We start from the raw sequence: 60,948 nt of genomic DNA, 5'->3' as shown, positions 1-60,948 counted from the left end.
AAGCTCGATCACCTCTCTGTTTTAGTCTAGTTTTAGGCCTCTGTAAGAGCAGCTGGTTCGATGACCTCAGAGCTCTTACAGGGGTGTGACAGTGAAGCAGCTCAGACAGATACAAAGGTGCCAGTCCGTTTAAGGCTTTAAAAGTAAGCAATAAAATCTTAAAATCGATTCTAAAACGGACAGGGAGCCAGTGAAGGGATGACAGGACTGGGGTAATGTGTTCATGCTTTTTTATACCAGTTAAAAGACGAGCTGCCGCATTCTGGACTACCTGCAGGCGGCGCACAGATGATTGATCTATGCCAAAGTACAGAGAATTACAGTAGTCCAGGCGGGAAGTAATAAAAGCATGAATAACTTTTTCCAGGTCCTGCTGCGGGAGATAAGGTTTTACCTTGGCAATGACTCTGAGTTGGTAAAAACTGATTTTGGTAACAGCACTTACTTGCTTCTCCATTTTAAAACTACTATCTAAAATGACACCCAGATTTTTCACAGCATCACGACAGTGAGGAGCCAAATGACTCGGAGTGCCAGAGGAGTAGCTTGAGGGGTCAAATTTACCAAAGCATATGACCTCGGTTTTGCTTTCATTAAGATTTAGGAAATTGTTTCTCATCCAGGACTTGATGTCACTTAGACAGTTCAGCAGGGGTTCCCATGGATCTCTGCTGTTCAGTTTGATGGGCATATACACCTGGATGTCGTCAGCAAAACAGTGGAAACAAATATTATGTTTCCTAAAAATCGACCCTAGAGGCAACATATACAATGAAAAAAGAATTGGGCCCAGAATGGACCCCTGAGGCACTCCACAAGAAAGCTTTGCTGTGGTAGAAAAACAGTTTCCTAGATGGACAGAGAAACTTCTATCAGTAAGATAAGATCTGAACCAAGTCAGAACCGTGCCTTTAATGCCAATTTCATGTTCTAGGCGGGATAGAAGGATCTCGTGGTCCACAGTGTCAAAGGCAGCTGACAGATCTAGAAGTACTAAAACTGCAGGACTACCAGAGTCCACAGTTAAAAGCAGATCGTTAAAAACTCTTAAAAGAGCCGTCTCTGTGCTGTGACGTATTCTAAAACCTGACTGAAACTTTTCCCACATTCCATGTTCACTTAAAAATGCTTGAAGTTGCTTAAAAACAACTTTTTCAAGAACCTTGGATAAAAATGGTAATTTAGAAATTGGTCTGTAATTTGAAAGAACATCAGGGTCAAGGTTCTTCTTCTTGATTAGAGGCTGTACAACTGCATGTTTAAAGGCAGCTGGAACACAACCAGATGCAAGCGCACTGTTAATCAGAGCGAGGATAGTTGGTCCCACTGAATCAAAAGCCTCTCTAAAAAGGCGAGATGGAACACAGTCTGTGGGAGAGTTTACAGGTCTCATATTTTGAATCACCTCCTTTAGTGTGGAGAGTGTGACAGGCTCAAACTGCTCAAAGACAGCTCTGCTGGGAGGAGGTGCAGATGAGTCTGTTTCAGGCTGAGGTGATGAAGGCCTGAGGGCAGAAATTTTTTCCACAAAAAACTTCTTAAATTTTTCGCACAGTGCAGGACAGACCTTCGCTTGGTTCACATTACAGCGAGGATCAGCGAGTGAATTAAAAACACTAAAAAGAAAATGAGGCCTGTGACTGTTACTTGAAACAATGTTAGAGAAATAAGCAGACTTTGCATATTTTACTGCTTTCTGGTATTTCAATAAACAGTTACGCAGGATCTCTAAGGAGACATGGAGCTTATCCTTTTTCCACCTTCTCTCAGCGCGTCTGCACTCACGTCTGAGAGCGCGGGTTGTCTCATCCAGCCAGGGCTGGGAGGAAGGTTTGGTGCGTTTGGTTGTAAAAGGGGCAATACAGTCCAGTACAGCAGTGCAAGCAGATATAAAAGAGTTAGTGAAGTCCTCGGTATTCAGGCTCAAGCAAAAATCCAAATTGCTTAAGTCAGAGTTTTTAAAAGCAGCTGCAAAATCAGCAGCGCATGAAGAGTTAACCAAGCGCACACGACGTGTAGAGGATACTCTATTTATCCCAGAGCTGGGGAGCGCTGCTGTAAATAAAACAGGAAAATGGTCCGATATACCACAGTCACGTATCCCTGTGATGCAGACTCTAAGTCCATAAGACAACACCAGATCCAGTGTGTGACCTTTTTCATGAGTGGGACCACACACGAGTTGTGTTAAGTTAAAAGAGTCAATAAGCGAGGCAAATTCTTTAACCAGTGGACCACTCTCACAACACACATGAATATTAAAGTCACCAACAATTAAAATACGGTCATATTTTAGTATGAGACCCGTCAGCAAGTCAGCAAAGTCACCGATGAAGTCCTTCGTGCACTTCGGTGGTCGGTAAATCACCGCGCAGAGCACCGAGGGGGAAGAGTTTATCTCCAACAGCTGCAGTTCAAAGCTGGCGTACAGGTCTGCCGAGACCTGACGACAGCGAAAACTGCATTTAAATATTGAAGCAAGTCCTCCACCTTTTCCAGAGATCCGCGGGGAGCTGAAGAAAGAACAGCCGGGAGGTAAAAGTTCGGAAAAAGGTGCAGACTCACCAGCATGAAGCCACGTCTCAGTCACAAACATAAAATCCAACTGCTGTGCGATGAAAAAGTCATTGAGAAGGAAAGTTTTGTTGGCTAACGATCTAGCATTTAGTAGGGCCATTCGGATGACCAGATCCTTGTTAGCTGAGGCCGGGGCCCGCTTCAACAGGCGAAGGTTAGCATGGTTTACGCCGCCTCCACGATCCCGCATCCTGCGCCAGGACGAGGGACGCCGAGTCTCCAGGATGACAGGTGGGACAATCGGCCTGATCCAGCGACGCCCGAAATCCACAGGCAGCCCAACAGCCTTGAGGCGGCAAAGACCACCATCCAGGGGGTAATGAACAGACAAACCTAGGAGTCTCAGGTAAGTTTTGACCCGCACCGCGATACCTCCCCGCTTTCCGCGTCTCCTCTGGCGTTTGTTGGGGACCGGAGCACTGGGCAGCCGGCGCAAATTCTCAGGTACATCCGATAGGTGTGGAGGAAAAATCGTTGAGTTTTTCTTTACAGTATATGCTGGTACCAAAACAAACTGGAGGTTTAGAAGTGTCTGCCGATCGTAGGTGATCAAAGCGGAGACATCTGGGCAGATGACTACCAGGAACAGAGCGACAGCAAACAATACACAGAACAGCTGACGGCAGGCCGTACACAGTGGCGCCATCTTGGAAAATCAATTCCAAGATGGCGACTGCAGGAGACCTGAGTGTGTCACTAGCAGAGGAACTTAACTGTTTCTTTGCTCGCTTTGAGATGCCTCAGGACCACCCATCTGCTCCAGTCCTGCCCCCCCCCACCAGGCTGCACCCCACTCACTGTCCAGGAGCATGAGGTACGGCGCGTGCTCCTGGCAGTGAACCCCAGGAAGGCTGCCGGACCAGACGGAGTACCTGGCAAGGTGATCAGAGCGTGTGCCCACCAGCTCACCCTGATTCTCACCAGGATTTTCAACCTCTCCCTGGCCCAAGCAGTCATCCCCCCCTGCCTAAAAACAGCCACAATCATCCCCGTCCCCAAAAGGTTATCTGTCACCAGCCTAAATGATTACCGCCCTGTGGCCCTCACACCGGTAATCATGAAGTGCTTTGAGAGGCTGGTTCTCCAGCAAATCAAAGACCATCTGCCCCCCACTTTCAACACCCATCAGTTTGCATATCGTGCAAACAGATCCACATAGGACGCCATCGCTGTAGCTCTCCACTCTGTGTTGAGCCACTTGGAGCAGCAGCAAAGCTCTTTGTGGATTACAGCTCAGCGTTCAACACAATCATCCCGGACATTCTCACCACCAAACTGCACACCCTGGGCCTCCCCCCTCTCACATGTTCCTGGATCAAGGACTTCTTAACCAACCGGCCCCAGACTGTGAGACTTGGCCCCCATCTCTCCTCCACCCGCACACTGAGCACTGGCTCCCCACAGGGCTGTGTGATGAGCCCCCTCCTGTACTGCCTCTACACCCATGACTGCAGTCCGGCCCACAATAACAACCACAAATTTGCTGACGACACCACAGTGGTCGGACTCATCTCGAAGGGAGATGAGGCAGCTTACAGAGAGGAGGTCCTGAAGTTGACAGCCTGGTGTTCAGAGAACAACCTGGTACTGAACACCATGAAAACCAAAGAGATCATCATCGACTTCAGGAAGCACAGGACTGACCCAGCTCCCCTCTACATCAACGGCGAGCGTGTGGAGAGGGTCCACACCTTCAGGTTTCTCGGTGTCCTCATCTCTGCTGATCTCTCTTGGTCAGATAACATCACAGCTGTTATCAAGAAGGCTCAGCAGCGACTTCACTTCCTGAGGGTCCTCAGGAAGAACAACTTGGACTCAAACCTGCTGCTGACCTTCTACCGCTCATCCATTGAGAGCCTGCTGACCTACTGTATCACAGTATGGTACGGCAGCTGCACTGAGGCAGACAGGGTCAGGCTTCAGAGGGTAGTCAAGACAGCACAAAGAATTGTTGGCTGCCCTCTCCCCTCCCTGATGGACATCTACACCTCCCGCTGCATCAGCAGAGCAGGAACATCATCAAGGACAGCTCACACCCTGGCTTTGACCTGTTTGACCTGCTGCCCTCTGGCAGGAGCTACAGGTGCATCAAAGCCAGAACAAACAGACTCAGGAACAGTTTCTTCGCCAGAGCAATCACCACCCTGAACTCACACACTCACCCACCGTAACTGTGCAACACCCACATCTCTGTGCAATATTATATTATTCATACTGAACAATATCTAACATTCCTATATTGGTAATATCCAGTATTCATTTACTAGTGCAATATTCATTCACTAGTGCAATATTCATCATCTTCATTTTTATATGTATGCACTTATTTACTTTTCTTACAATGTACAGATGCACCAATGTATGTATATATTTTTATACATTCTATTTTTTGTATATTTTATACATTGTTTATTTTCTGTATATTTCTTGATTATACTAGACTATAATATTTTTATTTTTTATTTTAGAGAATTTGATTTTCTATTGCATGGCACTGAACAGGAGTGGCCCTCCTATCTCATTGTACATCCTGTATAATGACAATAAAGGCATTCTATTCTATTCATTCTATAACTTTGTATATTTGAGCAATAATCAAAAATATTTAATTAGTGTTGAGAGTAATTATAATTACAGTAATTTATTAATCAGGCCTGCTTTCCTCATGTAGTTTGTCCACTGCATTAAAAAAACACATAGAAATACTTTAGCTCTGTCTTCCTTTAACTCTGCACATTCAGACTTTAAACTTTGAATTTTTGATTTACAGTTTTATTAAGATGAAAACAGAAATCCTTTCATGGGTAAATTACAAAAGTTTAGAAAAATGTGAATCCTGAGCTGAGAGTGGATCGTCCCAGAGGCTTCGTGCCGGATCAGCTAAAAGTCTGTGCACCACCTTCGTGCCTACATCAGGGTTTTCTCAGTGAGGTTTTCCACGCAGTACTCTTCCAGCTGTTCGGGGTTTTGTGGGAAGTAGACGTCGGCCTTGTGCTCCTCGTCATGCTCGATATGTTTCAGGTGGATGACCATGTGCAGGGCCTAGGCCAGCACCAGCAGCAGGATGAGGGAGGTGATGAGGCCCATCAGGATGGCCGGCGTCAGGAAGGTGGTGCAGTCGCTCGCCGGGGAAAACTTTCCCGAGGCCACGCTGAAGGCCTGAATCTGTGAAAACAGATCAAATATTGTTCACGAGGAAGAAAGTAACATTTCAAATTAGACCAGAAGAATATTTTGAGATAAAATGACACCAACATTAAACACGAGGCTCCTCTAATGAGTCAAAGCTGGGGGTCATTACATGTGGCGCAAACCCGACTCAGACTTCCAAAGAGAACATTGAACTCTGTGGAGGTGGCAGACGACCCTAACGAGGATAAAACTGAGGCACAGGAATCCTGTTCTCTGACAGCATCAGTCTGAGCCCTGAGGAGCCCAAACTCTCAGGCGCTCCAACATTCAGGAGATTCTGTAAGAAGAGTGGAGCCAAACTCCACCACAGCACCATCAGTGGCATTTCATGGCTTCCTTTATTTGAACTCATATACAGACTGTTGAACACAGCTTCAAACAGTGAGGTCAGAGGTTATAATCCCTCAGGCTGCTCAGAACACTCAGTTTCATACAGTTTTTTATACTTCTGGATCTGTATCACGTCACAGAGAACAGGTGTCCTCAACATGACCATCTCAGGTGCTTGGCACTCTCTGGGACCCCAGAAGCTCCGCCTACCTGCTAGTCAAAGGGGCTCAAAATAGGAAGGAAGTTATTTTAAAGCGAGCGGAGCTGAAACAGCTCCTCTGAGGGCTGCACCCTGCTGCAGTGTGAGGTGAATACGTTCATTTGAACAGTGAATCATGCAAAGCTTCTCTAGACTGAAAATCTAGAGCTGGAAATGAGTGAAACAGGGTCAGAGTGATTTAATTATTGGAAACTCATTTCTGGGAGTTTTTTAAATTGAAAGAGGACTTTGTCACATCCTTTTACACCATACAAGAAATGAAACATTAAAGAATCGGTCAGAGTCAGCTGGGTCAGACGGGTACCTGGAAGTCGGTGAAGGTGATGGACCAGCGGCGGGCGTGGTCAGTGCCGGGTAGCAGCAGGGCGCTGTACCGCTCCAGGCTGCTGACGTGGATGCAGCGGTAGGAGGAGGAGGATGGAGCGTACACCTCGCTGGCGTTGAACGCAGCTTCTTCAGAACTGTTGTAGAGCAGCGAGACGCTGTCCACCGAGAACCACGACTGCCCCGAGGACTCGTAAAAGGTGTTGGACAGCTGCAGTCTGACACAAGAGGGCCGAGAGGACACGTCAGTACACGCAGCGTTCGCCCCAGCACAGCGATGTAAATCTGCAGCTGGGTTCAGTCTTAAAAAGAAGAGCTTTGCATGTTTTATGAGGATGCTCTGATCACAAAACTCACAGTTTGATCACATATTTGATCATCTGTTTTTAGTGCATGGTTGGCTGACTGGTAAGGACTAACCTGATGGACAGGCCTCTCAAATCCTCCACATCTCCAAACCTCATGACCAACCTGCAGAGGAACAGGCAACAGGTGAGGGTGATGAAGCGATCCAGCTGCACCTTTGTTGAAGGGCACACTGCATCGCTCAGACTATCAGCTGGTTTTTACACATCACACAGACAGACAGGTGGGCAGGTGCACGTACGTGGCTGTGTCCTGGCGGCAGATGGACTGGCTGGTGTCGACAGGTTTCTGAGGAGAAAAGGCTCGCTCTGTGAGGTCCAGGTGTTTCTGCTTGTCATAGCGGAGAGACAGTTTCCTGGCCTGGAACAAGATGCACGGCTGCCCGTTGGAGAACACCTGCAGGCAGGTACAGCATGTCAGAAGGAAACTGAGCGACCACGATGAAGAAAATCAGACGAAGATTACTGAACCTTCAGAGGGCGGAGGGACGCTGCGGCTCCCGCTGTCTGAAGCAGCTTCCTCCGTGACGCGTCTGAAGACTGGAAGCAGCGACAAACTTGTCAATCATTTTTCTCCTCACATGTTTTTAAAGCAGGTGTTACTGAGAAACTCCTGCTTCATCATCACTGTGAGACACTCAGAGCTGAGAACACATTTTTCTTCTTTGTTTGAATATCATTTTAAACCCATGTGAATCTAATATGGAGTTTATTATATGGAGCGGCAGCCTGTCCGACCTCTGACACCAGGCTGTGAAAGCAAGTAAAGGTCAGAGTTCAAACCTGACAGAAAGTCGGGAGGCTGCGGCTGCACGTTTTTAGATTAGGATGTTTTCTATTTTACAGTCTCAGCTCCTAAATGCTGCTTTTTAACAAATCCTCAAATTAAATTTAAACTGAGACACTTTTGAATTCAGGACTCAACATTTTGGATTTTAAAGTTAAACATGAGTAAAAAAAGAGGTCAGATTTTACCTGCAGTCGTCCTCCAGCAGGTCCCAAACCTTCCTCTGTCCTCATCCTGTCACTGCTCCCATTCTCTGCAGAGAAAACAGGATTATTTTATAAACATGAACATGCACGTTATAGCTCAATATTATATAATGCTAAAAATATAACCAACAAAAACAGACTTTATTCTGAAAGGCACAGGGTAACCATCTGCAGTTTTATGGTGAACTCATGATATCTGCTGCTCGATGCTTCGCTGTCACGCTGCTGCATGTGTGACTTCTTCCTCTTCCTAGTGTACATGTTATTTATTAATGCAAGTCTCAGTCTTACTCTTCTTTACCTACATTAATAGATTTTATTTATTTGGTTTTATCGCTGTTTATGTGAAGCTTTGGACTCACTTGTTATTTATGTCTGTGTAGATTCTCAGTTATCCAGGTCATAGTAGTCTCTGGAGCTTGAAAAAGGCGACTGGACTTCTTTTTGTTTCTTGAAGACGTTTCACCTCTCATCCGAAAGGCTTCTTCAGTTCTCAACCAAATGGTGGAGAGACCCAGGTATTTAAACCCCTGTGGGCGTAGTCCCCTGGAGGTGGTTATGACCCTCTATTGATCATGTGCTTGAACACATGTGCCCAGGTGTGAAGGGGGCGTGGGTCATATTTAATCAGTGGTTTCAGTTGAAACCAATTTAGGACTCCGCTCCATTGTTTCCTGTGGCCTATTGAGGTCACTGGAACAAAGGTGTGAATGGGGGTTGAGACGTCTGGGAAGGGAGCTCAGGACAGCACTGTAAGCGGGGGAAAGTTGGTGACGTAATCCACCTCCTCTGTTCAATGATGGTTGTTCACAGTGGACATAGATGGCTTCTTTCACTCCTCTTTCAAACCATCTGTTTTCCCTGTCCAAAATGTGAACATTGGCATCCTCAAAAGAGTGCCCTTTTTCCTTCAGATGCAGATGTACTGCTGAATCTTGTCCTGTCGAGGTGGCTCTTCTATGTTGTGCCATTCGTTTGTGAAGAGGCTGTTTGGTTTCACCAATGTAGAGGTCCGAGCACTCTTCACTGCACTGAATAGCATACACTACATCGCTGATCTTGTGTTTGGCGGGTTTGTCCTTGGGATGAACCAGTTTTTGTCTTAGGGTGTGACTTGGTTTGAAGTATACTGAGATGTCATGCTTGGAGAAAATTCTTCTGAGTTTCTCTGACAAGCCTGACACATATGGGATGACAATGTTGTTCCTCTTGTCCTTCCTATTCTCTGTAGTTTGTGTTTGGCCTTCATTCCTGTGCATCTTAGCTGATTTGATGAAGGCCCAGTTGGGGTAACCGCATGTTTTGAGGGCTTTCTCAATGTGTGTGTGTTCCTTATGCTTCCCTTCTGCCTTAGAGGGAACACTTTCCGCACGGTGTTGTAGGGTCCTGATCACCCCAAGTTTGTGTTCCAGAGGGTGGTGGGAGTCAAAGAGGAGATACTGGTCTGTGTGTGTGGGCTTCCGGTAAACTTCAATGTTGAGGCTTCCATCTTCCTCGATAAGCACCGCACAGTCCAGGAATGGTAACTTGTTATCTCTGGTGTCCTCCCTGGTAAAACGTATGTATTTATCCACTGAGTTAATGTGATGAGTGAAGGCTTCTACTTCTTGGGTTTTGATTTTGACCCAGGTGTCATCTACATATCTGTACCAGTGGCTAGGCGCCACACCTTTGAAAGAACCAAGAGCTTTACTTTCCACTTCCTCCATGTAAAGGTTGGCTACAATGGGAGACACTGGGGAGCCCATGGCACATCCATGCTTCTGTCTGTAGAATCCATCATTGTATTTAAAATATGTTGTGGTAAGGCAGAGATCTAAAAGTGCACAAATCTGATCTGGGGTGAAGCTGGTTCTGTTCAGTAAGGAATCGTCTTCCTGTAGTCGTCTTCTGACGGTCTCCACTGCCTCAGTTGTGGGTATGCAAGTGAAAAGTGAAGTCGCCTTTTTCAAGCTCCAGAAACTACTATGACCTGGATGACTGAGAATCTACACAGACGTAACAATAATTTCCTTTGCAGGATCAATAAAGTATCCCTCTTCCTCCTGTCCTCTCCTTCTCTCCCTGCCTCCTCCTTTACCTCCTTACCTCCTGCAGGACTGACCTCACCTCCTCAGCTTTGTTTCTCGTTGTGATTAATGTGTATCTGTGTGCATGAATTTAAACCACTGATCTCCATCATTCTCAGCGTCAGCAGAGCAGGAAGTGACTTTCAAAGTAAAGCAGAAACATCTGGGTGAGGGTTTTTGGGACAGATTGATCTCACCGTGTTCCTGAGAAACGGCAGCGCTGCAACAAGAAGTGAAAGGAGAATCAATAAATTCATCTTCACGCTGTTTTTATTCCTCATATTTACCATCAGCACGTTTTTCCCACGGGTCCTTTTTCTTCTTTTAAGAGTTAATTTCAGGTTTTATGGGTCAGCATTTGTAAATACCTGAATCCAGTAGAGATGATTCAAAAACAACTAAATGTATCATTTTAAAAGATGTCACATGTTGTAAATGTGTAATAAAAGCTGAATAATTAGAGCAGGAAAATGAATGAATCTCAGTGTCTGTAAAATATCAATATTCATCTCAGTGAGTGAAGTTTATAAATCCAGCTCTGACCCGTGGGAAAATAAACTTATAATTAAACACGATGTAACATTTAGTGTCCTATTAATAAATCTGCCGTCTCAAACAAATGTGAAAATACATAAAGCAAAGAAATAAAGAGAAATATGTGCAGTCTGAATCATTTCTCAGCATCATCTGAAACCTTAAAGCTCTCATAGATCAAATACTCACTGATGCCATCAGAGCAGCTCACGGCCGTGTGTCAGGAAATGATGATGAATATGAACCATCATTTAAACCACCTGCGCTCCTTCTCTGGCCCACTGTGGTACCCCGACCAGACTGGCCCAGTTCAAAGCAGAAAAAGATTCAAACCGGAGCGCCGGGAGCCTGTTCCCACAGCCGGGCCCATCTGACGCTGTGGGAGGGGCTACCTCAATGATTGATAGATGCAACCAACCAATTCTGTCAGACTTTCCTCCCACAGAAGAAACGCTACATCGTTACAGGTTTTCAGACCTGTTCTTTGAAGGCTCACAAGCAGAACTGGATCCACTCCAGTTCAGGAAGAAGTATTAGAACTGTTTACATTTGGACTGGATCTGGATTCAGATCTGGATCCAGAAAGGAGGCACAGATGCACACCAAACTTTAACCTGAAATGTTCCCGATGCCACAGACTGATCTGGCTGCAGATGCTCAGATGCCTGCAGGGAGGAGGGAGCCACCCTCCCGCTCCTGCCAAACATCACCTTTGAGGAGCGACTGTTCTCCTGCTGCTGATAAATCCCGCCCCTCGACAGGTGCTGCTGTAACAGGATGATCCGTGTTATCCCCCAGCCATGTGAGCAGATTTAATGATGAGGCTCACTGGTGTAAATGCAACAATGACATCACACCTGATCCCAAACCAAACAGGAGAGGAACCTGTGACAGTGTAAGTGCTCAGAATACACCTGAGTGACCCGGGAGCCGACCTGCTGGGTTAGTTAAGATCAGAGCGATGAGGCTGGCACACAGACCTGCTGCTGTTGATGGGATCCACTCTGACCCAGATTACAGGCAGGAGAAAAATAATGGCCTCAGATTTAATGCTAGAATCAGCTTAAGCAGCAGATCTGACCCATGATTTTCTTCATGTAACGAGCCGTGAGCTCCAGGATGTGACTTCATCCCGTCCTGCTGTTTTAATCACTTTTATGTTTATATGTTTTAGTGAAACACGAACCCATGAAGACAGAGTGGAACGATCTGATTGGCTGCCTCATCACAGTGAGACGAGCACGCAGAGGAAACTTCACGGAAATTTGAAACTGCTGGCTAAGGCTAATCGTAGATTTGGTAAGATCGTTATTCACGTCGGCAGTAATGACACCCGGTTACGCCAATCGGAGGTCACTAAAATTAATATTGACTCGGTGTGTAACTTTGCAAAAACGATGTCGGACCCTGTAGTTTTCTCTGGGCCCCTCCCCAATCAGACCAGGAGCCACATGTTTAGCCGCATGTTCTCCTTGAATCGCTGGCTGTCTGAGTGGTGTCCAAAAAACGACGTGGGCTTCATAGATAATTGGCAAAGTTTCTGGGGAAAACCTGGTCTTGTTAGGAGAGACGGCATCCATCCCACTTTGGATGGAGCAGCTCTCATTTCTAGAAATCTGGCCAAATTTATTAACCCTCCTAAAACCTGACTACCCAGGGTTGAGACCAGGAAGCAGAGCTGCAGTCTTACACGCCTCTCTGCAGCTTCTCTCCTCCTGCCATCCCCCCAAAACCCCATCCCCATAGAGTCGGTGCTGCTCCCAGACCACCAAACACCAAAGCTAAAATCAGCAAAAAGCTATTTAAGCATAAAAATTCAAAAACAATAAATAATACAGCTTCATCAACTGCACCAAAAAATAAAACAATTAAATGTGGATTGTTAAACATTAGGTCTCTCTCTTCCAAGTCCCTATTAGTAAATGATTTAATAATTGATCAACGTATTGATTTATTCTGCCTTACAGAAACCTGGTTACAGCAGGATGAATATGTTAGTTTAAATGAATCAACACCCCCGAGTCACAGTAACTGTCAGAATGCTCGAAGCACAGGTCGAGGAGGAGGATTAGCTGCAATCTTCAATTCCAGCTTATTAATTAATCAAAGACCCAGACAAAGTTTTCATTCTTTTGAAAGCCTGACTCTTAGTCTTGTCCATCCTAATTGGGAAACTCAAAAACCTGTTTTATTTGTTATTATCTATCGTCCACCTGGTCCCTACTCAGAGTTTCTGTCTGATTTCTCAGACTTTTTATCTGATTTAGTGCTCAGTTCAGATAAAATAATTATAGTGGGTGATTTTAACATCCATGTAGATGCTGAGAATGACAGCCTCAACACTGCATTTAATCTATTGTTAGATTCAATTGGCTTCTCTCAAAATGTAAAGGAGCCCACCCACCACTTTAATCATACTCTGGATCTTGTCCTAACATATGGCATAGAAACTGAAGACTTAACAGTATTCCCTGAAAGCCCCCTCCTGTCTGATCATTTCTTAGTAACATTTACATTTACTTTAATGGATTACACAGCAGTGGGGAATAAGTTTAATTACAGTAGAAGTCTTTCTGAAAGTGCTGTAACTAAGTTTAAGGATCTAATTCCTTCATTGTTATGCTCTTCAGTGCCATGTGCCAACACAGTGCAGAGCAGCTACCTAAACTCTGCTCCCAGTGAGGTCGATTATCTCGTCAATAGTTTTACATCCTCACTGCGTACAACTTTGGATACTGTGGCTCCTCTGAAAAGGAAAGCTTCAAATCAGAAGTGCCTGACTCCGTGGTATAATTCACAAACGCACAGCTTAAAGCAGATAACCCGAAAGCTTGAGAGGGAATGGCGTCTCACTAAATTAGAAGATGCTCATTTAGCCTGGAAAAAGAGCTTGTTGCTCTATAAAAAAGCCCTCCGTAAAGCTAGGACATCTTACTATTCATCATTAATTGAAGAAAATAAGAACAACCCCAGGTTTGTTTTCAGCACTGTAGCCAGGCTGACAAAGAGTCAGAGCTCTGTAGAGCCGAGTATTCCTTTCACGTTAACTAGTAGTGACTTCATGGATTTCTTTACAAATAAAATTTTAGACATTAGAGAAAAAATTATTCATAACCATCTCAAAGATTATTCTTCATGTTCGGCTGCTTTCAGCACTGCTGGTATTTGTTTAGACTCTTTTGCTCCAGTTGATCTTTCAGAGTTAACTTCAATAGTTACTTCCTCCAAACCAGCAACATGTTTGTTAGATCCCATTCCTACTAGTCTGTTCAAAGAAGTCTTTCCATTTATTGATGCTTCGATCTTAAAAATGATCAATCAGTCTTTATTAGTTGGCTATGTACCACAGACCTTCAAGGTGGCTGTAATTAAACCTCTGCTTAAAAAGCCATCACTTGACCCAGCTGTCTTAGCTAATTATAGGCCAATCTCCAACCTTCCTTTTCTCTCAAAGATTCTTGAAAGAGTAGTTGTAAAACAGCTAACTGATCATCTGCAGAGGAACGGTTTATTTGAAGAGTTTCAGTCAGGTTTCAGAATTCATCACAGTACAGAAACAGCATTAGTGAAGGTTACAAATGATCTTCTTAGAGCCTCTGACAGTGGACTCATCTCTGTTCTTGTCCTGTTGGACCTCAGTGCAGCTTTTGATACTGTTGACCATAACATTTTATTACAGAGATTAGAGCTTGCTATAGGTATTAAAGGTACTGCACTGCAGTGGTTTGAATCATATTTATCTCATAGACTCCAATTTGTTCATGTAAATGGGGAGTCTTCTTCACACACTAAGGTTAATTATGGAGTTCCACAGGGTTCTGTGCTAGGACCAATTTTATTTACATTATACATGCTTCCCTTAGGCAGAATTATTAGAAAGCACTGCATCAATTTTCATTGTTATGCAGATGATACTCAGCTTTACCTATCAATGAAGCCAGATGAACATCAATGAGTTAAACTGCAGGAATGTCTTAAAGACATTAAGGCCTGGATGACCTCTAATTTCCTGCTTCTAAATTCAGATCAAACTGAAGTTCTTGTTCTCGGCCCCACAAATCTTAGAAACATGGTGTCTAACCAGATACTTACTCTGGATGGCATTACTTTGGCCTCCAGTAACACTGTGAGAAATCTTGGAGTCATTTTTGACCAGGATATGTCCTTCAATGCACATATTAAACAAATATGTAGGACCGCTTTTTTGCATTTGCGCAATATTTCTAAAATTAGAAACATCCTTTCTCAGAGTGATGCTGAAAAGCTCATTCATGCATTTATTACTTCTAGGCTGGACTATTGTAATTCATTATTATCAGGCTGTCCTAAAAGCTTCCTGAAAAGCCTTCAGCTGATCCAAAATGCTGCAGCTAGAGTACTGACAGGGACTAGAAAGAGAGAGCATATTTCTCCCATATTGGCTTCTCTTCATTGGCTCCCTGTTAAATCTAGAATAGAATTTAAAATTCTTCTCCTCACATACAAGGTCTTGAATAATCAGGCACCATCTTATCTCAAAGACCTCATAGTCCCATATCACCCCAACAGAGCACTTCGCTCTCAGACTGCTGGCTTACTTGTGGTTCCTAGGATACTTCAAGAATCAAGAATCAAGAATCAAGAATGCCTTTATTAGTCCCACAAATGGGGAAATTGCAGTTAACAGAACATCCATCCAACACAAAAACATAACACAGACAGGGGGGGACAGATGTCTGAGGTCATGCAACCGTTTCTCAACGGCGCTACCTTTAGCAGAGAGACAGAAAGAGATACATTGGGATAGTTAGGTTCAAAAAAATCATCTCATACTGTGTTCATAAAGAACACCTTACGAGGTTCCAAAAAACACCTCAGCAAAAAGCATATTGCACATATAAAGCCGGGATAGCAGTATGGTGGGTAAGGGTCAGGGTCAGGAGGGGATGCAGACGGAGACGAGAGGGTGGGGGCATTGTGGAGCCCAGATGCCAGCTCCCAGCCAAACAGTTCGCTGCTAGTGATGGAAGTTCATCAGCGGCCTTGGTACACCAGATCCAGCTTCACAAATCACAGAGAGGGCTGAGGGGGATAGCGGCCTTCACACATAGCTCTGGAGAGATATGATTGCCAGCCAAGGCCGGCTAGGGAGCCGAATTCTGATAATGCAGATGTTGTTTTGGAACAGGCTGCTTGTTTTTTTCAACAGCCTTCAGTCTCACTGGGAAACCATTCAATAAATCCAATAATCCAAATTCATTAGTTACCGTCCTCACTGAGCAGAACCGTACCTTATCTCCAGATCGAACCCCTCTCACCTGCTACTCCCCAAGTCTACGGCTCAGGTTCATCGGGCTTTGAGTCTGCTCCCATCAGGCCGGCGTTACCGCTGCCTGAGGGCTAAGACTGAAAGGTTGAAGAAGAGTTTTTACCCACAAGCCATCCATCTGCTCAACTCTGAGCCCTAACTGGACCATTATTGCACAATGTAAATATTATAATTTATAAAAGTGTGTATAGGTATAGTATATAGAGTATAGTGTATAGTGTGAATTACTTTTTTTTATTTTTATTCTTCTTATTTATATGTGTGTGTATATAAGGTTGCAGGTACAAAATACATTTCACTGTGCATTGTACTGTGTATAACTGTGCATGTGACAAATAAACACTATCTTATCTATCTTATCTTATCTTATGAGTCTGTACCATTCTGGTCAGCCCATCCACCTGGGTCGGCAGCCTCTGCAGATGTCGAACTGCCGTCCAGGTTTTCTTGATTTCTCGGTAAATCAGGTATCCTCCAAGCCCAAACAGAAAAGATACCGCTACCAGATAGCCAAATATGTAAGCGTCTTCCACGTCTTCCACCTCGAGGGCCGAGAAGCACACAGGTCTCCACGAGCTCCAAGAGTCGATGACGTATCCAACCGGGTCTGTTCCACTCGGACACGCAGGCTCCCCTTTCCCAGATCTCATAGTGGAAAAAATTCGATCAATGGTCTTGAAGGCCCAGTTTGCCAAATCCATATTAATCTTATTCTTATTCGAACAGTGTGCAAGAGACGCTCTCACAGCAAGCAGCAAGCAGGAAAGATAGGGAGGGCAGGGAGAGAGATAGAATGCGACCGTCCCCGTCAGAGGCTGGAGCAAGAAGAATAAGAGTAGAATGGGAGGCAGAGCCTTCAGCTTTCAGGCGCCTCTTCTGTGGAACCAGCTTCCAGCTTGGATTCGGGAGACAGACACCCTCTCTATTTTTAAGATTAGGCTTAAAACTTTCCTTTATGATAAAGCTTATAGTTAGGGCTGGATCAGGTGACCCTGAACCATCCCTTAGTTATGCTGCTATAGGCCTAGTCTGCTGGGGGGTTCACATAATGCACTGTTTCTCATTCACCTTATTTACTTTGTTTATACTCCACTCTGCATTTAATCATTAATTGATATTAATCTCTGGCTCTCTTCTACAGCATGTCTTTCTCTCCCCTCAGCCCAACTGGTCACGGCAGATGACCCCCCCCTCCCTGAGCCTGGTTCTGCTGGAGGTTTCTTCCTGTTAAAAGGGAGTTTTTCCTTTCCACTGTCGCCAAGTGCTGCTCATAGGGGGTCGTTTTGACTGTTGGGTTTTCTCTGTATTATTGTAGGGTCTTTACCCACAATACAAAGCGCCTTGAGGCGACAGTTTGTTGTGATTTGGCGCTATATAAATAAAATTGAATTGAAAGAGGTCAGCGGCCGGCTTTAGTGGACAGAGGGAGAGATGTCAAAACACCATCTTTGAAACAGGTATACAACCACCTGCTGCACCACCTGTCAAAGGACAACTGAGCAGCTCCACCTGTTTAAAGCAGCAGGTAAGGGTGGCTGTGCATGGCTGTGACCCCTGACCACAGTGAGAGGAGCGCAGGTGGAAACACTTCGATGAAGGAAACACATTTTAAACCCAAACGATGCTTTTTATTATCTCAGTGTTTGCTCAAAGCTGAGCTGTTATTATTATTATTATTATTATTATTATTATTATTATTATTATTTAGTTTTGCTTTAAAAACAGTTCCTGAAGGACTTTCAGAGCTTCTCTGTAGCATCCTCCTCCTAACACTGATGCTAATATGTACAGTGGTATATAAAAGTTTGGGCACCCCTGATAATTTCCATGATTTTCCTTTATAAATCATTGGTTGTTCAGATCAGCAGTTTCAGTTAAATATATTATATAGCAGATGAACTCAGTGATATCTGAGAAATGAAATTAATTTTATATGATTTACAGAAAGTTTGCAATAATTATTTAAACAAAATTAGGCAGGTGCATAAGTTTGGGCACCCTTGTGGTTTTATTGATTTGAATACCTTTAGCACTAATTATTGGAACACAAGATTTGTTTTGTAAGCTCATTGACCCTTGACCTACATACACAGGTGAATCCAATTATGAGAAAGGGTTAAGGTGGCCAATTGCGAGTGTTTCTCCTCTTTGCATCTTCTCTGAAGAGCGGCAACATGGGAGCCTCAAAACAACTCTCAGATGAACTGAATACAAAGATTGTTCAACATCATGGTTTAGGGCAGGGGTGGGCAACTCCAGGCCTCGAGGGCCGGTGTCCTGCAGGTTTTAGATGTGTCTCTGCTTCAACAACACCTGAGTCAAATATAGAAGTCATTAGCAGGACTCTGGAGAACTTGACTGCATACTGAGGAGGTAATTCAGCCATTTGATTCAGGTGTGTTGGATCAGGGACACATCTAAAACCTGCAGGACACCGGACCTCGAGGCCTGGAGTTGCCCATCCCTGGTTTAGGGGAAGGATCCAAAAAGCTCTCTCAGAGATTTCAGCTTCAGTTTCCACTGTGAGGAACATAGTGAGGAAATGGAAGACCACAGGCACAGTTCTAGTTAAGGCCCAAAGTGGCAGGACAAGAAAAACCTCAGATAGGCAGAGGAGAAGGATGGTGAGAACAGTCATAGTCAAACCACAGAGCAGCTCCAAAGACCTACAACATCATCTTGCTGCAGATGGTGTCACTGTGCATCGTTCAACTATTCAGTGCACTTTGCACAGTGAGAGGCTGTATGGGAGAGTAATGCAGAAGAAGCCTTTTCTGCACACACGCCACAAACAGAGTCACTAAAGCACATTTGGACAGGCCAGTTTCATTTTGGAATAAGGTGCTGTGGACTGATGAAACTAAAACTGAGTTATTTGGACATAACAAGGGGCGGTATGCATGGTGGAAAAAGAACACAGCGCTCCAAGACAAACACTTGGTACCCACAGTAACATTTGGTGGTGGTCCCATCATGCTGTGGGGCTGTGGGGCCAGTGCAGGTACTGGGAATCTTGTTAAAGTGGAGGGTCGCATGGATTCCAGTCAGTATCAGCAGATTCTTGAGAACAATGTTCAAGAATTAGTGACAAAGTTGAAGTTGTGCCGGGGCTGGATACTTCAACAAGACACCGACCCCAAACACTGCTCAGAATCTACTGAATCACTCATGCAGAGGAACAAGTACAACGTTCTGGAACAACCATCTCAGTCCCAGACCTGAATATTATTGGAAATCCGTGGTGAGATTTAAAGCGGACTGTCCATGTTCAGAAACATCAAACCTGACTGAACTGGAGATGTTTTGGAAAGAAGAATGGTCCAAAATACCTTCAACCAGAATCCAGACTCTCAATGGAAGCTATAGGAAGCATTTAGAGGCTGTTATTTCTGCACAAGGAGGATCTACTAAATACTGATGTCATTTTTCTGTTGGGGTGCCCAAACTTATGCACCTGCCTAATTTTGTTTAAATAATTATTGCACACTTTCTGTAACTCCTATAAACTTCATTTCACTTCTCAGAAATCACTGTGTTCATCTGCTATATGAAAGATTGAACTGAAACTGCTGATCTGAACAACCAAAATCATGAACACAGGGGGGCCCAAACATTTGCATACCACTGTATGAATAACCATCTTCACTCACAGGACAATTCATTAGGTACACCTCACTAGTCCCTGGTTGGACCCTGCACAGATTCAACAGGTAGCTGGAAACGTTCCTCAGAGATGTTGGTCCACATTAACATCACAGATGCTGCACCTTCATGATGTGACTCCACCTAAAGGTGCTCTGTTCTCAGGTGTGTTATCCTGCTGGACGCACACTGTGGTCATGAAGGGGTGGACCTGGTCAGGAGCAACACTCAGGTAGGCTGTGGGGTTTAAACGATGCTCAGCTGGTTCTGAAAGTGAGCCAAGAAAATCTCCTCCACACCAGCAGCAGCCTGACGCACTGACACGAGCCAGGATGGAGCTGTAGTTTCACCCCAAATTCTGACCCCACCATCCAGATGTAGCAGCAGAAATTGAGACTCAGACCAGACCAGGTTTTTGAGTCTTCTTTTTCTAATGTTGCTGACTGTGTGTGTGACCTGTAGCCTCCGTCTCTGCTCCTTGCTGAGCAGCACCCGCTGTGGTCTTCTGCTGCTGTAGCCCGTCTGCTGCTCGGGGTTCTGCATGCTCAGCGGTCAGAGACGCTCTTCTGCACATTTTGATAGTAACAAGTGCCTCTCTGCCTTCCTATCAGCTCGGAGCAGTCTGACCTGCAGCCCTCCTCTGACCTCTGGGAGCTGCTGCTCACTGTTTACTCTGGTTATTCTCTGTGAGTCCTGCAGATGGTTGTTGGGAAAATCCCTGCAGATTAGAAGTTTCTGACAAACTCAGACCATCTGCTTCAAAGTCTGACGCTCAGTTTGGACTTCAGCAAGTCTGAGTTACAGTGATTGGCTGGTTACTGTTTTCTGTGCAGGACCTCCATCGCCATTATATTTAAATATATAAGATCCAACATTACATGTGTGAACAGAGCTGGTTCATCGGTCACCTACCATCTACCATCTACCCTTCACATGTATCTTTGGTTAAGTCTGTGATTAAAAGCTCTCAGCTGAAGGTTTTAATCTTTAAACTCCTGACTGTGAATAAATGAGCCACAGACACAGATTACAGGTTTGTATCTGGATTATTTACATCTTCTTATATTTTCAGAGGACTGTTTAACTATATTTGATACTTCCAGGTGCTGCTGTAAGGGTCACCTGCAGGAAGCATCTGAGTCACCTGACATGTTTCAATCAGTATTTCAGTACTGCATTCTGAAGGACTTTTACTAATAAATGGACTTGTTAAGTACTCTGTTGGTGTGGTATTACTACTATTTTGTACTTCTGTTACCCGGAGCATAATTAACCTCTCATCCCTCAAACAGCCAATCAGCATCTGCCAGTTCTCCTTCCGTGTCCCATCAAATCCTTGTGATAGATGAGACATTTTAAAAGCTCCGCTCCTTTTCTGCTGATATCAGGATTTTAGTCTCTCTTAGTAAAAATGGGGGATGGCAGTGAAGCTATTGCCTGATTTTTCAATAATCTGCCAAAGTTGTCCAGCGATGGATAATCTAATCTAAGTGAGCCGAGCACACAGGACATCCTCTCAGCGAACAGAGACAACACGCTGCACACACCGAACATTTTAAATGCACATCGAATCAGAGGAACAGACAATAGAGCCACCAAATCCGCTCTGAGTCCCACCGCCCCCTCAGCCAGAAACCAGGCTGAGCTGCTCTCTGGGCCGTGATTGTGGGATTGCGCTGTTTGCATAATCGTGCAGTCACAGGCGTTCAGACCCCGAGGATGAAGGATGGCTCACAGCCAGAGAAGACTTTACAGCTTCTCAATCTCCTTCACATCCACATGTGCACACTGTGACACACCACAAACAGCTGCTGTCGGAGCAACATAATCGTTCTGCGGGGGTCGAGTTTAAGGCAAATATCTCCAGAAGAGAACCGACACTCAGTGTTTTACAGGGCAGGAACTTAATTCTGCACATTAACTGCACTAAAACAGAAAACATCCCAGTATACTTCAAACCAAGTCACACCCTAAGACAAAAACTGGTTCATCCCAAGGACAAACCCGCCAAACACAAGATCAGCGATGTAGTGTATGCTGTTCAGTGCAGTGAAGAGTGCTTGGACCTCTACATTGGTGAAACCAAACAGCCTCTTCACAAACGAATGGCACAACATAGAAGAGCCACCTCGACAGGACAAGATTCAGCAGTACATCTGCATCTGAAGGAAAAAGGGCACTCTTTTGAGGATGCCAATGTTCACATTTTGGACAGGGAAAACAGATGGTTTGAAAGAGGAGTGAAAGAAGCCATCTATGTCCACTGTGAACAACCATCATTGAACAGAGGAGGTGGATTACGTCACCAACTTTCCCCCGCTTACAGTGCTGTCCTGAGCTCTCTTCCCAGACGTCTCAACCCCCATTCACACCTTTGTTCCAGTGACCTCAATAGGCCACAGGAAACAATGGAGCGGAGTCCTAAATTGGTTTCAACTGAAACCACTGATTAAATATGACCCACGCCCCCTTCACACCTGGGCACATGTGTTCAAGCACATGATCAATAGAGGGTCATAACCACCTCCAGGGGACTACACCCACAGGGGTTTAAATACCTGGGTCTCTCCACCATTTGGTTGAGAACTGAAGAAGCCTTTCGGATGAGAGGTGAAACGTCTTCAAGAAACAAAAAGAAGTCCAGTCGCCTTTTTCAAGCTCCAGAGACTAAAACAGAAAAACGAATGAGAGCAAACGGAGCTGCCTGAGCTCCTCCGGCAGCTCGTATCAGACCCGGAGTCCCGGCTCGTCTGTCTCCTCTGGTTTTCAGTCTCAACCAGGAATCACTAACAGACTTCTGCTGGAGGAGCTGCAGCTCGGTAGTGTGTCAGAGATATAATAAGCAGGCCGGCAGGTAGCAGGAACAAACAGGATTAAATGAACAGGAATCAGGAGACAAAGGTGCAACGGCTGGTATGTCTGCAGAGGTGCAGTGAGGTCACCGGGGGCAGGTGAGGTGGGTTTGGTGAACAGGTGACTGGGTGCACCCCACACACTGACACACTTGAATTAAAGCACATCTGGAAGAGCTTTAAACCTTTATTCTCTCTAATGGCCAGCAGGGGGCGACTCTCAAGTAAACATGTCAGTAGATTCAAGTCTGACTAAAAGTTCCAGGGTCACAGCTGTGAAAACCCCGTCGTTAAAGGGTTAAACAGGTTTCTGCATTAATCCTGCGCACAGCCCCCAGACCAGCACCTACATGTTGTAGCTGTTTACCACCACCGGAGGGCGTCATGAGCAACCAGTCTGTGGGCTAATCTTGTTGTGCTGTTGGTCCATCAGAGCGAACATGTAAAAAAGCTGAAACTTAAAAACAATGAAACGGGTCCACTGCAGCCGTCTGTGCTCCTCACGGTGAGCGCCACTGTCTCCTTTTCAGCCAATCAACATTGGATCTGCACAGTCGTCGCTGTCGAGCTGCATGCTGGTGGTTTTTGGAGGACTGCACGCAAGCACGTTTGTGTAGGTTGCACAAACAGACACAAACACAGTACAGTGAACCAGTGGGTGATGTCATGTGGCTGTGGCCATCTTTTATCTACAGTCTATGGTGAAAGGGATGTAAACGGGATCTGAATTCTGGGATATTTTGAAGGAGTGAAGATTGAATGTGTGTAACACACAGGTTAAAATAAAAGACCATAAAGTGTCATAAAAGTGTTTCCTTGTGCCGTATTTTGGGACCTTTGGAATAAACAGTTTTGGAACCACAGCTGGAATTTCATGTATTTCACTGCATGTGGGCACAGACTGTATAGGAAAGATGGACATACCCACGGTGCCGTCACTCACTGGCTTTGTAATCCACTATTCAAAGCCTCTACATTAGCACTATGGCTGCTCGGTTTTTGAAGCCAGCAGGGGGCAGTGTGACGTCAGTGTGACCTGTCAGGAAGTTTGTTCAGTGAGCTGCATCCTACACTGCACAGACACAGACACCTGCTAATTAACAAACACCCTGCAGTGCACAGCATCCTTATTATTTATCAGATATTTTCATTAGAAACGCTCCAAAAGCCACAAACACCCAACACCTGGCAGCTGCCTGTGTCAGCACACCTGCCAATCACAGTGGCCAGTAGTAATAGTTTGGTGGCCCTTTCACACCTAGGTGTGATTTTTCACACCTAGGTGATAAAAAAGCCTTGCGCGTGCATGTGAGGTGCGTGTGCGCGTGCGTGTGTCCGTGCGTGTGCGCGTGCGTGTGTCCGTGCTTGTTTGCGCTGACGTGTGATAATGACGTATACGGTATCCGTGCAAATCAGCTGATCTCATTGTCTCACCTTACAAGGGGGCTTTTTCCCAGACGGACATCAAAGAGGTTCAAACTCACAAGACAGTGGCTAAATAAAAATACAAAGGTAAATAATCTAATATCCGAGCCCACCTGTGGTGCATAAAGCACACAACACAGTGCCTAAATTAAAATACTATGGCTAAATAATAGCCGTATATCCTCCTCAACAGTAGGGTTGTTCATTTACATACAGTAGGTCTGAGGATCCCGGTCTACAGATCAAAGGGTTATGGGGTGTTACCAGACTCTGACTGAAGCCTATGTTTTTTATTTACAGTGTTTCAATCCAGCAACAATTCACACGTGGTGGAGTGTACCAATCATCCGTGGTAGACAACGGCTTTCGTGAAATAACAATCGGAGGGGTAATTTCAAAACAGTGGGTCGTTCACCCATACAAAAGGTTTGTGCTTTTATAAAACAGGGAACAGGAGAGAAGGCCGTCTCAAACTCTCGCTTGGCAAGACGTGTCGCTTGATTTCTTTTTTTTCCCCGAGTTTTTTTCTTTTTAAACGGACTCCGGAGCATCGCTACACACGGACTTTTAAATGGATTCAGGTAAGCGTGTTATTTTACACAAAATTATGTGAAAACAAAATGTATTCTGTATAGTATCTCATTTCTTTTTTAAAAACACACAGTTTGGTTTTAGACAACAGTGGGCAGAATAGAGACTTCAGGAGAAGTGTACGTGATGTAAGAGGTGACTGATTTCACTGATATATATATATATATATATATATATATATATATATATATAAAATCACTTTTTTTTTCTTAAAAATAAAAAAAATCTTTCTATCTAATGTTCCTTTGTATACCAGATTATTTCATCCATCCATACAAGAATGCACGCGGTCAGATAATACGAAGACCATTGGGGGAGTTACGGATCGTTACAAACCGTATGTCATGGCCGGGGAGGAAACGGGCAAGGAAGGGCAAAAACGCAGGACTCCAGGGGTAACTTAAAAGGGCGTTTATTCCACCGGGGAAACACAAAAATACAAAAACCTTGGAAGGGAGGCACAGGGAGACGAAGGGCAGGCGCAGGGAACACGGGAACACGGGAACACAGGAACACAGAAACACACGGACACACAACGTCAACGACGCGACAGAGAACAAATGAAAACTGAGGGCTTAAATACACAATGGGTAATCAGGGCAAGAGGAAACAGCAGGGAACAACAGGTGAGGCAAATGAAACTAATTACACAGGGGAAGCAAAGCTAAACACAAAGCACAAGGAAATCACATTGGCAAAATAAAACAGGAAGTGATAAACCAAGGAACACGCAGACAAGTCACAACACTGGGAACATGACAAACATACAGGGAGGACAAACTCAGGAAATAAACTATTAACACAAAACGCTGGGCCAACGGCCCAGGACATGACAGTACCCCCCCCTCAAAGGCCGGCTCCCGACGGCCAAAACCAGAAACAAAACCAGACAAGGGCGGGAGGCGGGGGACCAGGAAGGAGGGCCCGAAACAAAAACAGACAGGGAGCAAACAAAGTCAGGAACAAACCCAAAAACACAAGGAAGCACTGGAGTAAGGGTAGAGCACAAGGGCAAAAAACAATAAGCAAAAGGAACAGAACAAAGAAAAGCAATGGCACAAGCGGAATAACAGTCCAAAAACCAGAGCAAAACATGGGGATGAGAAAACAAAAAACAACCGGATGAAACAAAAAGCGACAGCACAAGGCCGGAGAGCTCCAATGTCCAAAACAGGGGGTCGAAACAAGGAACAGTCCAGGAGCTATGACAAAACAAAAACAGCAGGGGAAAAAACAGTCCACAGTTCAGGGGAGTCAGTGGGAAATCCAAAACAAAAAACACACAGTTCAGGAGGCCGCAGAGGCCAAGGGGCCACAAAGCAAAATCCCAACGAGGGAGGCCGACCGCGCTCCCAGCGGCGGCGGCGACGAGGACGAGAAGGAATCACTGGAGGCCGACCGCGCTCCCAGCGGCGGCGGCGACGAGGACGAGAAGGAATCACTGGAGGCCGACCGCGCTCCCAGCGGCGGCGGCGACGAGGACGAGAAGGAATCACTGGAGGCCGACCGCGCTCCCAGCGGCGGCGGCGACGAGGACGAGAAGGAATCACTGGAGGCCGACCGCGCTCCCAGCGGCGGCGGCGACAAGGACGAGGGGGAGTCACTGGAGGCCGACCGCGCTCCCAGCGGTGGCGGCGGAGACGAGGAGAAGACACTGGAGGCCGACCGCGCTCCCAGCGGCGGCGGCGGAGACGAGGAGAAGACACTGGAGGCCGACCGCGCCCCCAGCGGCGGCGGCGGCGACGACGAAGACACACCAGAGCCGCAACATGCCCGGACTCCCCTGAGCCCAGGGCGGTCAAGGACACAGGAAACTCGGAAGGTCCGAACCGAGCGGGACCCCCTGGCGGCTCGGACTGAGCGGAACACTCCGAAGACTCCGGCGGCTCGGACTGAGCGGAACACTCCGAAGACTCCGGCGGCTCGGACTGAGCGGAACACTCCGAAGACTCCGGCGGCTCGGACTGAGCGGGACCCCCTGGCGGCTCGGACTGAGCGGGACCCCCTGGCGGCTCGGACTGAGCGGGACACTCCGAAGACTCCGGAGGCTCGGACTGAGCGGGACCCACTGGCGGCTCGGACTGAGCGGAACACTCCGAAGACTCGGACTGAGCGGGACCCCCTGGCGGCTCGGACTGAGCGGGACCCCCTGGCGGCTCGGACTGAGCGGGACCCCCTGGCGGCTCGGACTGAGCGGAACACTCTGAGGACTCTGGCGGCTCGGACTGAGCAGGACTCTCCGGCGCGGAGCGCTCGGACTGAGCGGAGACCCCCATCGGCTCGGACTGAGCGGGACCCTCTGGCGCGGAGTGCTCGGACTGAGCGGGACCCCCTGGCTCGGATTGAGCGGAGACCCCCATCGGCTCGGACTGAGCGGGACCCTCTGGCGCGGAGTGCTCGGACTGAGCGGGACCCCCTGGCTCGGACTGAGCGGAGACCCCCATCGGCTCGGACTGAGCGGGACCCTCTGGCGCGGAGCGCTCGGACTGAGCGGAGACCCCCATCGGCTCGGACTGAGCGGGACCCTCTGGCGCGGAGCGCTCGGACTGAGCGGGACCCTCTGGCGCGGAGCGCTCGGACTGAGCGGAGACCCCCATCGGCTCGGACTGAGCGGGACCCCCTGGCTCGGACTGAGCGGAGACCCCCATCGGCTCGGACTGAGCGGGGCCCTCTGGCGCGGAGTGCTCGGACTGAGCGGAGACCCCCATCGGCTCGGAATGAGCGGAGACCCCCATCGGCTTGGAGTGAGCTGAGCCCATGGGCTGAACGGGGCCTACATAGTGAGGCACCGGATGCGTAGGCTGGGACCGCGGAACAGGGCACACTGCTGCTTTATTGAGCAGCAGGGGCTGCTCGAGGAATAGCAGAGGTGCAGGGGACTGCGTGGAAGCAGGCCGGGAGACGACTGGCTGCGTGGAAGCAGGCCGGGAGACGACTGGCTGCGTGGAAGCAGGCCGGGAGACGACTGGCTGCGTGGAAGCAGGCCGGGAGACGACTGGCTGCGTGGAAGCAGGCCGGGAGACGACTGGCTGCGTGGAAGCAGGCCGGGAGCCAGAGAGAGCGGGCTGTGAGCTAGGGAGATCTGGCTGCGTGGAAACAGACCGAGAGCTAGGGAGATCTGGCTGCGTGGAAACAGACCGAGAGCTAGGGAGATCTGGCTGCGTGGAAACAGACCGAGAGCTAGGGAGATCTGGCTGCGTGGAAACAGACCGAGAGCTAGGGAGCTCTGGCTGCGTGGAAACAGACCGAGAGCTAGGGAGATCTGGCTGCGTGGAAACAGACCGAGAGCTAGGGAGATCTGGCTGCGTGGAGACAGACCGAGAGCTAGGGAGATCTGGCTGCGTGGAGACAGACCGAGAGCTAGGGAGATCTGGCTGCGTGGAAACAGACCGAGAGCTAGGGAGATCTGGCTGCGTGGAAACAGACCGAGAGCTCGCTGACACTGGGGCCTGAGAGGGAGCTGACACTACTGGAGCTACAGAAGGAGCAGGAGCTGAGGGAACTGGGACCAAAACCGAAGGAACTAAGACAGGGGCTGAGGGAACTGACTGAGAGGGCACTGAAACAGCTGACACTGGGGACCGAGGAAGAGTTACTGGAGCTGACTGAAGGCGAGGGAGAGCGACTGGAGCTAGAGCTGACTGAGGGCGAGGGAGAGCTGCTGGCTGCGTGGGAGCAGACTGAGGGAGAGCCGACTGCGTGGAGACTGACTGAGAGCTAGAGAGAGCTGAGGCTGAGGGAGCTGATGCGGGGAGAGCTGGCTCTGGGGAAGGTGAAGCGGGGAGAGCTACAGAGGCTGACTGAGACTGAGCGGTGGCTGGAGCGACAGCTGACTGAGACTGGGAGGTGGCTGGAGCGACAGCTGACTGAGACTGGGAGGTGGCTGGAGCGACAGCTGACTGAGACTGGGAGGTGGCTGGAGCGACAGCTGACTGAGACTGGGAGGTGGCTGGAGCTACAGCTGACTGAGACTGGGAGGTGGCTGGAGCTACAGCTGACTGAGACTGGGAGGTGGCTGGAGCTACAGCTGACTGAGAGACAGGCTGAAGAGGCACTGTGGACGACACTGAAAACTGCTGTGAAGGCTTGGACCTGGCTGCCCCCACCCGCGGAACAGGAGCGGGCGCAGAGGTCAGCCCGTCCGTGGCTGCCTCCCCCCGCGGAACAGGAACGGGCGCAGAGGTCAGCCCGTCCGTGGCTGCCTCCCCCCGCGAAACAGGAACGGGCGCAGAGGTCAGCCCGTCCGTGGCTGCCTCCCCCCGCGAAACAGGAACGGGTGCAGAGAGCTTCACAGAGGCTGGCGGAACCTGGGGCTCCTGGAGACGAGCTGGCATCACAGCAGACAGGGGCGAGCGCGACCGGGGGGGAGCGTGACGATGCCGGGTGCGCTGCTTCCTCCGCTTTCTGTTGGAGTGGGAGGCACGATTCTCTGCATCCAGAATGTCCACTAGCAGAGGAGAATCAATGATTTCTACATCTTGCGGCAGCCAACAGAGGTCGGGCTGCGCGACGGTGGAGTGGGAAAAAGTCTCATCACTTGCCGCAATAATATCGAGCCCGGTGGTACTCACGGAGGTGGTGGCCTGTGCGTGAAGCGGTGACAATGTCCGCGGCGTTATACCGCTCGGGTCTTGGGGAGAGGTGAGTGGAATGGAAGATGGCAGGGCCGGAGAGCAAGGCAGTGCCGGTGGCGATGAGGGGCCATGGAGAGGAGGAGACGAGGATAAGCCGTCTGGCTGCAGGAGAGGTGCATTAGTGATGGCTTGAAGAAAAAAATTTGAGTCCCTGCCCTGGACTGGGCGGCCAATATTGTGCAGTTCATATTGTAGGTTCTTTCGGAGCATGATTATTGAATGGGCAAGTGAAGCGGTGTCAGGATGGGTGAGGAGCCAGGTGGAGGACGAAATAAGTCCACAACAGAAAGCTAATTGTATTAACCGGTGGTGACTGGTGGGGGCCTGAACAATTCTCTCGGAGAAATCCTTGAGCTCCTGGATCTTCTCTTCTTGCTCAGAGAGGGTCCTTATATCTGCGGGGTCCATAGTTTGGTCGCGTCGTTCTGTCATGGCCGGGGAGGAAACGGGCAAGGAAGGGCAAAAACGCAGGACTCCAGGGGTAACTTAAAAGGGCGTTTATTCCACCGGGGAAACACAAAAATACAAAAACCTTGGAAGGGAGGCACAGGGAGACGAAGGGCAGGCGCAGGGAACACGGGAACACGGGAACACGGGAACACAGGAACACAGAAACACACGGACACACAACGTCAACGACGCGACAGAGAACAAATGAAAACTGAGGGCTTAAATACACAATGGGTAATCAGGGCAAGAGGAAACAGCAGGGAACAACAGGTGAGGCAAATGAAACTAATTACACAGGGGAAGCAAAGCTAAACACAAAGCACAAGGAAATCACATTGGCAAAATAAAACAGGAAGTGATAAACCAAGGAACACGCAGACAAGTCACAACACTGGGAACATGACAAACATACAGGGAGGACAAACTCAGGAAATAAACTATTAACACAAAACGCTGGGCCAACGGCCCAGGACATGACACCGTAAGTCTTTTTTTCTTTAACAAGTTATGTCTGAATTAAATCCAACACAACTTTCTCAAACCCGTGTTGTTTTTTCATAGCATTAGCTGAATCGTCAAGAAGGGAATCTGAAAATCGTGGGTGAGTAAAACCAATTTGGTTTTTTGTTTTTTGTTTGGGGGTGTTTTTTTGGATTTATATTTGATTTTTATTATGTGATATTCATTCAGCTATTCATACCACCGCAGATCAGTTCATCACGCTGGAACAGGAGGAGGACGTCACGGGCCCACGAGTGGATTCTATCGCTCGGAGCGCGGAAGTTTGCGTGAGGACATTACAGCGTCTACGAGAGACACAGCGATCGCAGGACCATCTTCACATCCTACACTACATCAATCGTGTGTAAAAAAGGATAGCCTCGCTCTTTTGAACGATTACTTACGTAGGCTGAACAAGAGCGAACTTTGCTGCGAAGACGAGTTGGTCGAGCAGGTTCCAGCAGGACAACAAACCATCTCATCTGAACCAGGACAACAAACCATCTCATCTGAACCAGTACAACAAACCATCTCATCTGAACCAGTACAACAAACCATCTCATCTGAATCAGGTGACAACAGTCCCTCTTTTTGCTGTGCTACAACTCCACAATGTATGGGAGTTAGGGGTCCCGATAATAATGTGCATGACATAACTGATGACGCATTGAATGAAGCTTACAACGCATGGGTAGCGTCAACCCCGGCTCCTGAAGGCACCAGTCATAATAATCTTTGTAACCCCGAAGTGATATCATCTGTTTTAAACTCTATCAAAACCAGGCATTGTACCAGAGAAACAAGCCTTACTGAATTAAAAGAAACAAGACAATTCGTTGTAGAAATTTTAAACACACAGTTAGCCGTTGTAGATATTTTAAAATCTATTTTAGAGACCGTAAGTATTAGAATACTGCAAGGTCAGGAAGCTTCACCCGCTCCTTGATCTCAGATTATCAATGGAGCCCCAGAAGAAAAAATTTAAATCCTCTGGCAGTTTGAATATCGATAATAACAAACTTCGTGCACAACTACACATTTTAAACATATTGAGTAATCACATGGTTAAAACATGTGATGATTTAAAAAGAAGTGTAATGAACACATCCTCTTTATCAGACAGTGTTGAACCAGTGGCAGAACCATGCAATACACACGCTGTAACTGTTAACACAGACAGCAATAATCATTCTTCACACACCCACACATTTTACATTCCAGATGCTAGAGCTGATGGTAATGTCTGCACAACCATCGGAGCTAATGCTGCTAGTGAGTCCAATGCTCTGGGTGTGTCAAACATCTCATCTCATAGCTATGATATGGATGACATACTATTAGCCCCAGACATGATTGATTTTTGCGATGACGATTGGTTGTTTCAATCGCCGTCTCTGATGTGCGATAGCCTGTCTAATGTTGGTTGTGCTGCTAATGTTAGCAATGCTGATAGTGCAGTTGTCACACTCCCTAGAGGTGGGGGCGTGCACTGTGTTCCTGCAGGTCCGTCTGGTTTATCTGTTGCTGCTGCTGCTAGTGAGTCCAATGCTCTGGGCGTGTCAAACATCTCATCTCATAGCTATGATATGGATGACATAGTAGTAGCCCCAGACACGATTGATTTTTGCGATGACGATTGGTTGTTTCAATCGCCGTCTCTGATGAGCAATAGCCTGTCTAATGTTGGTTGTGCTGCTAATGTTAGCAATGCTGATAGTGCAGTTGTCACACTCCCTAGAGGTGGGGGCGTGCACTGTGTTCCTGCAAGTCCGTCTGGTTTATCTGTTGCTGCTGCTGCTAGTGAGTCCAATGCTCTGGGCGTGTCAAACATCTCATCTCATAGCTATGATATGGATGACATAGTAGTAGCCCCAGACACGATTGATTTTTGCGATGACGATTGGTTGTTTCAATCGCCGTCTCTGATGAGCGAAAGCCTGTCTAATGTTGGTTGTGCTGATAATGCATACATACAGGCTGGTGATGGTGATCATCTCGTGATACCGTCGTCCTCCAGTCATAGACCGTGTATAGATGTTACCAGTGTGCGGAGTGATGTTACCACAGACTGTGTGGATTCCATCCATTCTGATGTGAGTGGTATTTTGCAAAGCGGTGGAATGGCTAGGGACATACCTGTTTTTAATGGGCGTGAATTCAGACAGCCCATAGATTTCAGAAACATAAGATTAGATAATCCCAGCCAAGCACCTGCAATACTGCGACAATGTCTAGGTAATGTTATCGATCGTGCGGTGGGCGAGGTTCCCCCATCTAGTGTTTTGAATGTTGTTTTAAGAGGGCCTAGCTTATCTAGCGACGTACAAGCTGTGTTAAGTTCAGATAACGATTATAATGCTGATGTTTTTCTCGATGAGATAGCCGCTGTTATGCAAAGTAACGATGACACACTTGGCGATGATGAGCTTGAGTTCATTATCAGTGTTGCGCTGAACAGAGGCGGTGGCCGTGGTAAACGTTTAAAACTAAAGAACGTGTTTTACGATGAAATTCTGGCTAAAAAAGGACAGCATCTATACAGCCCAGACAATGACGACAACATGTGTTTCAGCAGGTGTCTCACACACAAAATCCATCCAGAAAAAACCGAGTCAGAAAAAGACGACATAGCTAGACAGACACACATAAATGCAGGTCTAGACATAACAAAACAGGTAATGTTGTCAGATGTCGGTAAATTTGAATCGCTCTTAAACATCAAAATTGTAGTCTTCCACCACTCTTCTGCAGGGCGTAAACGCGTGCAGCCTTTCCACACAGACACAAAAGCAAAACCCGACACAATTTACCTGTATCTCCATGATAACCATTACTATTTGATCGAAAACCTCACAGGATTTTTCGGCTGCTCGTATTTCTGTAAACTTTGTTACAAAACATACGAAACTCCGCTCAGACATAAATGTTCAGAGACATGCAATGTTTGTTATACAGTTACATGTAAACAACAACAACAACAACAACAATCCGGGCCGACCATCAGATGTAAAGACTGTAAACGCATTTGTAAGTCTTCCATCTGTCATCAATACCACAAAACACCTGATCCGATACATAATAAGATACCGTGTGCTTACATGAGATACTGTGACAAATGCTGTAGCGTGTATACACCCAGTAAGAAATCACACCACGTCTGTACGCCCGCGAAGTGTCCACACTGTCACGAAGCGAAAACTCAGGATGAAACACAGCACCTGTGTTTCATTCAACCTGTCGACAAACAAAAGCCTAATGATAAATACATATTTTATGATTTCGAGACCAGATTTGAAAACGGTAAACATGAAGCAAACTTCGTCTGTGCCATGGATATTCAGGGAAACAAGTTCTGCTACAACACGTCAAAGTGTGTGAGCGCATTCATCAGGCATTACAGATGTGAAAAATATCGTGGATACACGTTTATTGCACACAACGCATCTGGTTTTGACAGTTACTTAATTTTAGAACACTTTGTCAGACAAAGAATTGTTCCTTCCGTCACAATGAGAGGTAGCAGGGTAATAATAATGCATGATGATTGTTATGATCAACGCTGGATTGATTCATTCAGTTTCCTCCCCATGAGCCTTGCTAAAACACCAGCTGCACTAGGGTTCGAGGATTTGGAAAAGGGATATTTCCCTCACAAATTTAATATTAAGGCCAACGAGTTTTATATTGGCCCGTATCCTGATCCATCCTTTTATGGGTATGACAACATGACCGCATCTGCTAAAGCTAAATTCATGGAGTGGTACCAGCCCACGCACACAAGCCACTTCGACTTCCAGCATGAAATACGCAAATACTGTGTTAACGATGTGGAAGTCCTGCGAAAGGCCTGTCTGATTTACCGCGAGACTCTGCAGGAGTGTGCGGGGCTCGATCCGTTCAGACATGTGACCATAGCGTCGTATGCAATGGGTGTGTATAAAACAAACTTTCTCCAAAAAAACACACTCGCACTCACCCACGACACCGCTTACATTTACCAACATAAGACGTACTCTAACGTCTCTATTGAGTGGTTGGAGTATTTGGCCCGCAGGCACAATATTGTGATCAAGCATGCCCTTCGGGGAGGAGAGCAGCCTATCGGTCCGTATTATGTGGACGGTTTTCACACAGACACAAGCACATGCTTTGAATTTGCAGGTTGTGTGTTTCACGGATGCCCCAGATGTTATGCGGAGAGTGAGATTAATCCTGTGTGTAAAGTATCGTATGGCAAGCAGTACCACACTTTCTGTCAGAAGGTTGAATCGTTGAGACAACGGCATGGCTTAAACGTGGTGGTGATGTGGGAATGTGATTGGCTGAAGCTGAAACAGACAGATCCCTCTGTGATGGCGTTCATGCGCAGCTACAGAATGCCTGAGAGACTGAATCCTAGGGAAGCGTTGTTTGGAGGGCGTACTAATGCGATGAAGCTGTATCACAAAGTTGGTATTGGTGAAAAAATTCATTATTATGACTTTACAAGCCTCTACCCAACTGTGCAGTCTAAAAAACCGTATCCCCTGGGCCATCCTGTCATCATCTACAAAGATTTTGACACGGTGGATAAATATTTTGGGTTTGTGAAATGCTCTGTATTGCCCCCTAGAGGGCTCTACCATCCCGTCCTCCCATTCAGATGCCACAATAAACTCATGTTCCCGCTGTGTGCAGCGTGCGCTGTAGAGGAGAATCAGGAGACTGTGTGTGGGCACTCTGACGCTGAACGTCAGTTGGATGGTGTCTGGGTATCGTTTGAACTCGAAAAAGCTGTTGAAAAGGGATATAAAATCATCTCCATCTGCGAGGTCTGGCATTTCCCTAACAGGTCTGCTTCACTTTTTAAAGACTACGTTAAAACTTTCCTGAAATGTAAGCAGGAAGCATCTGGATACCCTGAGAATGTCAAAACTCCTGAAGATCAGGAGGCTTACATTCAACAGTATTATGAGCACGAAGGCATCATGTTAGACCCTTCAAAGATACGTGTGAACAAGGCGGTCAGAAGCTGCAACAAGCTTCTCTTGAACTCACTGTGGGGTCGTTTCAGCATGAGAGCAAACATGCCGACGTGTGAGCTAATCACTGATCCATCTCGTTTCACACAGCTCATGTTCAGTGATCAGTATGATGTGCGGCAATTCTGCTTCATCTCTGATGAGGTTGCCATGGTGCAGTGGACGCACGCTGACGCTAGAACAGCTCGAGTGAGAGATGTGAACGTGTTTGTTGGTGCCATGACAACGGCACACGCCAGGCTTATGCTGTACGACTTATTAGACAGTCTGCAACATAGGGTGCTCTACTGTGACACTGATTCTGTCATTTTCACATCAAGAGAGGGTGAATGGAATCCCCCACTGGGACCATTTCTCGGTGACCTCACAAGTGAACTCTCCACCGGTAAGCATGGTGATGACGAATACATTGTCGAGTTTGTTTCTGGGGGTCCAAAATGTTATGGCTATCGCACTAATCAAGACAAAACAGTGGTAAAGTGCAAAGGTGTAACACTGAACGCCGTAAACTCTAAAATCGTAACGCATGATGCATTGAAAGGCTTAGTCAGTTCATTTGTGGCAAACCAGAACACAGACGGACACGTGACAGCTGTCTCTGACAACATCAAAAGAGACAAAAAGGGATTCCATCTGAAGAATGATGTCACTGTTAAAAAGGTGCGTGTGGTGTATAATAAGCGGAGAGTTCTTAGCGACTACACCACATTACCGTATGGATATTAAACCTGATTTATGCTTTGATACCCGCTTACAACATCCATTTAGCATGGTAATTAGCGGGCCGAGCTGTTGTGGTAAAACACATACGGTCAAGACCATTATTGAAAACGCATCAACAATCATATCCCATAATATTGATAATATTGTGTACATTTACTCATGCTGGCAACCCATATATGATCAACTTCTTCAGATCAGAAGTATTCATTTTGTGAATGGTCTCCCTGATTCATTGTGTGACGACACTCTGCTACCTCCAGACAAGAACAACTTACTTATTATAGATGATTTAATGAATGACGCTGCCAATAACTTGGAAGTACAAAACGTGTTCACCAAGTATGTCCATCACAGGAATTTGAGTTGTATCTATTTAGTTCAGAACTTGTTTATTCAGGGAAAATCAAGCAGAACTATTTCTCTGAACACAAATTATTTAATTTTGTTCAACAATCCTAGGGATAAATGTCAGATCTCAGTTTTAGGTAGACAAATGTTTCCCGGTAACATCAAATATTTTTTAGAAGCTTTTAACGACGCCACTGCCACGCCTTTTGGGTTCATGCTCATTGATTACAAAGGCAAGACCCCTGACCATTTAAGACTCAGAAGTGGTTTGCTACCTGATCGCACAGCTGTTTATATTCCTAAAAAGAGGTTGAAGAAGTGAAAAAATGTCGAGTCGCATACGTAGAAATTTATCTCTGTTGGAATTGTTGCACAAATCCCCTCCGGCTGTACAGCGTGTAATTATTAAGAATGCTAGCTTAGATTTTATCAACGCTCTGTGTGAAATAGCTCTTAATGTAATGAAAGGTAACATACCTCTCAGTGATCGTCAGTACAAACAACTAAAAAAGAAAAAGACTATAATCAGACTAATTGCTGACAAGAAAGTCAAAATAAATAGTAAGAAAAGAAGCATCAACCAATCTGGAGGATTTCTCCTCCCTTTATTAGGGGCTGCAATACCATTCATTACCAGTCTCATAGCTAATAGATGATATGGAGCACGCTCAGAAAATGTATCTGGTTCCCCAGCACCAGATGGAGTTTTTAAAGCAGCAGCAGCAACAGCAAAGTACTTCTTCCATCAGACAATCTGTGCAAAATGAGTTGGACAAAGCTATGTCTGAAGTGTTGCAAATACCTGATATGAATGAATATGAAAAAGCTAAAAAGTATTCTGTTGTTCTTCAAAGATATTTATCGCTTGTGAAACAAGGCCAGAATGAAAAGAATGTGTTGACACTGTCTTTCCCTGATGAATCACCTTTACACATGCATCAGCAGCAGGAACAGCATCAGCAGATGAGTGACGATGTGGTTGCTAATGATGTTTTGACATACATACCCAAAAAGAGAAGGAGAAATGCAGAGATTATCCTATCTGCTCTGATGCGTACAGCAGATGTATCATGGAACGAACGTGGGGAAATTATTCTTGATAATCAAACTGTCAGAGGATCACACCTTTACGACTTAATTAAAAGTGTCACAGCTGTACATAATGTTTCTGATGATTCAAGACCTCCCGGATGGATTGTATTTTTAAAAACACTTGCAGGGTTAAACGTACCGTCTTCTGTCTTTCCTAACACACACGTGCGCAGGAGTATTGGCTTGTTTAAACATGATCCGCAGATTGGTAGAAAACGGGCGCAGAGTGATCATACACCCATTAGTACGGTTAAAAAGATGAGAAGGCCTGTTGGTATCTGGGAAGGATTTTGATTTTTTTTCTCATTAATTTGATTTTTTTCTCTTTTATTTGATTTTTTCTCTTTTAATGTTTTTAATTAATATTCTACATGCCTGTATATATACATATTGTCTGATAAAACTGTTTTTAACATTCTACATGTCTGTATATTTTGCTTGATAAGGCTGTTTTTATATTTTTTTTCTGAAAATAAATGAAATGAATCAAACTGTGGTTTTCATCGTCTTTATTGTCTCGTTTTCCATAGCATTAACGTTGTACACAATCAAAGCTATATCCTAAACACTTAGAAACAGGTTGTATTTTGTTAACAAAACGACATACCATAGCATCATTACAGACAAGGTTAGAAGTATACATATTAATCAACTGATTATAGGATACACCTTTTTGCATGTGATACAAGAAAAACACACAATGATGGCCACAAGTTGTGGTAAAGAAGCTCTGAACTTGTCTTCCAGAATATATAATATTATCACAGTTTTTCATTAGAAAGTCTATTATCTCATGTGGGAATTTGTCTGGCGAGTTACCAAAACTGTCAAAAAATAAACCTCGTCTGTCTTTTGTGATATAATAAGCCAGCCAGTGATGTCCGGGTAAGGATGATGGATCTGTGTTTACAATTCCCATGCAGGGAAATGTCGATATTGTCTTTTTAGGTAGCTGATCGCATGCAAATACTCCTAGAAAATAGGTCCCATTAATAATTATTCTTTTAACGACTGAGGTTAATTCCACAGTATTCATGTCTACTTTAGTAGTAGTCCAAAAGTACTTGTCTCATGTTTGATATCTCAATAATTGAGTCAAAAACAGCATAACAAATAAGGTTCATAGTACGCGGCAGAGGATTTCTGAATCTGGTTTCCAGGCGGACATTGCCTGTTTTAATCAGGGATACATTCCCAGAATGGCCTTCGTCAGCTTCCAAGTTGAAACAAAACAGTGTGTATCCGGATCCAAAATCCTCTCTTGATATAGCCAGAGGTCTGTCCTTTAGATGACGACCGGTGGTTTGAATTAATTGATAATACTCTCTGAGGTACTGACCTCTCTGAAAGTGGGGCTGAAATGGTTTGGCTGGGTATGAATGTCCTTCAGCATACAGACACATAAACTCTATAGCACAGTTTTCAAAATTAAATGGGTTCCGTGCATAGCTGCCTGTGTACGCCTCATTATCCACAAATCCTACAATGATAAACTGTGGTATGGCTCCTAGGAATAGATTGTCCTGTGTGTTGAGACGTGTTCCTGCCGGAATGGAGAATGTTTTTAACGTAACCCTATCTATAGGGTATTTAGCGTTTGCATGCAGCAGCGCTTTGCTCTGTGCCAACCTGATCGTGGGGGAAACTGTTACTTTTTTGACAAACAAACTTGCTGAGATAATCTTAACTTTGTACTGTGCATTCTGACCCGTCATGAGACAAAATTCATCTTTAGACCTGGTAAACTTTAGAGACAGATCAACACCGTTCAACAATAATTTATCTTGAAAAAACATGTCCGCGTGAATTGGTGCTATTAATTCCACAATTCTGCTGTTTCCAGTGTGTCTCCCTCTAGCGACCAGACCTTGATTATCACCTTCTATGGACGTCACATTCATATGTGATGCTGTATCCTTACAGAACAATCCAGTACTAAACTGCGTGTCCAATGTATCCTTGCTGTAATTAATTAAACATTCAATTATCCCTCTATACGGATAGGTGTTTGACGATTGAGTTATTAGACGATCTCCCAACGTTATATCTAGTTGAGAGAAGAGCGTGCATCCTGGGTAATTTATAAATCCTACATCTGAAGAAGAAGAAGAAACAGCCTTTATTGTCCCACAGAGGGGAAATTTGGGTGTAACAGCAGCCGCAGTTATTATAAATATAAGTAAAAATATAATAATTCACACTAAGAAAAGAATATAAATATATATAAAATCAACAAACAATATTAACCTTAATACTACTAATAATAACACTATATACAATGTACATGATGTGCCTGTGTGTTGAACCTTAACAGGCCGGACTATTTACAGTATCTGCTGCTGCATTATCCAACTGCGTGCCGTCAGCATTTGTTATTTTGACTCTTATAAATATATAAGAATCATTCAAATCCAGATAATCTTCACCGCTTGATGAAATAAAAAACTCAAGAGGCCCACTGTCTGTCACTGCCGACAGGGGAGGAATTTCAATAAATGTGCATTTTTCAATTGACGTTTGTGTGAAGGGTACTGTAAAAATGTCCAGCTCAGACTTCAAGCAATCAGCTGATTGTGTATGGATGAGAGACATGATTATCTAATCTTAGAATATGTCTTTCACAGGTCCTCTCCCTTTAAAAACCGAATTTGAAGTGGTGCTTCTTCTTGTTTTGACTGCTTTTCTTCTTTTTTTGGAGGAGGAGTAGGAGGAGCATGTTTTGCGTTTCTTGGCTGTTTTGGTGTGACGACTGTGTGAAGTGGGAGGGGATCTCGACGGTTTAGATGTGTAAACCAATAACCCATTTCCCTCTTGTTTTTCAGACCCCACACGCCTTGCTATGTTTGAAACCACATCTGATACGATCCCCGTGGCTGCAGATTTAAGATGAGGCTTGGCAATATTAAAACCCCTTTTTAACAACGGGACAGCAAACCTGAAGAGTGTGCGAAAGATTCCTCCTAATCCGCTACCGTATTGTACACTGCTTCCTATGAATCCGGGCATATCTCCACCAGCCTGATTGATATAGTAGTTGAGATATTTGGTCTCGTCATGAATGTATGGTGTGCGCAACATTTTTTTTTATTTTTAAAAATAATGTCTCGCAGGTCTGAAGTGTAATTTTACAATTACTTTGCCGTAGATGAAGGGAATGAATTGATTCTGATCGTCTTTCAAAGATAATTCAATATCGTCTATAACAGATTTGCACACCGATGTGTAATGCGGTCTGTCAAATGTGAGAATGGGTATGGAGCTGTCTTCGTTCGCTACATTTATACATCTGAGGAGGGGTACATGGGAGTCGCCTACCAGCTGGTAATCTACAATATCGCTGTATATAAAAATATTATATCTTCCTCCGTGAATGTCAGCAGGATGAGGGGCGGATTTGGATGTCTTAGAGAGTGTAAAAGCTTCTCCAGGATTAAAACCCAGTATTTCGGCTAGCCGACCTTTAAACGTTAAAGTAACTCCTTCCGGTGCTACTGCATGTATTCTATTTGTAATCAGGTTGTGATAAATGCTGAAGTCCGTGGATTGTGTCAGCTTAAGGTATTCAGAATAAAACTCTTTTATTATTTGCGCTATTGAATCATAATATCCCACGGGAAGGTGCACATAGACATTTGATTTTCTTTTAGGGACATACACGACTACCATCGCATCAGATTTTGAAAAGGTGTTCCAGATTCTAGGGTATTGAAATTCGATAATACCAACTTCATACGGCTCATTCAGAACGATAGGTTTAGCCAGTTTAGTTCTGAAACTCCATATCTTATTATTTGGATAAACGTGCTGTGACGCATTTGATGGTAGCGTAACATAAAACCCATTCTTTTTCTCCATCATTCGTCTTCACAATCTTAAAAAAGAGTGCTGTGTTGTAGTCTGTGCTGCGTGTTTTTATTTCACATTTAATATGCTTTTTTCAGGTATCCAGGAATTAAAATGAGACGGCCAACCTAACCATTTCACCAGAGCCATCTTCTTCCTACCCACTTTTTTTCTAGCTAGTATTTTTTCAATTTTAAAGATTTTATTCTTATCGATAATAACATGCTGTATTTCCTGTTCATAAAATGTTCCCTCGATCTCTTGCCCACTAAGATCATTTAATATATAGACATGTGGCGATCTTCTCCCCAGTCGCTGTTTTATGGTAAACAACTCGTCCGTATAAGTCTGTTCATAGCCTTTTCTAAATTTACCTCTCAGTTTTGAAATTCTTACATTGTCCCCCACATTAAATTTAAAATCATACACCTCATCAGGCTTTGATTTGTACAATGTTTTAAACACTAATTCCTCATTGTCTGCATTCACTTCTTTTGGTGCCATTTTAATAGATCTATGATATGATCCGTTATATGCTTGTACAAAATCCTGTATGACGTTTATATATCTTCTAGAGTTTGCAGAGGTCAAATATTTCCACATCCGTGTTTTCAGACTTCTGTTAAAACGTTCGACGACACCGGCCTTGATTTCAGTATGTGTTGAGAAGTGTGTAATATTATATTTGTCTAACACTTTTTGAAAATGTGCGTTATAGAATTCAGTTCCTTTGTCTGTTTGAATTTTAAGAGGGATGCGACCTTCAGTCAAAATATCCTCAAAAGCAGCAGCTACGGCACGTCCGGACTTTGTTTCAACACACCTAACCCACGCATACTTTGAAAATACATCTATACAGGTTAGCAAATAATTCACATCGTCGTTATCACATGCATATTCACGCATGTCAACCAAGTCAGCCTGAAATTGTTTGTCTATCCCGTTCACCAATACTCTGTTTCTGCGAAAGTTTACCCTGGCAGGTTTGTGGAGAGTATATGTATCATCTGTCATTAAATATTGTTTCACCTCAGTGTATGTTGGTGGTTTATCAAGCAACTCAACTCCACCATTGTATAATTTATTCACACTAGCCAACCCCGCAGGGTGAGCGTGGTTATGATATATTTTGCGCAGAGCGTTTTCCATGATGAATGCAAAGGTAAAATGAACAGTCTGTATGAAATAACACACGTTTTTATTTCAAACATATGGGTGACAACAACAAATATGCACTGATTATGTTACAACATATGTCTTCCAGACCAATAGTGTTCTATCATTCCTAGATGGGCGTATTTAACAGATGCATCCCCATCTTCACTCATCAGAGGTAAGAATATGTCATTCATAGCCTGCTCAATGTTTGCTGAAGGCAACAATTCAGTTAGAATGATATTTACGGGTGTTGTTAGCTCGTTGCGTGACTCCCACAGGCTGCTTGTGGCACAGAGAAAGAGCCTGACCGCCGGGATGAATCTTGGGGTCCACAATATCTTTACGATCTCATCATAATGTGTAGCGAAATAGAACTCTGGGGTTTCCCATATGCATTCATGCTGCATTTGGCTCGGATGGTTAACGATACATCCGTAACACACCTCTTCTCTATACTTTCGTATAGCGCACGTCAGTAGACGAATTGTGGCGATTTTGACGTTTTTCAAACTCTCGTCTGACAGCTCCACTACCCACGGGTGGGGTGGGGATGATGGTGCACGAGGTGGTGAATCAGGAGGAGGAGGAATGGTCAACATCTGTGTTGGATGTGAATGTGTAACAGATGATGCTGTTTTAATGTCTGGAAAAACAAAAAAAAATCATCATTAGTTATGTATCCAACATTAATGTAATGTAATATATATATATATATATATATACAAATCACTAAAAACGTACCATTATTTGTTTATTTTTTTATCCCTAGTAGTCTGACAGTCTGATGATTTTCGGCCTACACAAGGCAGAAGGCTCAGCAGTCTTCGTAGTAAGGGTGAAATCATCAAAAACAAGGCGTTTTCTAACGTTCTCATAACCCTTGTTGAGCTTGTCTCTCTTGATAAACGCATCGACTTCCTTAAACATTCGCTGCACAGCTCTCCAATCTGCCCACTGGATAAAAAACAAGTCCTTAAACCAACTCATGCGCTCAGCTTTTGTGGTAGGATACGGGCTTAATCTCCAGCTCTCGACTCCTCTGGATGCAATAACCCTCTCCCTGTCTTCACAAACACTCAAAAAAATAAACTCCTCGGTGGGTCGGTTGTAACGATCAGCCTCCACTCTGTACAACTCAGGCCCTGTTGGTGAATACCACTGGGATGCATACAGCATGTCGGGGAAGCCAGTCTGGTCCAGGTCAGGCCCGACCACGGTGCGAAAAAGTCTCCAGTTTTTAATAGACATATGGTGTGAACCACCAACGCCCCAAATCTCGTCATCCCCACAATTCACACACAGCATCACCTTACCGTCCCTATATTTAGCTGAATACACGTACCCGTTCACACCCTGGTAATCTGTTTTAAATTCAACCTCTTCATCATGCTTCTTTTTGCGAGGACGCCCATCAATCTGCGCATCTGATGACGTACCTCCGAAGTCGGTCCTGATTCCAAAAGGGTCAGACGGATTCACTCCGGCAAGTGGGTTGAAGGACGTCATGACAGTTTAGATGGGTGGTTGGTTGATCGCTAGCTGTCGCAAATTCTCTCCGAAGCTGTATATGCCGGTGGTCAATTGAAGAAGTGAGGTACGTACGCTCTTATATACACACCCTATAACTTAAGACACACCCCGCTAGGTGGAGACATACGTCATAACCCTTTGATCTGTAGACCGGGATCCTCAGACCTACTGTATGTAAATGAACAACCCTACTGTTGAGGAGGATATACGGCTATTATTTAGCCATAGTATTTTAATTTAGGCACTGTGTTGTGTGCGTTATGCACCACAGGTGGGCTCGGATATTAGATTATTCACCTTTGTATTTTTATTTAGCCACTGTCTTGTGAGTTTGAACCTCTTTGATGTCCGTCTGGGAAAAAGACCCCTTGTAAGGAGAGACAATGAGATCAGCTGATTTGAACGGATACCGTATACGTCATTATCACACGTCAGCGCAAACACGCACGGACACACGCACGCGCACACGCACCTCACACGCACGCGCACACGCACCTCACATGCACGCGCAAGGCTTTTTTATCACCTAGGTGTGAAAAATCACACCTAGGTGTGAAAGGGCCACCAAACTATTACTACTGTGGCCCCAATGAACCCTTAGCTGAATATGAGTATTGTCTCCCTGTACAGGTGTTATTAACATGGAAACTCTATCAGGCTGCGAAAGTGCTTATTTCTGCTGTAAAGTTGGACAATTTAATGCCTTCAACTTTTGGAAAAATCCTCTATTTTTAGCCCCCAAAGTATCAGCTGTGCTTGATGCAGAGAAAGAAGCTGAAACTAAAACAAGCATGACGCTGGTTGGTTGGAGAGAGCGTTACACATGGCCCATTAATCAGTACTTAATGAAAACCCGCTTACTTCTTATCTAAAAACTGGCTGTTTTACCTGATTGATTTACAGAAAGCCGGAGGTTTGGACCCCTGATGATTCTCCACAGACACATTTTCGCTCAGTAGATGTTTATAGCGCCACTAGGACTGCGCTTAATGACGTAACTGGGGGCCTGTTTATGAGATTTGCAGCTCTTTCAGCCTTTTTTAGGTCCGTTAAATAACGGCTGCTGTCTGCTCCAGCTCACTGTTTCCAGATTAAACAGGTATCTCATTCTCAGGCTTTGGTGGAGCTAAAAGGAGAGTGAATGTGGGGCTTATGTGACCCACAAAAGATGTGGTCACATTATTTTTTTTATGTCATTACATAGTATAAGGGTCAATAGTTTCAGGATAATTATTCCAGCTCTCGCTGAGATATGTATATAATAAAAGGCCTTAAGGGACTTTGATTTAGTCTTTATGGACTTTTCTGTGGGGCAATACCAAAAAACCGTCAGTAGGTGGCAGTTGGACATCAGGCGGCTGTCTGATACGCTGTTTTGCTCTCGCGCTATTCTGCTACGAGAGAGCGATGCAGCAACAGCCAAACCTTGTCTTGTCTGCTCATTTATTCCGTTATATCAGATGACTGTTGTGTGGTCGCACACCTGGGACCTGCAACACTTAGTTTAATCACACGGACACACACAGGTACAAAAGGATGATGGTGTTATTCTGTGTGTGCTGGATGTGAAAGCAGCATCTGCTGGAAAAGATGCTGCGCTCGTTCCTTTGAGCTCAGGTCAAACAAATGCATCGATAATCCAGTGAGAGGTCTGCTGAGAAGAAAGGTGGAGGATAGTATCACGGATCAAAGATTAGGAAGTTAGGAGAGCTCAGAAACAGCACCACTGTCATAAAGGTGACACACCTGGACTGTTTGTGTCTCTCCACCTACTTGTCTGCAGGTCCTTGGTGGAGGCAGGCAGACCACCGCAGATGGAGGAAGAGCAGGAGGATGCAGCAGCGTCTCCGCAGCGAAGCCATCGCTGTGGCGGCCAGAGTCTGATTCCAGCATGCGATCTCTGTCCCTCCCTGCCCATCCTAATCTACTTTAATCTGCCCCATGCCTTTAAACCCTGCTGACAGATGGCGGAACTGACCAATCACAGGGCAGAGCGGTGGTGCACGCCGCCAAGGGAGCCCCGCCCACAGGTTAAACGCACCGTCGTTCCCTCACTGTGACATTTCCAGGTCAGAATGAGGGAACAATGCATTTCATATCTGGAGATTAAAGGCAGCAAAAATGATGATTACACAAACAAAGCAGCGGTCAGCTGTTCGTGTGCGTGTGTGTGTGTGTGTGTGTGTGTGTGTGTGTGTGTGTGTGTGTGTGTGTGTGTGTGTATGGGGGGCACAAGTCTCCATAATTGGCCATAATTCCATAATTTCCTGGTGGTCTAGGACTAATCCAGAAGCATCACAGTTATCACGTGTGCACTGTTCCCAGTCCTGTGGGATCTTTCACACAGAGCCAAAATCCCAACTTCTGTCTCCATCCAACCTGCTCAGTAATTTGTACATGTGACACAGAGAGGGAGACGGGTGGAAAGGTGAAGATGCAAGGAGCAGAGGGTGGATGAGATGAAATAACCATCCAAAAGAACAGAAAGTGTACAAAACAGGTGAAGAAGAGGCAGGCAGGGTGGAGCAGGTGGAGACGGGTGTCAGGGGTGATCTGTGACAGAAGGAGAGAGCAGGATGGACAGGAGTCCATCAGAGGGACAGCTCAGGCTGAGCCGTTTGGAGAGGAGGGAGAGTAGATATGTTGGATAAAGGATGATGCTGTGTCTTGAGTGGATGTGTTCTTGGAGAAAAAATCCTCGCTGACAAAGTCTTAATGCATATACAGTTTATTGCAAAAGAATAGAATAGAATAGAATGCCTTTATTGTCATTATACAGGATGTACAATGAGATTGGAGGGCCACTCCTGTTCAGTGCCATGTAACAGAAAATCAAACTCTCTAAAATGAAAATAAAAATATTATAAAAGTATTATAATCTAGTATAATCAATATGATCAAGAGATATACAGAAAATAAACAATGTGTAAAATATACAAAAAATAGAATGTATAAAAATATATACATACATTGGTGCATCTGTACATTGTAAGAAAGTAAATGCGTGTATACATATAATAATGAAGATGATGAATATTGCACTTGGTGAATGAATATTGCACTAGTGAATGAATACTTTATATTACACAATATAGGAATGTTAGATACTGTTCAGTATAAATGATATAATATTGCACAGAGATGTGGGTGTTGCACAGTTACAGTGGGTGAGTGTGTGAGTTCAGGGTGGTGATTGCTCTGGTGAAGAAACTGTTCCTGAGTCTGTTTGTTCTGGCTTTGATGCACCTGTAGCTCCTGCCAGAGGGCAGCAGGTCAAACAGGTCAAAGCCAGGGTGTGAGCTGTCCTTGATGATGTTCCTGGCTCTGCTGATGCAGTGGGAGGTGTAGATGTCCATCAGGGAGGGGAGAGGGCAGCCAACGATTCTTTGTGCTGTCTTGACTACCCTCTGAAGCCTGACCCTGTCTGCCTCAGTGCAGCTGCCGTACCATACTGTGATACAGTACGTCAGCAGGCTCTCAATGGATGAGCGGTAGAAGGTCAGCAGCAGGTTTGAGTCCAAGTTGTTCTTCCTGAGGACCCTCAGGAAGTGAAGTCGCTGCTGAGCCTTCTTGATAACAGCTGTGATGTTATCTGACCAAGAGAGATCAGCAGAGATGAGGACACCGAGAAACCTGAAGGTGTGGACCCTCTCCACACGCTCGCCGTTGATGTAGAGGGGAGCTGGGTCAGTCCTGTGCTTCCTGAAGTCGATGATGATCTCTTTGGTTTTCATGGTGTTCAGTACCAGGTTGTTCTCTGAACACCAGGCTGTCAACTTCAGGACCTCCTCTCTGTAAGCTGCCTCATCTCCCTTCGAGATGAGTCCGACCACTGTGGTGTCGTCAGCAAATTTGTGGTTGTTATTGTGGGCCGGACTGCAGTCATGGGTGTAGAGGCAGTACAGGAGGGGGCTCAGCACACAGCCCTGTGGGGAGCCAGTGCTCAGTGTGCGGGTGGAGGAGAGATGGGGGCCAAGTCTCACAGTCTGGGGCCGGTTGGTTAAGAAGTCCTTGATCCAGGAACATGTGAGAGGGGGGAGGCCCAGGGTGTGCAGTTTGGTGGTGAGAATGTCCGGGATGATTGTGTTGAACGCTGAGCTGTAATCCACAAAGAGCTTTGCTGCTGCTCCAAGTGGCTCAACACAGAGTGGAGAGCTACAGCGATGGCGTCCTCTGTGGATCTGTTTGCACGATATGCAAACTGATGGGTGTCGAAAATGGGGGGCAGATGGTCTTTGATGTGCTGGAGAACCAGCCTCTCAAAGCACTTCATGATTACATGAAGTGCTTTCTAGTCCCTGACAGAGTACTGACAGGGACTAGAAAGAGAGAGCATATTTCTCCCATATTGGCTTCTCTTCATTGGCTCCCTGTTAAATCTAGAATAGAATTTAAAATTCTTCTCCTCACATACAAGGTCTTGAATAATCAGGCACCATCTTATCTCAAAGACCTCATAGTACCATATCACCCCAACAGAGCACTTCGCTCTCAGACTGCTGGCTTACTTGTGGTTCCTAGGATACTTAAGAGTAGAATGGGAGGCAGAGCCTTCAGCTTTCAGGCGCCTCTTCTGTGGAACCAGCTTCCAGCTTGGATTCGGGAGACAGACACCCTCTCTATTTTTAAGATTAGGCTTAAAACTTTCCTTTATGATCAAGCTTATAGTTAGGGCTGGATCAGGTGACCCTGAACCATCCCTTAGTTATGCTGCTATAGGCCTAGTCTGCTGGGGGGTTCACATAATGCACTGTTTCTCATTCACCTTATTTACTTTGTTTATACTCCACTCTGCATTTAATCATTAATTGATATTAATCTCTGGCTCTCTTCCACAGCATGTCTTTCTCTCCCCTCAGCCCAACCAGTCGCGGCAGATGACCCCCCCTCCCTGAGCCTGGTTCTGCTGGAGGTTTCTTCCTGTTAAAAGGGAGTTTTTCCTTTCCACTGTCGCCAAGTGCTGCTCATAGGGGGTCGTTTTGACTGTTGGGTTTTCTCTGTATTATTGTAGGGTCTTTACCCACAATACAAAGCGCCTTGAGGCGACAGTTTGTTGTGATTTGGCGCTATATAAATAAAATTGAATTGAATTGAATTGAATTACCGGTGTGAGGGCCACAGGGCGGTAATCATTTAGGCTGGTGACAGATGACCTTTTGGGCACGGGGATGATTGTGGCTGTTTTTAGGCAGGGGGGGATGACTGCTTGGGCCAGGGAGAGGTTGAAAATCCTGGTGAGAATCAGGGTGAGCTGGTGGGCACACGCTCTGATCACCTTGCCAGGTACTCCGTCTGGTCCGGCAGCCTTCCTGGGGTTCACTGCTAGGAGCACGCGCCGTACCTCATGCTCCTGGACAGTGAGTGGAGTGCAGCCTGGTGGGGGGGGCAGGACTGGAGCAGATGGGTGGTCCTGAGGCATCTCAAAGCGAGCAAAGAAACAGTTAAGTTCCTCTGCTAGTGACACACTCAGGTCTCCTGCAGTCACATCACAGCCTCTGAAGTTTGTGATGTTCTGAATGCCCTGCCACACCTCCCGTGTGTTATTGCTGGACAGATGGGACTCTATTCTCCTCCTGTAGTCCGTCTTGGCTTTTTTAATTCCTCTTTTCAGGTCAGCTCGAGCAGCACTGTACAGAGCTCTGTCGCCTGACCTGAAGGCAGCATCACGGGTTTTGAGGAGTGAATGGACCTGGCTGTTCATCCAGGGTTTCTGGTTAGGGAAAACCCGGATGTTTTTGCTAACAGTCACATTTCCAATACAGAACTTAATGTAGTCCAGTACCGTCCCTGTGAATGTTTCTAGGTCCTCGTGTTCGAATAAGTCCCAGTCTGTGTATGCAAAGCAGTCCTGTAGGTCGGAGAGTGCGTTTTCAGGCCAGGTTGTAATGGTTTTTACAGTAGGCCTGGCTCTCCGTCTGAGGGGGGTGTATGCTGGGGTGAGCAGCAGGGAAAGATGGTCGGACTGGCCGAGGTGGGGGAGGGGTTTGGCTCTGTAAGCGTGCTTAATGTTGGAGTAAACATGGTCAAGAGTGTTCTCCCCTCTTGTGGAACATTTGACATGTTGGTGGAATTTCGGGAGTACAGTCTTTAAGTTGGCCTTGTTAAAGTCTCCCGCGATAATAAGAACACCGTCGGGGTGGACCCGCTGCTGTTCGTTAATGGCGTTCAGCAGGAGCGAGAGCGCCATGCTAACGTTAGCATCGGAAGCTATATACACAGCTGTGACGATCACTACTGTTAGCTCTCTGGGTAGAAAAAAAGGCCGACATCTTACAGACATGTACTCGAGGTCTGGGGAACAATGTTTGTCTATGATTGTTCCGTTGTTACACCAGTCCTCATGCACGTAAATACAGAGACCCCCTCCCCTGCTCTTACCGGAGTCCTCGGTCCGATCTCCGCGTAGCAGAGTGCGGCCTGCTAGCTGCACGCTAGCATCGGGAATGTGGGGGTTTAGCCAGGTCTCAGTGATAATCATTACACAGCAGTCACGAACATAGCGATTTACAGCCAGCTCTAACTCTAGGTTGTCCGTTTTATTTACCATGGACCTGGCGTTGGAGAGATACAGGCTCGGCAGAGGAGGCCTGTGTGGTTGGCATTTCAGCTTCAGCATGAAGCCGGACCTGCAGCCCTGCTTCTGCTTCCTCTCCCTCCGCCGTCGGCGGCGCCTTCCAGACCCGATAACAATCCACGGAGCACCCGGCGGTCTCGCTATTGCGTCTGGGATGTTATGAGTGTAGTGAAAATCACTCGATACTGATATCTTGTGCCGGTAGCCAATGTCCACAAGATCCTGGCGTGTGTAGCAGTTGTTTGCAGACAGTCTCAAAACAGACGCTTCTTCTCATCTAGCTGTCTGGGAGAGGGAATTCCAATCGCCCTAACTCGTGAGACAAAATTGATTTAACCAAAAATATTGTGCATACATGAAAAGTTGTCACAGGTTAAGTCCAACTATTATGTTACTGTAGTGTACATACAATGAAGCAATATTTTATTATCATGTAAATTCAGCCAAACATAAAAATATCAACTGTAGTTCTCCAACAACGTTGGCTCCTTCATGTGGTGTCCATACTGTGTTGATTCAAGGCATTTCAGTCCATTGTATTGTCTATTTGTATGAACCCCTCATCTCAGCAGGTTCCTAAACACCTTTTCTGAAAGAGACAAGAACACTGAACAGTATCTTTTGTAAAAGCAACAAATAACATTGAAAACATCAAATACTAATTTATTTATGTATATATTTTTTAGGTAAATGTGAAATTTCCTATTTCCCATTTTTGCATTTCCAATTTATCTTACTTTTCTCATTTCCCCCCTTGGAAAACATCACACTATTATAATAAACATCAGTAAAGAAATAAAGAAAATTAATAATATGAGAGTAAATATTTAAGAATATAATAAGGCTAAATATTAAGAATATAATAAAGAAGATCAAAATGGGTATCTCTCCACCACTCCTCCTATCATCACATCTTCCTCTTCATCTATATCAGTTGTTTGTATTAATGGCATCTGAGTTCGATCACTAGGCATAACTATTCCAACCCATCTCAATATCATTGCCTTTGCAAAAGTCAACAGCACCGTGCAAAAACAAAACATCACACATAATGATAGAATGACTGCAATCAAAATTTGAACCAATATCGATCCCATTGGTCCTAATTTATCCTGCAACCAAGCATTAGCTGACCATCCAGCTCCTTCTGACGGACCAAATGCATCTCTAATATTTCTCAATGCATCAATGACACTAGTGATATTGTCTGAACTATCTGGTATTAATGTATAACAAGCATCTCCTGTTAAATTCAGAGTCACGCATAGGCCACCTTGTTTGGCCGGAATATAATCAAGAGCCATATCATGTTTCAACAGGGTCAGTCGATGACTTTTTTGAGTGTTTGACAAGAGTTCAAATCCTTTAATAGTTTCATTTGCAAAACCCTGTAGAGTGTATGTAATGTTATCAATATGATCTGCCAAAAACACAACACCATACCATGGAAAAATTCCTATACCCCATTTTTCTCCCAAATATATCCTCCAATGATAAGATTCCAAGTTGTGAAATTGAGCAAGTTCTCTTTTTCTTCTATTTCCTGAAATTACATTGGATTGGTTCTTATTGGGTGCTTCACCCCTCTGAATGGTGAAAACCTCATATGGCAGTTTCAAGGTTGCCATATAACAGCATCCTATCCACCCATGTGGCAAAAATATATATGCTTTGTCACCACATACCCACCAAACATCTTTAAAGTTTCCTATAGTTACATTACCAGGCAACAGTTGATGTTTCACACTCACAGTTTTACTCTGTTTTTGATATGGTATCTTAAAAGTCACTTGAAACAACTCCTTTGCAGCCTTAGGTTTATGCTCACCAAAATCCATCATATATTTGGTACAGTCTGAAATGCCCATAAACATCCCAGGTCCTTGGTGAGTATTGTTAGAACAAAAACAATCTTCAGCTCTCTCAGGTCTTACCACCATTGCATCCGGAATTGCTGTTATTGCATTTTCATATTGATCAAGTAAATTTAAATATGGAAGCTCACTCAACCAAGAACAGTTTAACCTAGGTCTAAACAGATGCACTGACAATGCCATAACTATATCTTCTGCTGATTGTTGTTGATATAACAACCATGATAACACATAAGATTGACACATGGGGAGCAGTGGTTCTGGTACGGTCTCTAAAATTGAAGGCCATGTTCCCGGTGTTGGAACTTTGACCACACATGGACAATTCAGTCTTTTAACAGATTTTACAGAATGTGTTAACTGTTGGAACCATAAGTTCCTATTGGCCCAGGGGTCTTTTATTTGCAATACAGAGGAATCAAACCCATATGCTTTCCACTGAGCATCGCTCTTCTGAACTGCATGATAACGGTCAGTCATTTCTTCTGGCAACCAATCAACATTGAAAAATTCTTCATCCACTTTAAAACTAACATCTTGAGTAGTCACAGGTGGTTGTATCATGTTTTTTTTCTGTCACATGTTCTCTCATTACTGGAGTCTCTTTGTGATTATTCTCATTGAGCTCTACAGACGTCTGAGTTATGTTTACTTCGCTTTCAGGTTCAAAGTTTTAACCTTTAGTGTCTGAGTCACCTTTATCATACTTTCAGTAGGCATTGTTGTCACTATTTTATTGGTGGAATTAGTCTTTACTTCTTTACTTACTTCCTCTAAAGTTGTCAACAAAGTAGTAGCTTGGGTTGTAATGTTAACACTCTTAGTTACTTCTGGAACCAGAATTGTAATTTTCTCTTGAGTGGTGCTAATCCCTTGAGTAGTTATTGTGGTAGATTGTTTCTGAGCTAAGGTTGTTAACATAGTTGTTGTGATGAATTGTTCCTGAGCCTTTTCAATTACTGTAGAAACTCTAGCAGGAATCAAACCTCTTATCATTAGTATCACTATACAAGTTATGTGACCTCCTATCCATTTATTCTCAAATGGAATAAATTTAAACTCTAGTGTATAAAAGGTACATGTATATTCATTCTTTCACAAATTCCTTGACTTTGCGGGTGATAAACCTTATCAAGAACAGTTTAATCCCGAGTTTATTCAAAATCAATTTCACTGTCTTATCACCAAACTCCTTCCCATTATCTGAAGCAGTTCGATCTGGAAATCCCCATCTGCTAATCACTTCTTTACACAGAAAATTGGCAACCGATTGAGCGTCTTTTCATTTTGTTGGGCAGGCCTCAGGCCACCTTGAAAATCTATCAACCACTACGAGCATGTATCTCTTACCTTCAACTGGTTTTATCATGTCAACAAAGTCCACAACTAGTTCACGCATTGGACCCCTCGGAGTCGGAATGTGACCAGGAAGAGCCGTCACCCCCCCTTCGAACATTGTTTTTCAGACAGAGCACACATCTGCCTATAACATAGTCAATCTGTTCAAGCAAACATCGTGCCCAAAAACCATACTCTTTAATGATCTTTCTCTTTACTTCTCCTCTTGCCACATGAGCTAACCCATGCACTTCTTGAATCATCAGACCTAACAGGTCTGGGGGAGCTACTATGAGTCCCTCATGGTTTCTCCAAAGTCCCATAGAGTCTTGAGTGGCACCTCGATCAAGCCATAGCTGTTTATCAAGGTCAGGAACAGCTTCTTGCATTAAAATCACATCCCTAAGCGTGCTTTTGTCTTCTAAATCTACTTTATGAGTGACCAGAAAAAATTCACCCACTTTATTAGCTCCAGTCACTGCTTTTGCAGCTTCATCAGCTGCTTTGTTACCTTGCGTGACCCTTGACATGTCCGCTTTATGTGCTGCACACTTAGCTATCGCTATTTTTTTAGGCTTCATCATGGCCTGCAACAATTTCATTATTTGTTCATGGTGACGTATTGGCAAACCATCTGTCTTTCTAAAACCTCGGCTTTTCCATACTGCTCCAAACAAGTGGCACACATTATGTGCATAAGCGGAGTCAGTATAAATTGTTACTCGCTTACCTTCTGCAAGCAAACAGGCTTCCGTCAGTGTCACAAGTTCAGCCAGTTGTGCTGATGCTGGCTGAGGTATGACTTCAGCCTTTTCCACAACAAAATCTGATCCTTGTGCTTTTACCACTGCGTAGCCAGCACTCAACTTATCACCCACACGATAACAGGACCCATCGGTCCAAAACTCCAGATCTGCCTCACGCAATGGGAGGGCTTGTAGATCTGACCTAAGCCTAGAGTATCTCTCAGCTTCTCGCACGCAATCATGTGGTTCACCGTCTTCTAATGTTGGCAAGCTCTCGGCTGGATTCGTTGTGACGCACTTCATCAAAGTGACGTCTTCTTGCTCCAGCAACCGGTGATATTCTCGAAGTCTGGGCATTGTCAATGTATACTTACCATAGTTCAACAAATTTCGGAGACTATGGTGAGTAAGTATTGTCACTGGGTAACCCATCGTGATTGCTGATGCTTTCTCATACATTAGAGAGACTCCCACTAAAGCTCGGTAGCATGGTGGTAGTCCTTGCTCCACTTCTGAATAAGCGGTCGAGTAATAAGAAATCGGTTGAGGATTTGTTCCTGTGCCAGTTGGCTGGCATAGGACTGCACACGCATATTTGTGTCCTGGAGAGGTGGACACATAGAGCAAGAAGTTCTTGGAGTAATCTGGAAGTGCCAAAGCTGGAGCCTTTTGCAGTCTTTGTTTAATCGTTTCAAAGGCTACAAGACCATCTGGTGTCCAAGGGAGCATACAGTGAAGCTGAGAGCTTCCAGTGTCCTTAATCATAGCTCTTAATGGTCCTGTCAAACTAGCATAATCATCAATCCATGCTGAAGAATAGCCAGCAATCCCAAGAAATGTCATCATCTCTCGGACGGTTCTGGGCTTTGGAGCCTTTCGAATTGCTTCCAACTGACTGTCAGCTGACTATGTCCTTTTGTTATTACCTGTCCCAGGTAGACCACTCTCTCCTGGCATTACTGAAGCTTTTTCTGGGAAACCTTATGTCCTTTTTCTGCCAATATCTGTAACAACTTCATTGAATCCTTGCGATACGTTTCTGCGTCAGGTGAACAGAGCATAATGTCGTCCACATACTGAATGACAGTGCTCTTTAGCACCTGACCAATTTTTTCCAGGTCATCTTTCAACACTTTATTGAAGATATGAGGGCTGTGGTTAAATCCTTGTGGTAGTCGTCTGTAAACAAAATGTTGTCCTCTGAATGTAAATCCAAACAAACCTTGACTTTCAGAACTGAGTGGGACACTAAAAAACGCTCCACACAAGTCCAAGACTGTAAAATACGTCGCTTTTGGAGGGACTTGAGTCAACAAAGTATGTGGATCTGGAACTTCAGCTGGAAAATCAGCAACCACTTCATTCACTGCTCTCAAGTCGTGTACTAAACAATAAGAGTTATCCGGTTTCTGCACTGGTAACAAAGGTGCATTGCTTTGTGGATTCTGTGTTATCTCCAAAACACCTGCTTTCAAAAGTCCCTCAATTTGTGGTTCAATCCCTTGGATCGCCTCTTCTTTCAGTGGATATTGGCTTTTCCAGGGGAGTTTGACTCCAGGTCTAAGTTCCACCTTTACTGGCTGCGCTGATTTCACATGTCCGATGTCGGTACTATGTTGGGACCATAAACATTCTGGAATTTTTTTTCAGGAAATTTGAATCAGCTTCAACACTGCAAATGGATTCATGAGTCATTTGTACAGCCTGTGGCTGTCCTTTTCCTTGAGTAGAAATCATGATTTTGATCAATCGACAATCCTTACTCATCCAGATGGCATGATTCTCCTTGAGTGGAGCAAAAATAGCTCCTTCTGCTTTTTCCATCATTTCCCCAAGGTCCTTCTGCTCGTATTCTTCAGACACCAGCAGAGTTACATGTGGCACACTTTTCTCAATGTTGAATTCTTTCTGCAAAAATTCACTTTTTTCTATCATAGCTGCTCCTTGTGGTCCCAAAATTATGCAATTTGAAGAAAGTTGAACTTGTTCTGGTTGACGACTCAACCATCCTTCTAGGTCTGCTTTTGTAGCATCTTTGAAGTACTGAAGTATGCAATGCAACGGGTATTCAGGAAGTTTTGCTTTTGGCATATTTGCCTCAATGAATTTCTCCCATAGCCTGACTGGTTCCAAGAAATCTGTGTCAAGATTTCCAATCCAAAATACTAACGAGGCTTCAGTCTCTGTTTTTATTGATAATTGATGAGTCATATCTTCTAGCACATCCACCAGACAGCCGTCTGGTGTACATTTGATTGTGCAATTCATTTTACACAAAGCATCTCTGCCCAAAGTGCCACAGGTGTATGTTCTGATACCAGTATGGGCAGTGTAGTCTTCAGGTTTTTATAGCAGAGCTCGATTGGTTTAGTAAGAGGAACCAGCTGCTTTACTCCCTCAAATCTGATTGTCCTCACATATTGTCCAGACATAGGAAGATGTGTAGCATCTTCAGATCGCACACAGGTGAAAACTGCTCCGCTATCTGCCATCATTTCCAATAGGCAATTATTCACTTCCACCTTTACTGTTGGATCTTTCTCTGGTCCTGATGCTACCAGCTGACACCTCCCACTCGGATTCTCTGGGCATCCCTAAAATCCTAGTTCCAGCCGCCTGAAAGGGTTAACCGGTCCCCTGGATCCTCTTGGTTAGCCTCTGGATCCTCCTCTGAAATTTCCTCTGAAGTTTCCTCCTGAACTGTTGCAGTCTCGAGCCAAATGGCCAAATTGTCCACAATTGTAGCATCTTTCTGAAGACCATTGTAAATTTGGGTTAAACCTACCTCCTCTTCCCAGTGTTCCTCCTCCTCTGATTCTCCAGGACTGCACTGGATTGAACACTGGTTGGGAGTAGGGTGCAACCGGAACCACCGATGAAGACTGAAATGGTTGAGGCTCAGCCTGATTGGGCTGCACTTGTATTGCTGGTTGGTTCACTGGAGGCTGACTTTGCATGACAACAGCTTGCTTCTTTTCCTTCCTCTTACTCTCTCCCAGTTGTATCTGATTGAGCTTTCTAAGTGTCTCTTGATCTTGTTCTTTTTGGTCACACTCCTTTTTGCGATACAATTCCACTTGGTGAGCAATGTGGTCCGTGTATACTCCTTTCTTGCTTCCAAGGCCAACTACTTCTGCCAATTTGCTTCTTACTGGCAAAGGTAGTCCCTTCTATATTTTGGCTCTCAAAATTGATTGTTCCATTTGGTTCAAATCAGGATCATTTCCAGTAATATTCCTCCAAACTTGAAGGGCTCTCGACACATATGCTCTCAGGTTTTCTTCCTGTCCCAATGGTTCAATAAAGATATTGTCTGGGTGCACGTTTGTAGGAAATGTGTCTCTCAGAGCTCTCCACATCCGCCCTCTATTTGCAGCGAAGAGGTCTGCATCATTTGCTGCGGTCGTCACATATTCATTGAGTCCTGCTTTCTGCAGAATCTCTTCCATTGCAGGTATCCCAAGGAGACTTGCCAAAAGTCTCTTCATATCTCCCATAGCTGGTTGTGTTCCCACCATTATCTCTTCCAGCTTTGAGATCCACGGATGAGCACCATCTTGAAGAGTAGGGAGCTTCTCAAGTATATCTGACATGTCTGTATTCTGCCAGGGCTTATACTCCATTGCCTGTCCCCTTATGATTACTGGACACATCTTTTCAGGCGTTTTTCTCTTCCTTAGACGTAATGTCATTGCTGATTTCTGAGATTCTTCCTTCTGAAGCTCTTTTTTCTGAGCTCTCAGTTCCTTTAGTTGATTTGCCAAAGCGATTTGACTAGTTGAAACAGTAGCTTTATCCAGGTATGACAAGCACTCATCGATACTTCTTTCAATATTTCTTAATGTCCTCTGTCTGTCCTCCTCAATTCTTGTACTGGATGCAGATGGAAGGAATCTTTTGGAAGAAGAACCTTTGCTTTCCCATTCTTCATCACTATCTCCATCCACACTCTCCTCAGAACTGTTGTCTTCTGAGTCCTCTTTTTTCTTCATCTTTCCTCCTTTCTTTTCTGCTTTCATTAGTATCCACCTGATTTGAGGATCATATCCACCAACAGTTCTTTCCAGGTCGCTTCCCTCATCATCTTGTTCTTCTTCCATCCGTCTGTTCCTAATCTTCAAAGTTGATGTTGTTAGGTTCGGACCACCGTTAAATAAAGAAAGACACAGAAACCCGTAGTTGATTTTTTACCTGCAGGGAGAGTCTCAGTCAGCTAACACTCACGTGCCTCTGAAAGAGAGTCTGACTTTCTTCTTCCTGCCGGTGCTTTTATTTTAGCATCACGTAAGTGTGTGTGGGGGGTGTGTGTATGTGCGTGTGACGTCAGGAAACAGGCGTTACCTGCTTTCCTCACCTGGAGGGTCCGGGTGTGTGTGAGTATGTTTTGTGCTTACAATCTGATGGTCATGTGCATGTTTATGATGAACACATTGTGATACATAGAAAAACAGTTACATGTTTATCTATTCTAACAGATGTCTTCTTTTTACTTTTAGAACTTGGAATCAATTTTACAGTGGTCTCAGCTTGTCCCACTTCAATTACTCGATCATTGTCATCCTTAATGTGGTAATTGCCATCTTGATTGAGTACTGGTAATTGTGGGTAAACGTCTTCAAACTCCACTTTCTGTTCGTATGGAGGTGGGTTTTGTACTGGAGTCAGGTGTGAAAATGGCAGATTAATTTTTTCCATCAATGTCTCCGTTCGTTTTGTATTTTTCTCAATTTCTTTCAAGCTTTTTTCTCTTTCTTCTTTTGTAGCTTGTACCAACTTCTGTCCTTCGATGTCAAACAGCTGTAAAATGCCAAGCTCCACTTGTCTCTTCTCTTTTCGTCGTTGTCCGGCTTTTCCCTTCTTTTGATTTACTTTGTAGGTGGACACAAGCACCTGCATGGTTTTAATAACTTCTGGGTTAAGAGTTCCTACCTTTGGCCAAGGTTTTTCCAAATCTGGCCATCGCTTATGCCATTTATTCGACATTTTTACGATAAGTGGTTTAATCAAAGGATTACTTTGCTGAACCACTTCGATTGGCGTGATTGTTTGCTTAGTTTTAGTGTCTTTCTTAGACATTTTAGTGGTTATGTTTATTCCCTTATTTAAATTTAAAATCAAAAGGTTTTCTTGAATGCCTGACTTACTCCCCCCCCCCTTTTTTTTTCTCAATTTATTTGTTTATTTACTTATGCAATTAATGTTATATACCTTTTTTAATGCTAATAGTTGTAGCACAATTAGTAAAGATAAGTTTGCCAACACCAGAAGAAACAGCAAGCCTGCTGTTGCGAAAAATTTCACTTAACACTGGGTGTTTTTGTTGAAAATTCGTCAAAATGCAGTGGAAGTTTGTCAAAGCATTAAGCAAATATTACATGGAACACCAAAAATACTCCAACACAATACAAGATAAATCAAGCTCAAGACCTATGCACATTTAATAACTGCAACAAAATTCAACTGAAATTCAAAATGTATCTCAGTAAGTGTATGGTCAATCCGTTGCCAAGTCTGCTTAGAGAATGAATCAGAATCAGAATCAGAATCAGAAGGTTTTTATTGCCATATGGGTGAACAGGTTCACAGCATTAGGAAATTGCTGCGGTACTTCGTGCTTACAGAAAAAAACAAATAAGTATAAAAACTATAAGACAATATACAAGTATACAAATTGCAAATATACAGAGATATTAGAGCTATAACTATAGCACAATATTACAAAATTACAAAATATACAGTGCAGAGACTAATTAAAAGATAAAAGAATGTAAACTATATTCCACTAATATGTACATCAGTGCAATCAGACAGGTGCATAGACATAGGGTCATCAGCGTTTGTGGAGGGTGGTGGTAACAGCAATGTATTGTATAAAATACCAATGAAAGCAAATGAAAGCAAATGTATTGTATAAAATACCAAAACAAAGTATATGCCTATATAGTTTATAAATGAAGGCAAAATAAGTGTGTTTAAAAAGTTGTAAAAAGTGGTGTTTTATCAAAGGAGTTTGTATGACAAGAAGAAACAAACACTGGCCTTTGCTGAAGTCAGTTCACAGGCCCTCGGTCCTTGAAACAGAGGCCAGTTGTCAGGCTCTCCTGGGTTGTATTAACTCAGCTCTCCCCCCCTTTGGTCTCTCTCTCTTTCTTTCTCAAGCAAAAAGAAGGAGAGAAGGGGCAAAGGTTAGTTTAACATTTAAAACAGTTTCTGCACATCAAATTATTTCTCCATATAACACTCTATATGACAGAAAGGTTTATTTCCTTAATAAGAAGAGTTTATTTCACTCTTAAAACACCTCTCACCCTCAAAGTGTTCATGTTTGAATACATATCAGTTCTATATTTTGGGGCTCATAGATGGGGCTTTATAACAATTGATTAAAAGACTTCTCTTTCTTTTCTCTCTCTCTTTTTTTTCTTTTTTTTTAATTTATTTATTTTGTTTTAGTTTATTTAACCAGGTAATGAAATTAACAAAGTCCCCAAAGAAAAATGAATATCAAACGTATCTCTTGTGAAGGCTCATGGATCTTGTCCTTCACAAGGAACTCATAGCTTTTAACAATAAGGGCAGCTCATGTATTATTATAAGTAATAACATAACATTCATAAACCTTTATTTCCAATCACTGTCCAGCAGCAATTATCAAAAGGATTCAACAAATGTTCAAGCACATACACCACTCCAC

General features: G+C 44.7%; 1 protein-coding gene across 1 annotated transcript; it reads right to left on the bottom strand.

Moving 5' to 3' along the window:
• Positions 1 to 5,442: 5,442 nt before the first annotated feature.
• On the bottom strand, positions 5,443 to 45,551 carry LOC115780223 (V-type proton ATPase subunit S1-like protein). Its single transcript, XM_030729310.1, is given in 8 exon segments — positions 5,443 to 5,742; positions 6,624 to 6,861; positions 7,064 to 7,114; positions 7,251 to 7,405; positions 7,480 to 7,548; positions 7,984 to 8,048; positions 10,268 to 10,290; positions 45,496 to 45,551. Coding segments are annotated over 6 exon segments (816 nt in total). The 5' UTR covers positions 8,029 to 8,048; positions 10,268 to 10,290; positions 45,496 to 45,551; the 3' UTR covers positions 5,443 to 5,484.
• Between the last annotated feature and the right edge of the window lie 15,397 nt (positions 45,552 to 60,948).

The sequence above is a fragment of the Archocentrus centrarchus genome, chromosome 5 (genome assembly GCF_007364275.1).
Source record: "Archocentrus centrarchus isolate MPI-CPG fArcCen1 chromosome 5, fArcCen1, whole genome shotgun sequence".
Classification (NCBI taxonomy): Eukaryota; Metazoa; Chordata; class Actinopteri; order Cichliformes; family Cichlidae; genus Archocentrus; species Archocentrus centrarchus.
This window is presented reverse-complemented; position numbering and strand designations above follow the sequence as displayed.